This window comes from Euphorbia lathyris, chromosome 1, assembly GCF_963576675.1.
Source record: "Euphorbia lathyris chromosome 1, ddEupLath1.1, whole genome shotgun sequence".
Taxonomy (NCBI): domain Eukaryota; kingdom Viridiplantae; phylum Streptophyta; class Magnoliopsida; order Malpighiales; family Euphorbiaceae; genus Euphorbia; species Euphorbia lathyris.
This window is the reverse complement of record NC_088910.1, coordinates 8,959,805-9,031,893: the sequence shown is the minus strand read 5'-3', so window position 1 is coordinate 9,031,893 and position 72,089 is coordinate 8,959,805. Positions and strand designations below refer to the sequence as shown.

Here is a 72,089-nt window from a genome sequence, read left to right as displayed (position 1 = left end):
TTGAAATTTAAATATTTAAACTTTTTATGTATTATGTATCTATACAAAAATATAAAAATATTATTTTGAACTGTAAAAAAATACAAGCTTAATTAAAATAAATGTAATGAGTAACGATTTTTAATTGAATTAATTATTCAACATTAATTAATTAATTTAAATGCGAGGCTTAATATAAGGAAGGAATAACAGATGTTATCTTATGATTTATGGATTTTCAAATGATATATATATATATATATTATATTTAGAAAAAGAAGTCGAATATAACTTCAAATGAGTCTTCGTATATTTTTTCTAAATAGATAACTATAATCCTAACTTTAAAACTAATGTCAGAAGATTCAAAAATAGAAAAATGACTCTCTATTCCTTTTCGAAGTTATGTGTCCATTGACCCCTTCTCTCATTCCATCGCTCTTAGTTCGTGGATCGTTGTATTTCCTCTCTTGTATACTAGTATAGTTGATTCGTGACTAGTAATACACAATCTTTATTCGTTCTTCCGCTATACTAATCTCAGCATATCTTGTACTACAAGAGATAATCTGAGAACTCGTTATTATATTTGAATTTATATTAGTTTCGACATTCTTACCAGAGCTATTTGGTTGCATGTGTAGTTTTTGCATGCTATAATTAATATGTATTAAATACATAATTATTGGGCATGCTTACGGGTTTTTTTTGGGATGATTTCATATTTGTTTTCTAGTGACAATGACACTATAATTGCGTAAATAGACTGTAATATATGATTTGAGTATTTTATTTTGGAATTAAACGAGTTCAAATCGCGATAGAGGGTGTGTGTCTCTCAATCCCAATATTGGATTATGAGAATTGGTCAACTTTGTAATTATTAAAAGTATATATTTTGATTATTAGCTAATTCCCAAAATATATATTATATCGTTCTAAATCAAAACAAATATTATATTTCCATAACTTAAAGATAATTATTTGATTTCATAATATTTATAATGTCTAATATTATAAATATAATCATATATAATATATAATATTTATTATTATATATATTTATCGTTATAACATATATATATATATATATATATATATATATATATATATATATATATATATATATATATATATATAATCCAACAAAACATATATATCTAATTTATCTAAATTGAATTTATATTTTAACCAGTAAAATGCAATTCTCAATCAAATAAAACTTATCGCGATTATTTATCAATTGGGCTCGGACTGAACTCAATTTTAATCTTATTGAAGGTTCTAGTTCTCCTGAACTTATATACACTAATCCTTTTATGCTTAAATTCATATAACTATTATATGTTTCTCAAGAAGCCCTAATTAGCTTTATTCCAACCAGTCTCTCTTTGTGTGCGATCCTGTAGGTCTATCTAATATTGGCAGTACTCCAGATACATAGTTTCATCTCACAGATGATACAGATTGGTTTCCACTGAAAGTTTTAATCGTAAACTAACAAATATATTTCTTCTCTAGCTAAACTAGAAGGAGTTAATCCCGGGTTTTATGGACTAAATCCATAGGAATAATGAAATCCCTATTGTTGAAGGTGAAAACCTTAACAAGCTTCTTGAAGAAGATTTTAATTTGATTGATAAAAAGTTAAGGAATTACAATGAAAGAGATGAATTTATATCATCTAAAACCTAATTGCTAAATTACAATAAAGGGTAAAGAACATAACTAATTAAAATATTAAGATAAGGGTAAATTGGGTTAAATATAAAGGGGTGGCATGGATGGTAAATAGGGAGTGACGTGGGTTGTAAATAAGGAGTGATAGGATTGTAATTAAGGAGGAAGCTGGAGTAAGGAGCAAGTTCCTTAAAATAAAGGTACGCGGAGCGTGCCTAATTCTACGCGGAGCGTGCCCAATCTAAGCCCCGTGTATGTGACCTCCTGGACTTCTCTCCGGATCAGTGCTCAATCTATGCGGAGCGTGGATTGGCTGCTGAACTCTTCTCCGGATCAGTGCTCAATCTACGCGGAGCGTGCCCAAATCTACGCGGAGCGTGGATTGGCTGCTGAACTCAGACATTCAAGTACGCGGAGCGTGCCTGAGTTGTTGTGTGGCACTATTTAATGAAATTCAAGTAACAAAATAAAATGAGAATTCCATAAATGTTGGAGAGAGGAATTACTATGAGATGGGAAACTTTTAGTTTCACTTCACCTTTTATGATAACCTTTTCTAAGTTCTTTTATCCTACTTGAGATGCCGATTTTAATCTACGCAACCCTAAGGTCTCAAGTTATTAGTTATAAACTTTATATTAGTTATTCTACCTTGGTCTGGCTAAAGCAATTAACTAGAAGAAGCATTAAGTTCCATGAAAAACCTTGGAAAAACAATAAGCCACACTAAATGGTTATCATGTCTAACTTATGAATTTTGATAAATTAATTTAATCACATTCAAATATAAATATGATTAATTATGTTCGAGTTGGGACTTGGTCTATCCCCAACAAGTATTAAGAATCATAAATTAGTTCTCAAGTGAATGAAAGAAACTTGATTAGGTTAAACATTAATTACCATATAATTATAGTTAAGATCCACTTTAGCCCTAGTTAAGATTATTTTAGCCCATGGTTAGATTAAAACTCATCTTAGAATGGTAGATAATGGAGTTGATAACCTTAAAAGAAGATTAAGGAATAGAAGAAACTATAGTGGTGATTGCCGAACAAAACTTCCTCGGTGAATTAACGGTGAATTGAAAACTTACTTTTATTGGATGAACTTTGTAACAAACTATAACTATAAAGAAAAAAAACACAACAACAACAACATAAACTACTAATTCTTGAAGAAAAAAATTAGAAAACTAGCATAGAAGTAAGTTTAAGTTCGGTGTGTCTTCAAATGGTTCCTAAAGCCTCCTTTTATATCAAGAAGTCACATATAGCCCCCAAAACCAAGTCTACTGGTATCCTATAACTACCAAACCTTCTCATTTATGGGCCGGGGAAATTATGCACCGATTTTTAACAATTTAGACGTTGAAACCGTGTGAATGGAGGAAGTTTTTGCAGACTTTTTGCAATCAACTCGTTGAATTTCCCATTCAACTCATCAAGTTACAATGATTAAAATGCACATACTTCTTGTTATTTTCAACTTGTACATTTGAGGGAGTAACTCGACGAGTTGAAGTCCATACTCGATGACTTGTCTGTTATTTAGAATGAACTCGAAAACACTCGACTTTGGTTTTCCTGGAAACACTCGAAAACAATTTTAAACAGGGGAAGTAGTGAAAACGCACAAAAAAATCATTATTATAACTATAAAGCAATGTGAAATAAATACGAATTAAATAAAAAATACTATAAAATGAGACGATAACAACCATTACTTATACGAACTAACCTTCCCACTCTTGTATGGGGCAATGCCATTTTACATGCAACATCACTCATTTTATTAGACCAACAAATTATCACGGAGTGTTCCCCATTACAGTTAGCTTTTGGTCATGAGTCCAATATTTCTTATCTAATAATCTTTGGTTGTGCACTATATGTTCTGTTGAAACACCTTTCCACAAGATTTTGATTTGACAAAATCATTTAAGTTTAATCCATGATTAAGAGACAATTAAATTTAAGTGCTTTGATTTAATTGTACTAATCCGTTTGTTCAATATTGAGTATAAACATAAATGCAAAAGGAAATAAAAATTAAGACAGGATAAAGTCAGCATGAGAACACAACACAAGCTGAGTGAAGAGCAACTCAGCATAAGAGAAGATAAGTCATCTTCAAAACAACAGCTTAAGAATGAAGCTGATCAAAGAAGCTGAGTGGAACGAAGCTCAGCATAAAAGAAGTCAGCTTCAGAACTAGATCTTGCAGAACGAAGCTGACCATGAAAGCTGAGTGAAAAAGAACTCGGTATGAGATTTGGTGACAATCAAAGACAACGACTATCGAAGTGAAGCTGAGTGATCTTCAGGACAACATGAATGATCCGTTAGCTAAAAGACAAATCCGACAACTGTCTGCACCAATAATTGAAGCCTTGGAATTACGCAAAAGCCAAATTCCGAGATGCATGGGTCAACTGTTCGTTGCTATAAGACAAACTGCCGTAAGAAGACAAAGGCTGTAGGAAGAAGACAAGCCTGACATCTGAAGAAATCAGAAAACAAGATTGGCCTGCACATCTGAAGCTGACCAGAAGTTTGTCCCCCAAAAGAGCCGTTTTGGATTCAATGGACAAATCAAATTCAAATCATTTGATCCTCAAAATACAACTATAAAAGTACAAGCAATCCTCTTGGATCATTGCCGAATTACAGAATATACAAGAGAGAAAAATACAAGCTAAAAGCACTCAAAAACAAGAAAGAAATCTTACACCAACTTTCTATTCCTGTGTAAATGCTAGATTGATTGTTTTGTAATCATCTAAAGTGTTCTTTATCTGAAAAAGAGCAAATTGTATCAATTGTGAATTGAGAGTGTTGTCTGAGTATTTGGTTGTAAATACTCAGTGGTAGAGAAATCTAGGTGCTGGGTTGTAGCACTTAGTAGGAGTTGAGTAGACGAATAGAGGAAGGTACTCTTGCATATTCAACTGCCTTGTAACCGGTTTGTGCTCTACCATTAAAGAGCTCAGTATTGGATTCTAAAAGCCCGGAGGAATCTGGGGACTGGACGTAGGCGGAGAGGCCGAACCAGGATAAGTCATACTGAGTAATTTCTAACTCTCTTAATATATATATATATATATATATATATATATATATATATATATATATATATATATATATATATATATATATGTGCATGTGTCAGCATATAAACTGTTTAAAGCTGACACTGAGTAAATTAGAGTGCTGAGTTGGAAGCTGACCACAAAAGTGTCAATTCCCAACTCACAAGTGAAACAGTCTTAGTCAACATCTGACTAAAACTGTCTTACACTAAGATCGGCCAAGCTGACCAAAGCTGAGTTAATAAACTCACTAAAATTATCAAGTCAGCAAGATTAATTAGCGAAAAAGTTACATTAGTTCCTAACCCCCCCCCCTTGGAACTAATCACACGGGACCAACAAGTGGTATCAGAGCCTCACTACTCAAAGATATAACTATCTTGAGCTGATCCCGATAAATGGCTGAGAACAGCACTCATTTTCTTCCCGGGAACCAAACAACACAGATACTCCCTGAGGGACTATCAATTAGTCGGCCTCCCCTATTCTTTGGTTCAAATTATACATTCTGGAAGAATAGGATGAAAAACTTTATTCAAGCCACAAACATGAGTGTTTGGCTTACAATTATACAAGGCCCTTACGTGCCGTATAAAACTGTTGACAATGAGAAAGTTGTCAAGAGTGAAACTGAGTGGTCAGAAGATGACCTCAGAAAATTACAAAATAATGCTTCGGCTATCAATATGCTTCACTGTGCTCTAGATGCTACAGAGTACAATAAAATATCAGGTTTTGAGTCAGCACAAGAGATCTGGAAAAAGCTTGAAGTAACCTACGAAGGAACAAGCAAGGTCAAGGAATCAAAGGTGAATCAACACATGAGACTGTACGAGCTGTTCGAGATGAATGACAATGAGGACATCTCCGGAATGAACACTAGGTTCACCAACATCATAAACGAGCTAAAGAGACTCGGCAAGAACTTCACTGAAGAAGAACAAGTGAAGAAAATCTTGAGAAGCTTACCAAAAAGCTGGCAAGCTAAGAAAACGACTGTGGAGGAAGCTCAAGACTTGACCACATATAAGTATGACGAGCTGATCGGATCTCTACTAACTCATGAGATCTCTATGAAAAAATTTGAAGCAAAAGAAAAGTCAGACGACAAGAAACAAAAATCACTTGTCATGAAAGTTGACTCAACCGAAGCTGACTCATCGGACGATAAGGAAATGGCCATGTTCACAAGGAAGATGAAGAAGCTGTTCAGAAACAATGAAAAGAACAGCTAGAGGCCATTCAGAAAAGGCGACAGGTACAAAGTTGAGTCTAGTGACAAATACAAAAAGGACAGCTCCAAATCTGTCACATGCTTTGAGTGTCATCAAACTGGGCACATTAAGTCAAGCTGCCCTAATCTGAAGAAGGACAAGAAGGGAAGCAAGAAGACAATGATGGCCACATGGAGTGATAGTGATGAGTCAACCTCATCTGAAGTTGATGAAAATGAAACAGCAAATATATGCTTCATGGCCGATGATGCTGACCGCACTTATTCTGAGCAAGCTGACCTCTCTGATGAAACTGACCAGGAGGAACACAATAATGAGGTAACATCCTTACTTTTACTTAGGACTGAGATGATTAACGCCCTGAGTGATTTATATGCGCTAACTAAAAAGTGCAATAAGAAAGTAAAGGCACTCAGTAGGCGGTGTGATGAGATTGAAGAGGTCAAGCTGAGTGACCTCCGATATCTTCTCCAAGACAACTCAACTTTGCATAATAACATAGAACTTATGCATAAGTTTGTCTCGGAGGTCTAATCAGATTCAAAGAAACTAAAAAAGGATGTCACTACCCTACAAAGCCAAATAAGAGGCTCAAATAAAAATAAATCCCATGCTGAGTACTCAGGTACTGGTCAGCATAAACAGTTTACTCAATGTGAATGTTGCGAGAAAAGAGGACACACAAGAGATGTGTGTTGGTATAACAAGCGGATTGTCCAATGTGACTTCTGCGGAAAGAAAGACATACCACTAAGGTATGTTGGCATGCTCAGCATAATAATGCTGACCACACTCAACATCACCCTCAAAGGGTAATTCACTATGACTTCTGTGGTAAAAGTGGCCACACTATAAAAGTATGTGGTCACAAATTAAAATATGACTTTGCACCTGTTTATGCTAACAAACGAGGACCCAAAAAGAATTGGGTACCTAAAGATGAATAGTCTAAAATGCAGGTGAGCCTGAGATGCGTGGAGAAATCAAAACTGTGGTATATAGACAGCGCATGCTCGAGGCACATGACTGGTGATGAAGCTCAATTCATCACACTAGAGGTTAAACGAGGTGGAAGTGTAAGCTTTGGAGACAATAAGAAGGGTAAGATAGTCGGCTCAGGTACTATCGGAGGTAACCCTACTATTGAGTCAGTCTCCTTAGTTAAAGGTCTCAAATACAATCTGCTGAGTGTACCTCAGCTTTCCAAAAGCGGCAGAAAGGTTGTATTTGATGATACTCAGTGTCAAATACTCGAGGGAAAAACAAACGAATTGATTTTAACTGCCCCTCGTGTAGACAATGTATACATGCTGAGTTTAGAAAAACAGTTTTCTAAAAATATATGCTTAGTGTCTAAAGAGGATAACTCCTGGCTATGGCATAGAAGACTTGGTCATGTAAGCATGGACCTTCTTGCCAAAATAGCTAGAAAGCAACTAGTTGAGGGATTGCCCAAACTTAAATTTGAAAAAAATCAATTGTGTAATGCTTGTCAGCAAGGTAAACAAACTAAGAAGTCATTTCAAAGTAAAAATATTATCTCAACCAAGAGACTATTGGAATTACTACACTTGGATCTTTTCGGACCTGTCCAGCCACTCATATTGGGAGGTAAGAAATTTTCCTTAGTCATTGTAGACGATTTCTCTCGGTACACTTGGATCATCTTGCTGAGTAGCAAGGATGAAACATTTGAGATGTTCACAACATTGATTAAAAAACTTGAAAATGACAAAGACCTAAGAGTAGCTCATATTAGAAGTGACAATGGTGGAGAATTCAAAAACCAACAGTCATCAGTTGCCCTGTCTACAACTGAAGCTGAGTACGTAGCTGTTGGAAGCTGTGTTGCACAAGTCCTATGGATTAAGCAACAGCTTGAGGATTATGGAGTCAAAACAGAAACAATTGAAGTCAAATGCGACAATAAAAGCGCCATTGACCTATCTAAAAATCCAATCCAACACAGCAGGATGAAGCATGTCAGCATAAGACATCACTTCATTAGAGATCATATACTCAAGGGTGAGATCAAGCTGACCTATGTTCCAACAGATGAACAACTTACGGATATCTTCACCAAGCCTTTGGCTCGTGAACAATTCAACATATTAAGGGAAGCTATCGGTATGTCTAATACTCTTCAATAATTCTATGTGCTTAATTGAATGTTGAGTGATTACCATGCTGAGTGATTTGTGATAAGTTAGTAACTGTTGCATGCTGAGTTAAAAATGACATGAAATCACCCTATGCTGAGTAGACATACATGCTGAGTGATTATCCTAAGCTAAGTTACTAAGTCCACAAACAACTATCCTACGTAAAACTGACTACTCAGAATCTCAAACGTCTGACATTCTTAATACTGAGTAAAACTCAATTAAACATTAAATGCTAGCACACGTATTAAATAGCCACCTAGGATAACGTAAGCAATAATGAGAAAACCCATGCGCCGAACGTGTCATAAATACCAGAATCTCTGTCGGTTGATCATCTCGAGGTAAAACGGCTAGTTCAACGAATAAGATCAATCCGAACCGCTATAAATTGTGGAAGCATTCCCACTTAGAACTCTTTGCACTCAAAATTCTTGGCATTCAAATTTCTCTCTCTCAAAAACCCAAAATCCTCTCAAAGAATTCGTAATCATGATGGATTCCCAAAATCTCTCCGGTGGTGGTTACAACGACGACCACACCGACGAAAACCCTAAGTCTCCTCCTCAGCAGGAGTATAGCGAGACTCCCACTAAAGAACAGGGTCAGCATGACCAAACTCCAAACAAGAACCCTAAAACTGACCTCGCAACCTCTTCAAAGAAGAAGAAGAAAAAGAAGGACAAGCAGCCCAATGAAAAATTCTTTGTTAAAGTGTACCCGAGCGTAAAGAATCATGAGGTTCTTCGATGTCGATGGTTCTCTCCGAGCTTCATAACGGATGAGCAACCGTTCTGTGAATGGATTGAGAAAAATGAATGGGCTGGACTCTTTTCACTTGCTGGTAGAACCTACCCCAGGTTAGTACAGGAATTTTACTCCAACCTCTCTGTTGATGGAAATGATGCTGACCATCTGGTAACCCACGTTAAAGGTAAGAAGCTAACGATTACCCCATCCTATCTCGCAACCTTACTAAATCTGCCAAACACCGGAACAGAATTCAGGACTACTAAGGAAAAGCTTGACCACACTGCAACGTTCTATAAACCAGCGAATCACAAAGGAGAAATACCTAGTACATGCATGGGTCAAAATCAAAAGATGGCTCACTATCTCCTGACTAACTTCATCTTCCCAAAAATCAACTCAGCATCATCAGCTTCAAACTTCGAGCAGTGCTTCATTTGGCACATGCTGACCTACAGCCCTCTCAATATGCCCGTATTTCTGGTAGGAGCACTTCAACAAAGTACTATCAAGCTCAGGCTAGGTTCTCTTATTACCAGAATCCTCGAAGATCATCAAATCGACTTGATTAATAAAATAGAAACCTGGGGAACTGAAATCATGGCTGCCTTGTTGTTTGGGTTAGTATATGACCAACCCATCAAGCCCAAGAAGGGAAAAGGGGTCGTCGAGGAAATCGAGAAGGAAGTTGATGATGAGCAACCTCAGGAAGAGAACATCGCCATAGCTGAATCTGCTGATCAAACCAAACGAGAGAAGAAACAGAAAGCAATCCAAACCAGCTCCAAAGATGTTGATGTTGTTCCAAAGAAAATCTGGATTGTCTCAAAGGGGAAGAAAGTTGATGCTGAGCAGGGTAAGTCAGCAGAGAAAAGAAAGAGGCAAGATGAGCCTGATGAACTGGAAAGTGAGGAAACCCCTCTGAAGAAGAAGAAGAAAACTTCTGATCTGAGTCCAGATGATGCTGTCCCTCTTGGTTTTGTAGTTCCTGATGATTCCACTTCATAAGAAGCCAAGAGATTGACCTTGAGCAAATCCCTGTTGATCAAGAAGCAGAAGAACTAAGAGACAATGCAGGTCAGCATGATAATGATGAGGATGTTGAGCAACATCAAGAAGCTCATGCTGAGTAAGAACAAACAGAGAATATTGAGCAATTTGAAAATCCAGATGTACAGAGCAAGACAGTTGATGCTGAGCTCACAGAGCAAGAACTAGTCATGGAAGGTCTCAACACTGATCTTGGGGTAGAGTCATCTCTTGATTCCATTCCTACTGACCCTTCTCCTCCAAAGACCAAAAAGTTGAAAAGGCTTAAGAAGAAGGCCTACAAATCTCCAGTCATTGACCTCCTGGATGATTCGCCTCTGAGGGATCAAATCACTGACCTCATGGATCTATAATTTAAGTTCTTCTCAAGGCATACTGAGTCCTCTACATAGGAAACAAGCCTCTGTTACTCATACTGAGCAACACGCCAAGACTCCAGACAATCCAAACCAAGCCGAGCAAGAGCTCGAAGTCCTAGCTGCTCAAGGAGACAAGCAAGCTAAGGAAAATCCTGCTCAACCTGAGGTGCCTCTTCCTGCACCAACTCAAGTCCATGTTGAGCAGGTAAATATCTTTGCGGATCCACCTCCTTCCCATCACATTTCACAAAATATTGAGCAGTCAGTTCCTACTGCTAATCAAAATCAAAGTCCAGTTGCTGACCATACTGGCACTTCCACTCAAGGACAGCACCAAACACCTCCTCCATCTGGTGCTACTAGAATCCTGGTCACTGAGCTAAATCCTGAGGCACAATATGCCTATCTTCATGCAACTGAGTTTGGACGTCGCATCATTGACTCGGCTCAACATCTTCTCCAGGATTTAAACACTTCTCATGCCGATGTTGCTAGGTCTGCCAATGCTGAATCACAAGAACTCTTGTCTGTCACTCAGCTTCTCAATGAGATCAAAAATCTCAAAGACTTAGTAAGTGTCATGACCACGGTCCAAGCCCAGCAACCCAGGCAAGAATCTATTGTCAAGTTGGCCGAACTGCAATTGATGATGGTGAATCATATGAATTCACTTCAGGGACAAATCAACGTTCTACCTACAGTCAACATGGGTTATGCTACATCTGTTGAGTTAAATCACTATTTTACCCAACTGTCTTCTGAGCTGACTGGCACTCGTGACCTTCTCTCGTCAACTTCCCAATGTTCGATGGATGAAATTAGTGAAGCTGTCCGTCTTCTAAACCTGAGTAAAGAGGAAATGGAAACTGACTTGTTCAAAACCAATACTATCCTACAAACTACTCAAAGCTTATTTCGACATGTGCGTCACACAAACGCTCAACGTGACATTTACGACAAGGCTGTACTTAGAATGTACCATCAATCTTATGCCCAGCTAACTGACACAATATCACAGCTAACTAAATCACAGGAATACATACTCAGTATGATCAGCGAATCAGTTCGAGTCCCTGGTTCAGTTCTGGATGATGGAGTCCCAGTGTTAGATGGGTTATTTGAAAGCACGAAACGTCTCAAGGCGTATTTGGTCAAGCTGACTCGTGCTGCTCCCAATGAAACCTTCATCCCTCCTCCGCCTGATGGTGGCAAAACGGAGGAGAAAGCACAAGCTGATGGAACTTAGCTAAAGGTAGGAGAAACTTCAGGCAGTAAGCAAAAGAGGAAAGACGAAGGCAAAGGGGTAGCTCAAGATTAACTTTAAGAAAGTGACTTGTGTATTTTGTATGCTGACCATTTATATCATCTTAATCATCTTTTCATTCACATTGTTTTTCATAAGTGATGCTTACTATTATACTATATGCTGATCTATCTAAAATTGAACAAACAAATAAATTCAAATTAAAAATATACTCAGTACACATTAACTCTGATACATCCGCACATAAACTCTGATACCAAAACTATTCATGTATCAAACTGAGTAAACATTGAACTCTTCTAAAAGTTGACCTAGGCTCATCTGAATTAGATCTTAGAAGGTCTAGAATTGAACTAAGTCAGTATAAACAGTCTTCCCTTATTACTCAATTAAATCTTAGAAGGTTTAGAGTTAAGTTAAGACAATATATGCAACCCTTACGGGGGAGTAATTTCAGAAGAATAAAAAGTAATTCAATCATGGGAATTTCAATATTGAGTTCCATAAATTAAATATTTTGCCAACATCAAAATGGGGGAGTTTGTTGAAACACCTTTCCACAAGATTTTGATTTGACAAAATCATTTAAGTTTAATCCATGATTAAGAGACAATTAAATTTAAGTACTTTGATTTAATTGTACTAATCCGTTTGTTCAATATTGAGTATAAACATAAATGCAAAAGGAAATAAAAATTAAGACAGGATAAAGTCAGCATGAGAACACAACACAAGCTGAGTGAAGAGCAACTCAGCATAAGAGAAGATAAGTCATCTTCAAAACAACAGCTTAAGAATGAAGATGATCAAAGAAGCTGAGTGGAACGAAGCTCAGCATAAAAGAAGTCTGCTTCAGAACTAGATCTTGCAGAACGAAGCTGGCCATGAAAGTTGAGTGAAAAAGAACTCGGTATGAGATTTGGTGACAATCAAAGACAACGACTATCGAAGTGAAGCTGAGTGATCTTCAGGACAGCATGAATGATCCGTTAGCTAAAAGACAAATCCGACAACTGTCTGCACCAATAATTGAAGCCTTGGAATTACACAAAAGCCAAATTCCGAGATGCATAGGTCAACTGTTCATTGCTATAAGACAAACTGCCGCAAGAAGACAAAGCCTGTAGGAAGAAGACAAGCCTGACATCTGAAGAAATCAGAAAACAAGATTGGCCTGCACATCTGAAGCTGACCAGAAGTTTGTCCCCCAAAAGAGCCGTTTTGGATTTAACGGACAAATCAAATTCAAATCATTTGATCCTCAAAATACAACTATAAAAGGACAAGCAATCCTCTTGGATCATTGTCGAATTACAGAATATACAAGAGAGAAAAATACAAGCTAAAAGCACTCAAAAACAAGAAAGAAATCTTACACCAACTTTCTATTCCTGTGTAAATGCTGTTGAAACACCTTTCCACATGATTTTGATTTGACAAAATTATTTAAGTAAAATTAAACACACTAAGTTTAAATGCTTTGATTTATTACACTAATGTGTTTGTTCAATGTTGAGTTAAATTGTTTATAAGACATAAAGACTAAAAGGCTTAAAGCCCAATACGGAAGTCAAAGCCCAAGTCAAACAGATCAAGACCACTCGGCCCGCGTATGCAAAACGCTGCCGTTGTGTACAAAACGCAGCTCAGCGAAAGAAGGATCGAGAAGACCTTTGTTGAACAACTTCAGAACGAAGCTGTTGAGTTGTATCAACAAAGAGTACAAGACAGCAGCTGAGCAAGAACAACTTCCAGACAAAGTATTTCTACTTTGGGTAAAGTTTAGAAGACATAGAAAGCTGTCTAGTTGACCTTACCATAAATGGAGAGACATTCTGCCGGACTGACTAAAAGCTGCTCAGCTCTGATCGAAGACAGAAGATACTTGAATCTGATTGGCCAAGAGCACTGAGCAGGACTGAGTGACAATGACAGGAAGCCGTTTCCCTCCAATGGTTATTTCGAAATTCGAAATGACTGATGCCTCAGACGTCTCTATAAATAGGGCCTTTCAGTTGCTTCATTCGATGCAGATCTTCACCAAGCCATTACGCTGACCAAAATTCTACTCGAAGTTCTGTGAGAAAAAGCAAAGCAAATACTTACACCAAATTCTATATCTTTCGTGTAAAAGTCTAGAGTGATTATTCAATCATCTAAGGTGTCTTAACAATTGTTGTTTAGGACAAATCTTTATCATTTCTAGAGACTAGAAAGGAGAGGCTGTGTACTCGGTTATAGTACTCAACGAGAAATTAGGAGTGAGTAGAGGCATAGAGGAAGGTACTCTTGTTATACTCAGCTTCTTAGTTGTAAAAGGTTTGATGCTCTACCGTTAAAGATCTCAGTAGAGAATTCGAAAGCTCGGAACGTGTTCCGGGGACAGGACGTAGGCTTAGAGGCCGAACCTGGATAAATCTGCTGAGTAACATCTTTCTAACCTTAAACTCCTTAATATATATATTGCTTGCTTAAACAAAACTGACCAAGTAAAGAGGTCACGCTGAGTTGTGAGTATTGAGTATCTGAGTTCAGGAATAGACTCAAGTGCTATCTCTTGACTCAAAGAAAGAAGCTGACTTAGTCACCAGTTCACTAAGCTAGTGTCTTAATTTACTCAGCGCGCTGTGTAATCCTTTTTCAAAGAAAAAGAAGTCAGCCTTAACGTACTAAAATTTTAAATAGTTCCTATCCCCCCCTTGGAACTAACTTGTTACGTTATAAGGGACCAACAAGTGGTATCAGAGCTTAAAAGCTCACTGTGCAAGGTTTAACTACCTTGAGCTGATCCCCACTATGGCTGAAACCAGCACTCGGTTTCTCCCAGGAAATCTGACAACTTAGATTCTACCTGAGGGTCTGTCCATAACTCGGCCTCCCCTATTCTCCGGGTCTAACTACACCTTCTGAAAGAATAGGATGAAAAATTTCATTCAGGCTACAAATATGAGTGCCTGTCTATCTATAGTCCAAGGCCCATTTGTTCCTATTGAAACTGTTGATGGCCAAACGGTTGTCTAATCTGAGACCAAATGGACAGAGGATGATCTCAAGAAGCTACAAAATCATGCTTCGGCTATAAACATGCTTCACTGTGCGCTCGATGCTGCAGAATACAATAAGATTTCAGGTTGTGAGTCAGCGCAGAAGATCTGGAAGAAGCTGGAGGTCACCTATGAAGGAACCAACAAGGTGAAAGAATCCAAGGTGAACCAGCATATGAGATTGTACGAGCTGTTCGAAATGAACGATGATGAAGGGATCTCAGACATGAATGCAAGATTCACAAACATCATCAACGAGCTCAAGAGACTTGGGAAGATCTTCACTGAGGAAGAACAAGTCAAGAAGATTCTTAGGAGTCTTCCTAAAAGCTGGCAAGCAAAGAAGACCGCTGTTGAGGAAGCTCAAGACTTAACCACCTATAAGTATGATGAACTCATCGGCTCACTGCTGACCCATGAGATCTCGATGAAGAATTTCGAGGTGAAGGAAAAGTCTGAAGATAAGAAGCAAAAGTCTCTTGTCATGAAAGTAGACTCCACTGATGGGAGCTCAACAGCCGATGAAGAGATGGCTATGTTTACCAGAAAGATGAAAAGGCTATTAAAAAAGAATGACAAATATTCTAAGAAGCCTTATAAGAAGTTTGATAAGTACAAAGCTGACTCCAGCGACAGCAAGTACAAGAAGGACAGCTCAAAGCCCATAACTTGCTTTGAATGTCATCAAACTGGCCATATCAAGTCAAGCTGTCTCTCGCTGAGGAAAAAAAGAAAGAACGACAAGAAGGCAATGGTGGCAACCTGGAGTGATAGTGATGATTCATCATCATCTGAAGCTGATGCCACTGAGTCAGCGAAGATTTGTTTCATGGCTGACGAACTTGCTGAGCCATGTGTTTCTGAGCATGCTGACCCTTCCATTGCATCTGACGATGAGGAACATTCAACTGAGGTAATATCACTACCCTTGCTTAGAAATGAAATGGTTAATGCCCTGAGTGACCTCTACACACTTGTCAAAAAGTGTAATAAAAAGGTTAGAGCACTCAGCAGGCGATGTGACGAGGTTCAAGAGGTCAAACTGAGTGACCTTCGATATCTTCTTCAGGACAACTTAGATTTGCATAGTAACATTGGAATTATGCAAAAGCTTGTTTCTGAGGTCCAATCAGATTCTAAGAAACTGAGAAAGGACGTCACATCTATTCAGAACCAACTAAAGGTTCCAAACAAAAGAAACATTCCTCTGAATACTCAGTACCGAAGTATTGATCAGCAGAGATGGAATCCTCAGCGGAATGTCCAGTGTGACTTCTGTGGGAAGAAAGGACACACCACAAAGGTGTGCTGGCATGCACAGTACTGGGGTGCTGACCAGTCAGTGAGATATCCTAAACGGAAAGTCAGCTGTGACTTATGTGGAAAGAATGGCCATACTGTCCAAGTATGTCGCCATAAAATCAAATATGATGCTTTACCTGTTGAACCTAACAAACCAGGACCCAAAAAGAATTGGGTACCTAAAAGCAACTAGTTACATTGCAGGTAAGCCTGAGGTGTGCTGAGAAGTAAAAAATGTGGTATATTGACAGCGCATGCTCGAGGCATATGACTGGTGATGAAACTCAGTTCATCACATTTGAGCGTAAACGAGGAGGAAGCGTAAGTTTTGGAGACAACAAAAAGGGTAAGATAGTAGGGTCAGGAACCGTTGGAGGTAATCCTACTATTGAGTCTGTCTCCCTAGTCAGCGGACTCAAATATAACTTACTCAGCGTAGCTCAGCTATGTGACAATGGGAGAAAAGTTATATTTGATAACACTGGATGTAAAATATTCGACGGTAAGACTAATGAGTTCATTTTAACTGCCCCTCGCATTGATAATGTCTTCATGCTGAACTTAGAGAAAAAGTTTTCAAAAACTGTATGCTTAGTATCAAAGGAAGAAAATTTCTGGCTATGGCACATGAGACTTGGTCATGTAAGCATGGACCTCCTGGCCAAATTAGCAAGAAAGCAATTGGTTGAGGGACTGTCAGAACTTAAATTTGAAAAAGATCAACTATGCCACGCTTGCCAAGCTGGAAAACAAACCAAACAATCTTTTCATAGCAAAAATATTATCTCAACTAAGCGTCCATTAGAGTTACTACACTTGGATCTCTTCGGTCCAGTCCAGCCACTAAGTCTGGGTGGAAGAAGATTTTCCTTGGTCATTGTAGATGACTTTTCTCGGTACACTTGGATCATCTTGCTGAGTAGCAAGGATGCGACCTTTGAGACATTTTCAAATTTGGTTAGAAAACTTGAAAATGATAAAGACCTAAAATTGGCTCACATCCGAAGTGATAATGGTGGAGAATTAAAAAACCAACAGTTTGTTGAATTCTGTGAAGCCAGCGGCATTGACCATAATTTTTCTGCTCCCAGAACGCCTCAACAAAATGGGGTTGTTGAAAGGAAGAACAGAACCTTGGTTGAAATAGTCAGGATAATGCTGAGTGAGCATAGGCTTCCAAAGTACTTTTGGGGAGAAGCTGTCAACACAGCGTGCTATATTCTTAATAGGGCTCTTGTTAGACCTATACTAAAGAAAACCCACTACGAACTTTGGAAAGGACGAAAGCCCAATATTGGATACTTTCGTGCCTTTGGCTGTAAATGTTTTATTTTGAATACCAAAGATAGCTTAGCTAAGTTTGACTCAAAAGCTGATGAAACTATCTTTTTAGGCTACTCAACAAACAGCAAAGCATACAGAGTTTTCAATAAACGAACTCAAGTTTTAGAAGAGTCAGTACATGTTGAGTTCGACGAAACTAACCCTGCAGGAAGAGATCAGCCGCTGACCGAGGATGATCCACACTCAGTACCCGCTGATCAACATACAGCCGCTGAGTCATTCCCTCAAGGGCTGACCAAAGGTAAAAGTGAACCTCAAATTGTTTTCACTGACCAATCTACACCTGCAGATATTGTTGAAACACAGACAGCATAAGACATCAATCTACCAAAGGAGATAAGGATACCAAGAGGACACTCAGAGAGTGTTATTCTTGATGCCGCTGAGAATACCCTGATGATAAGAAATCAACTCAGGAGATACCTCAGCAACATAGCCTTCGTCTCAGTTCAGGAACCAAAGAACTTCGTTGATGCTGAGCACGATGAATTCTGGATGAGCGCAATGCAAGAGGAACTTGATCAATTCAGAAGAAACGATGTATGGGAGTTAGTGCCACATCCAAGGAGCCAGAAGACCATTGGAACAAGATGGGTCTTCCGCAACAAGCTGGATGAACAAGGAAATATGGTCAGGAACAAAGCAAGACTTGTAGCTTAGGGTTACAGTCAGCAAGAAGGTATTGACTACGGTGAGGCCTTTGCCCTAGTGGCAAGGCTAGAGGCTATTAGAATTTTATGCGCTTATGCAAGTTATATGAACTTTAAACTGTTTCAAATGGATGTTAAGAGTGCATTCCTTAATGGGGTTATAAACGAGGAAGTCTATGTTAATCAGCCTCCAGGGTTTGAGGATCCTAAATTCCCAAACCACGTTTATAAACTCAAAAAGGCTCTGTACGGCCTCAAGCAAGCACCACGTGCTTGGTATGAGAGGCTGACCGGTTTCCTGCTAACTAGAAATTATGTTAGAGGCAAAGCTGATACAACCTTATTCATTAAGAGAAAGGGTAAAGACACCCTGCTGGCTCAAATATATGTTGATGATATTATTTTCGGTGCTACTAATGAGTCAATGTGCAAGGAATTTAGCAAGCAAATGCAAACTGAGTTTGAAATGTCAATGATGGGAGAACTCAACTTCTTCCTTGGACTTCAAATCAAACAAGGGAAAAATGGCATCTTCATCAGTCAAGCTAAATATGCCAAGGAGATATTGAAGAAATATGATCTTGAAAATTGCAAGCCAATATCTACTCCTATGGGCACTGACACTGTCCTTTGTGCTGACGAGAATGGTAAGTCGGTAGACAGCAAATTGTATCGAGGTATGATAGGCTCTCTACTTTACTTAACAGCAAGTAGACCGGACATTCAGTTCTCAGTATGCTACTATGCTAGATATCAATCTAACCCTAAGGAATCTCATTACATAGCTGTAAAAAGAATCCTTAGATATTTGCAAAGCTCAGTGAACGCAGGTTTATGGTATCCCAACACTCATGATTTTACACTCGTTGGATACACTGACGCTGACTATGGACGAGACAAGCTTGAATGAAAAAGCACCTCTGGAGGATGCCACTTCCTAGGAAGCTGTCTTGTATCCTGGTTCAACAAGAAGCAAGCGTCAGTAGCCTTGTCTACCACTGAAGCTGAGTACATTGCTGCTGGACACTGTGATGCTCAAGTCCTTTGGATTAAGCAACAGCTTGAAGACTATGGTGTTCAAACAAAGACAATTGAGGTCAAGTGTGATAACAAAAGTGCAATTGATCTATCAAAGAACCCAATTCAGCACAGCAGGATGAAGCATATCAGCATCAGACATCACTTCATTAGAGACCATATACTCAAAGGTGAGATCAAGCTGACCTATGTCCCAACGGATGAGCGGCTTGCGAATATCTTCACGAAGCCACTGGCTCGTGAGCAGTTCAGTATACTAAGAGAAGGCATTGGTATGTTTAATCCTCTTCAGTAAATTCCAGCTCTTAATATATATTCATGCTGAGTGAATTACCATGCTGAATGACTTATGCTGTTACTTGCTGAGTGGATAGATGTATGCTGAGTATTTAATGCTAAATAAATAAATATCACATACTGAGTAAATATTGGCACCGAGTAGTTATCTCAAACTGAGAAATCAATTAGTTAAATCATCCGTTTGTGTAAAACTGACTACTCAAAATATAAAACGTTTAGAATTCTAAACGCTGAGTATAAGATCCGTTGCATTTAATGCTAAAGCACGCGAATAGCCACCTAGGATGACGTATGCGCCGAATGTGTCATGAATGCCAGGATCCTTGTCGGTTGACAATCCCAAGGCAAAACTGACACATGGATTCGATAAGATCCACCTCTCACAGCTATAAATAATGGGCAAATCCCCATTTTTTATCTCTTTACACTTACCGAATTCTCTGGCATAAATACTCTCTCTCTAAAAACTCTCAAAACTTCCAAACCCCTCTCTGAAACTATGACTAAGATTTCCTTGAACATCTCCGATGCCGGTCACTCTAAGACCAGTTCCGATGAACCTTCTAGGCATTCTACTCCGCCTGGAACGACTGAGGCCACTACACCAAGCAAAGGCAAAGCTGGCCAAGCCACCTCCTCTAAAGGAAAGCCGACCAAAGTCAGAACCTATTCTAAGGTCTTCGAAAACGTTAGAGAGTGGAAGATTGACCACTCAAGGTGGTTCTCTGAGGCTTTCGTAGAAACCGAGCAACCATTCTGTGAATGGATATCGAAGAATGGCTGGACCGAGCTGTTCTCAATCAGAGATCCAACTTACCCTGACTTATTAAGGGAATTCTACCATAATCTGCGGGTTGCTGACGATAACCAGGACCACCTAGCAACTGTGGTAAAAGAGAAAACAATTTTTGTCAACCCTACCTACCTTGCCAACTTGCTGAAACTGAAGAATGAAGGAACAAAACTGAGGAGTGGTGATCATGAAGGAACTGGGTACTCTGCCACCTTCTGCAAGCTCGCTGGCCATTCTGGAGAAATCTCCAGTTCCTCAATGGGCCAGCACCAAAAGATGGCACACTACCTGCTGACCAATTATATCTTCCCAAAGATAAATTGCACCAGCTCAGCAACAAACTTTGAGCAATGCTTCATATGGCATATGCTGACCTACAAGCCCATCAACATGCCAGTATTCTTAATTGCCAGCTTCCAAAGGAGCACTGGAACTCTAAGGCTGGGCTCACTCATTACCAGAATCCTCATAGACCATCAGATTGACCTATCCGAGGAAACTAAGGCCCAAGGCTCTGAGATCACAGCTGCTGCGCTGCGTGCCTTGAAGTTTGACCAACCGATTAAGAAAGCCAAAGGTGCTGATCAGCCTGCTGAGGAGACTATCCCAAAGAAGGGCAAAACAACAAAGGCTCCAGCTGCCCGCAAAAGGAAAGCTGTTGGGACTCCTTGAAAAGATGCTGAGTCTCCGGCTAAGAAGCTGAAGTCAGTTGCTCAAAAAGGTCAGGAGAGACCTAAGTCAGCTGAGAAGAGACGCAGGCAAGATGAGCCTGATACAGAAGAAAGAATGGATGCTGATAAGCAACGTCTGAAGAAGAAGAAGTCTTCAGAGCTGACCCCTATTGATGCTATCCCCACTGACTTCATCGTTCCTGGTGATTCTCACTTCACACAATGTCAGGGAACTGACGCTGAGCATCAAGAAGACGATGTGCAACTGGATGATCAGTTCATCACACAGCTTGAAGAAGAGCTAGCAGAAGACGAAGGGAATGATCAACAGGAGGAAGAAGAAAGTGGTCAGGATGACACTGAGGAGACTGCCAGTGAAGAGGAAACTGCTGACCCAACTAATACTGAGTTGGCTGCAGATGAAGAACAAGAACAAACTGACCAGCTCAATGTTGATCAAGAAGAAACTTCTCCTCCTCACTCAGTAGAGTCTATCCCAACTGACACTACACCTCCTCGAAGAAGAAGACTAGTAAAGGCAAGTCAGACAACTGTCATTGACCTTCCTGTCCAGAAGCCGACCAAAGACCCTTCTACACTTAAGCTAAAATTTTTTAGCAAACAAACTTCTTCTTCTCAGCCCGCTTCTCTTGAAAAACAAGCCTATGTTTCTTCACTACAGGAACATGCCGACTTGAATGCTTCTGCCAATCCTACAAGCCAAACCGAGCAAGTTCTCGCTAATGCTGCTGCTCCAAGCACTGTGAGGAAACTCCTGCCCCAGTCAGCACTGAACCCATTCAGCTTACTTCTAAACCAACAATCCTTCCTACCGATTAATCATCTCTACCAGAAAACCAAGTGCAGATTGAAAACCCCCTTCCAGTCACTGACCATGTCATCACTGAGAAAAATACGCCTCCTCCATCCACTGGTCACACTGAGGAAACTAGGTAACCTGATGAAGGATCACTCAGCTATCTGCATGCCACCGAGTCTGGTAGACAAATCATCAACTCGGTGCAGGCATTAATCAAAAATCTTCATCAAAATGCTGAACCTACCGCTGGGTCTACCAATAATGAGACAACTCAGCTGTCCCAAGTCACTCAGCTTTTAAATGAAGTTAAAGGACTGAAGGATCTGCTAAGTGTTATGATCTCAACTCAATCACAACAGCCCAAGCAGGACTCAATAACAAAGCTGGCTAAGCTCAAACTGACAACGGTTCAACATCTCAACACTCTTCAGAGACAATTCCAGACCCTGTCAGCTGCGAACACTCAATATGCAACTTCTGCTGAAGTTAAGATGCTCTTTGCCCAGCTTCACACTGAGCAAAACAAGACCAACCATCAGCTAGCCTCCTACTCTCAATGCTCGGTGGAGCAACTTAACGAAGCCATTCGTCTGCTGAACTTGAATAAGCAAGAGATGGACACTGACCAAATGAAGCAGAATGAGATACTAGTCACTACCCAAAAGACTTTCACCCATGTGCGTCACTACAATATCCAGTGTCAATATTATGACTCAGCCTTGCCTAAGACATTTCATCAAGTTTTTGGTGCACTGTCAGATACAATTACTTGGGTGGGTAAGTCTCAAGCCTACATACTGAGCATGCTCAGCGCAACTGAACTCAGTATACCTCAAGAGGTCTTGGATGATGGCGTTGCTGTCTTCGACGGCATCAATGAAAGTGCCGACAAGTTTAAGGAGTTGTTCGCCTCACTGACCAACGCGGTCTTAACCGACTCCTTTAGAATTCCTCCTCCTCCCGATGCCTTGCTCAAGACATTTCATCAAGCTAGAACTCAGCAAGAGGCTGCTAGAAGTAGTCAGTCTAAGCATAAGAAGAAGAAATAGAAATAGGCTAACTCAGTCTTGTTCTTTACTTTGTAGTTTCTATGTTTCTTTTTGCTTATCTTTCTGCTGTATATGCTGACTACTTTATTTCAATACAATACTTGCATCTTTTATCCAAACTTGAGTTATTTTATATGATGCTGAGTATTATGTTATTATGTATCTTCAAATACATCAACTGTGTTTACTGTTTATAATACTTGTTGATTGTATGTTATACTGATAAAATGTTTGACATTATCTTGTATGTTTATTAAACACTGTCTCATAAGACCCATTGAACAATAAAATACTCAGCGCTCTCTGAATGTTAAATCTTCCGCTTAACACTGAGTAAAATAGAATATGTTCCATGAGCTGACCTATATCTGAAAACTGAACTTAGACTTACTCGATTAAACCTTAAAATGTTTAGAGTAAAACTAAGTCAGTAGCTCAACCCTGACGGGGGAGTCTGCTAACTAATACTAGGTCAACTATCATGGGGGAGCTCAACACTGAGTTCTTCGCTAAATAGTTTTGCCAACATCAAAATGGGGGAGTTTGTTGAAACACCTTTCCACATGATTTTGATTTGACAAAATTATTTAAGTAAAATTAAACACACTAAGTTTAAATGCTTTGATTTATTACACTAATGTGTTTGTTCAATGTTGAGTTAAATTGTTTATAAGACATAAAGACTAAAAGGCTTAAAGCCCAATACGGAAGTCAAAGCCCAAGTCAAACAAATCAAGACCACTCGGCCCGCGTATGCAAAACGCTGCCGTTGTGTACAAAACGCAGCTCAGCGAAAGAAGGATCGAGAAGACCTTCATTGAACAACTTCGGAACGAAGCTGCTGAGTTCTATCGACAAAGAGTACAAGACAGCAGCTGAGCAAGAACAACTTCTAGACAAAGTATTTCTACTTTGGGTAAAGTTTAGAAGACACAGAAAGCTGTCTAGTTGACCTTACCATAAATGGAGAGACATTCTACCGGACTGACTAAAAGCTGCTCAGCTCTGATCGAAGACAGAAGATACTTGAATCTGATTGGCCAAGAGCACTGAGCAGGACTGAGTGACAACGACAGGAAGCCGTTTCCCTCCAACGGTTATTTCGAAATTCAAAATGACTGATGCCTCAGACGTCTCTATAAATAGGGCATTTCAGTTGCTTCATTTGATGCAGATCTTCACCAAGCCATTACGCTGACCAAAATTCTACTCGAAGTTCTGTGAGAAAAAGCAAAGCAAATACTTACACCAAATTCTATATCTTTCGTATAAAAGTCTAGAGTGATTATTCAATCATCTACGGTGTCTTAGCAATTGTTGTTTAGGACAAATCTTTATCATTTCTAGAGACTAGAAAGGAGAGGCTGTGTACTCGGTTATAGTACTCAGCAAGAAATTAGGAGTGAGTAGAGGTATAGAGGAAGGTACTCTTGTTATACTCAGCTTCTAAGTTGTAAAAGGTTTGATGCTCTACCGTTAAAGAGCTCAGTAGAGAATTCGAAAGCTCGGAACGTGTTCCGGGGACAGGATGTAGGCTTAGAGGCCGAACCTGGATAAATCTACTGAGTAACATCTTTCTAACCTTAAACTCCTTAATATATATATTGCTTGCTTAAACAAAACTGACCAAGTAAAGAGGTCACGCTGAGTTGTGAGTATTGAGTATCTGAGTTCAGGAATAGACTCAAGTGCTATCTCCTGACTCAAAGAAAGAAGCTGACTTAGTCACCAGTTGACTAAGCTAGTGTCTTAATTTACTTAGCGCGCTGTGTAATCCTTTTTCAAAGAAAAAGAAGTCAGCCTTAACGTACTAAAGTTTTAAATAGTTCCTATCCCCCCCCTTGGAACTAACTTGTTACGTTATAAGGGACCAACAAATGCTAGATTGATTGTTTTGTAATCATCTAAAGTGTTCTTTATCTGAAAAAGAGCAAATTGTATCAATTGTGAATTGAGAGTGTTGTGCTGAGTATTTGGTTGTAAATACTCAGTGGTAGAGAAATCTAGGTGTTGGGTTGTAGCACTTAGTAGGAGTTGAGTAGACGAATAGAGGAAGGTACTCTTGCATATTCAACTGCCTTATAACCGGTTTGTGCTCTACCATTAAAGAGCTCAGTATTGGATTCTAAAAGCCCGGAGGAATCTGGGGACTGGACGTAGGCGGAGAGGCCGAACCAGGATAAGTCATACTGAGTAATTTCTAACTCTCTTAATATATATATATATATATATATATGCATGTGTTGCTTGTTATATTTACTCAGCATATAAACTGTTTAAAGCTGACACTGAGTAAATTAGAGTGCTGAGTTGGAAGCTGACCACAAAAGTGTCAATTCCCAACTCACAAGTGAAACAGTCTTAGTCAACATCTGACTAAAACTGTCTTACACTAAGATTGGCCAAGCTGACCAAAGCTGAGTTAATAAACTCACTAAAATTATCAAGTCAGCAAGATTAATTAGCGAAAAAGTTACATTAGTTCCTAACCCTCCCCCTTGGAACTAATCACACGGGACCAACATGTTCCTATTGCTCTATTACATCGTAAGGATGACTCCTCAAAGGAGATTAGGAATATATGTTGGATATGAATCTCCCCCAATAATTAAATATCTTAGACCATTAATATGAGATATATTTACTGCTTGATTTGCAGATTATCATTTTGATGAATCCACATTCCCTAAATTAGGGGAGAAAATAAAAATGTGGAAAGATTCGTCACTTTCTCACATGGATCCAAAAACAAAGCATTATGAACAAGAAGTTCAGAAAATTATTCATCTTCAAAATTTAGTAAATCAGTTGTCAGATGCACTTGCTGATCCGAAATGAGTAACAAAACGCATATATCAACAGTTAATGTGCTGAGTCGTATTGAAATACAAAAAGAAAAAAATATGATGATCAATCTCAAACACGCCTGAAGCATGGGAGACCTATTGGTTCTAAGGATAAAAATCTTAGAAAAATAAAATTGGTCAATGATAAAGATTATTCTATTGAGGATATAGACGCTAACATATACACTTCCTGAGAAGTAAAAAGCATTTGGACTTATCTGAAATGAAGAGGTTTTAATAAATTATATTAAATCTGAAAATGGATAGGATAGAGATGAAATATTTTAAGATCTCATTATTGTATATAATGCAACCATTAATATCATGGATGAAAATATGGATTATGAGCAACAATTTGTTCAAAAATTCTAAAATAGAGATGATTGGCTAAAAATGAAAATATAAAATTCAACCATAATTGGATTCTCTTAAAAAAACATGAAGTTTCTAGACCAGTAATTCGAACACTATAAGGTATGAATTTCGTTAGACATAAATGGGTATTTGTGAGAAAGAGAAACAAGAAAAATGAATCATGATATACAAAGCAAGACTTGTTGCATAAGGTTTTTCCCAAATGTCTGGGATTGATTATGAGGTATATTCTCGGGTGATAGATGCAATAACTTTTGAATATATTATTAGTTTGGTAGCACAAGAAAGATTACATATACATCTAATTGATGTAGTTACAACTTATCTTTATCACTCATTTAATAATGATATTTATATGAAAATGCGTGAAAGATTTAAAATATTAGAAAAACATGATAAATGGTAACTTTATTCGATAAAGTTACATTTTTTGGATTGAAATAATTTGGACGCATGTGATATAGTCGCCTTAGTGAATATTTGATGAAAGAAGGCTATAAGAATAATCAAATTTATCCATATATTTTTATAAAGAAATTAGGATCTTATTTTTCGGTTATTTCTCTATACGTGGGTGATTTGGATATTATTGGAACCCTTGAAGAGATTCTGAAATAAATAGAATATATAAAAAATGAATTTAAGATGTAATTGGAATGAATTTGTTTTGTCTAGGTTTACAAATTGATCGCCTAGATAATGAATTTTTTTATTTATCAATCAACTTGCATATAGAAGACCCTTAAAATATTTACATAGATAAAGCATATCCATTGAGTAACCCAATGGTTATTTGATCACTTGATGTAAATAAGGATCCTTTCCATTCTCGATAAGACAATGAAGAAATTCTTGGTCTTGTAGTATCATATCTCAGTGCAATATGTGCACTAATGTATCTTGCTAACAATATTAGGCTCGATATTATATTTTCTGTCAATATGTTATCCAAATATAGCTCTACACCTACGTGGAAGAATTGGAATGGAATTAAGCATATGTTGCACTATCTTCAAATAACCATTGATTTATGTTTACTTTATGCACAATAATCTAAACATATATTAGTTAGTTATGCAAATACGGGTTATTTATCTTATCAATATAAAGCTCAATGACAAATAGGCTATTTGTTCACATATGGGAGTATGCCAATATCTTGAAAATCTATGAAGCAGACTATACTGCTACTTCTTCAAATCATACGGAACTAATAGATATCTGTGAAGCTAGGCAAAGATGTGTTTGGCTAAGATAATTAACCAATCATATACAAGAATCGTGTGGTAGACCATTAGATAAAGAAACTCTGACAATAATATTTGAAGATAATACAACTTGCATTTCTCAATTGAAGGAAGATTTTATTAAATGAGGCAGAATAAAGTAGATTTCACCAAAATTCTTATTTGCTCATGAACTTTAGAAGAATAGTAAAATCATCACTCAACAAATTCGATCAAAGTGCAAATCTAGCAGATTTGTTCAGAAAACCATTACCTACCATGACCTTCAAGAAATTGATTTATAGTATTAGAATACACCATTTCAAAGATCTCGAGTAATGTTGCGAACATGAGGAATACATACTATACTCTTTTTCTTTTAACAAATGGTTTTGTCGCACTAGGTTTTCCTTAGTAAGGTTTTTAATGAGGCAATGTCCCACTTGCATGAAAGGACATTCAAGGAGGATTGTTATGAAATTATTAATAATACGTATTATTATGTAGTACAAATTTCATTTAATGGCTATATATATTTACATATATCTATTAATCTATATACAAGTGTGGTTAGAATCACATTGTTACTTATTTAATATGTATTCTTTCTCTAAATTTAATTTTTTTTAAAAGACACATGTTAAATGAAAATAAGCACACACGTTATATTCATTGTTTGTTCACCAATTTCAGTTAGTAATCGGTACCGTTGCAGACAATAATAAAATCATACGTGATTTTTTAGTTATCTATCTATGAGTGTGAACACTACTGGAGCTTCATGTAAAAGAAAAGATGTTATTCGTCAATCATAATATGATAAAATAGTGAAATCTTTAGTAAATTGAAAAAAATTCTATAACAAAAAGTAAACATCAAGAAACAAGTTTAGCTTGAACATGAGATACACAATGGGTTTTCAATTTATTACAATTTCATATCTTCTTAGTACGTGGGATTTTGTGATAGAAGTTCTTAATGTTGTGCATGTTGATGCCACTGATCATGATTGCAAACAGTGTATGAGGTTTGCACAACATAACGTACAGTTTTAAATTTGCACTCATTAATGCTCATATAATAAAACAAATATTGGAAATGACAAATGCATGATCACAATGTCTACAAATGAAGAATCAAAACATTGGTAATGTTGTGCGAATTATTAGATTTATGAAACACAATTTCAAAACATGCAAACAATGAGAATGAATGGGATCAGTTATACAAAGAGGTCGGTGAATTTTGTTCAACAAATGAAATTGAAGTGCCTAATGCGGAAGATATTATTACAGACCGGGTTAGAAGGCTCCTTGATGGTGAACCAAAGACTCGTCGTCATCATCATTTTTTCGTGGAGATTTTTGTGAAGGTACTTTGTTTTTTTTTCTTTTCGTATAAAGATATAACTAATATTCAACAATATTTGATTTTTTTGTAGTTGCAAAATTTTAGGTTGTTGATCGTCTTGTAGTAGAATTAGATAATCGTTTTTCTAAGTCAAATACAAAGTTACTTGTGTGCATGTCAACCCTTGATCCTACAAATTGATTTGAACATTTTGATCATCACTGATTGCTTCGTCTTGTTGAGTTATATTCAGAAGATTTTTCTTATTATGATCCAACTCAACTTAAAGAGCAACTCAAACTCTCCATTTCTAAAAAAAATGAGATTGGATGCAACATTCTCTAGTTTGGAGGATATTGGAGTTCTTGCAAAAAAAAAAAAAAAAAAAAAGATAGTTGAGATGAAATATATATCACTCTTAACTTATCGACTTATTGAGTTGGTTTTAATCTAACCCGTTGCAACAGCTTTTGTTGAAAGTTCTTTCTCTACAATGAAATTTATTAAGACTAATTTGTACAACAAGACGGGTGATGATTTTCTCGCAAATTGTCTGCTGTATTATGTTGAAAAGGAAATTTTTATCGGTATAAAAAATGAAGTGATTGTGCAACATTTTCATAAAATGACACCCCGAGTTGGTAAATTATCACCTGTTATAGGCATTAATTGCCTTACTATATGTAAAGAAGCACTAGTTAGTCACATTTTATGATAGAAATTGCATTTTTGTATTTTATTTTTATAAAGATGTGGAAGGGAAAAGTACAAAAATAAATTTTGTATTTGATCAATTTGTAAAGACAATCCATGTGGTTTAAAAGTTTGCAAATAGTAGCATGTGTTTTTTGCAATTTACAAATTTAGTCGTTACTTCAAAAAATATTGTCCTGACTATTTAGCCCAAAAGGGAATTATTTGGAGTAATTAAAAAGATTGACTTTGTAAATTATCCAAAATTCAAGCTCTAACTTTGCAAATTAATTAAACCACAAGTATTTTTTACCTAAAAATTGAATCACATATCCTTTAACTGCAAAATTCACAAAGTACATACTTCGGCCCGATTTGGTAAATAGCTTTTTAGGGTAAAATTAGAAGTTTGAGCCACTTTAGAGGTTTTGGCTAGTCAAACCTCTAATTGTGGTGTTTGGTGAAGAAAGATTTGAAAAAGCTGCTTGTGTCTAAAAAAAAATTCTGAAAAAAAAGAGTTTTTTCAAGGGTTAATTATAAAAACTATCATGTGGGTTGACCAATTTGTGAACCGGTATGATATTTATTTATTTTTGTAAACACAACCTCGAGGTTGTCACCGTTAACAAAATCGTAGCAACTAATTTAGCACTATTAAATCACATGGGCAAGGGCAATTTTGGAATCTTTCATTTTTTTTGTTCATTAAGCTCTTGAAGACAAAAAAAAAGTAATTTTGAACATAAAATTCGGTTAACAATTCATTGCACCTGCATTCGAAATTTGTATTTTTTCACTGTTTGAAAACAGTTTTAGATGTATAATGTGGCTATAAGAAAAATGTAAAAACCTTAATTCAAACTATAAAAATTATTTTTTTTTTATAATTTCAAATACATATGAAGTTAATAATTTTTTTTTAACAGAATTACATATTCAAAACTTACTAATTTGGTCATCAAGGGGTTAATGAGACCAAAAATAAAAGATCATGGACATAATGTATCTTAATAAAAGATCAAGTGCTTAATGAACCAAAAAATGAAAGATCAGAAGCCTAATGATGCTTTTTGCCATCAAAAAAATAAAATAAAAAAATAAAAAATTCCATTTTCCCCCAAAAACCTCTATGCCATGTCATCAACTTAACTGATTTCATCTATTTGCCACGATTTTGTTAACGATGACAACCTTGAGATTGTGTTTGCAAAAAAAAAAAAAAAAACCCACAGGTACTGGTTCGTAAATCAACCAAACCACAATAGTTTTTTGTAATTAACCATTTTTTCAATTAGCTTATTGCTTCGAATAACATTTTTACTCCTAATTATTACTATTCTTTAACCCTAAATAAAAGCTTTATTGTGTCATTATTTATCATTTTAAATTTTACCAAACAAGTTTACACAGTCAACTAGTCAAATCAACTAACAGCTAATATAATCAGCTAACATCTAATAACTATTTGTCAAACAAAACCTTGTATTTATAAACTTTTAAACCACAATTACTATCTTTACAAATTAATCAAATCACAAAATTTATTTTTATATTTTTTTAATATTTAATTTTTTTATACATAATTATTTTCGTAAAATTTCAATATTATGGCCCTGTTTGGTAAAGAGCGTTTTGGGATAAAAAGAGCGGTTTTGACCAACTTTAGAGGTTTGACCACTGGAGTGTTTGGTGGAGAGTTTTGGGATGAAAACGTTAATTTAGAAAAAGCTCTTAAAATGAGCTTTTTCAATTAGCGTTTTGCAATATTAAAATTAATGGACTTCTTTAACCCTAATAGATAGACTCCCTCTTCTCCAACGCCAAAATTAATGCCCTTATTCGTCTTTTTGCACAAACCGCTATTATCAATCAGATAATTTTTACCAAACAGGTCTACACAAACAGTTAATCAAATCAGCTAGTCAAATCAGCTAATGTAATCAGCTAACAGCTAATGTAATCAACTAACAGCTAATTCCCAAACAGGACCTATATCCAACACTGTAAATCTACATGCTTATTATTTTCTTGTAAGTCAAGCAAATGACTTTGAGTTTCGGCTAACATTTAATCTCCACGTTGGAATATGTACATTTATTTATTTATTTTTATTTTTATTGCTTTTTGTAATTCTTTGTTTCTTTTCTTTTTTCCTTCTGTTTTCCTCGTGTACTCTCTATTCTTTTTATTTTTTTAATAATATTCGGGTTGTCGGCTAAGCCGGGGGTGCCAACCTAGTTGGGATACCCGGACCGCCTTCGCGTCCCAAAGTTCATTCAAAAAAAAATAACTATTTGCCAAACAGAACCTTGTATTTATAAACTTTTAAACCACAATTACTATCTTTACAAATTAATCAAATCACAAAATTTATTTTTATATTTTTTTAATATTTAATTTTTTTATACATAATTATTTTCGTAAAATTTCAATATTATGGCACTGTTTGGTAAAGAGCGTTTTGTGATAAAAAGAGCGGTTTTGACCAACTTTAGAGGTTTGACCACTGGAGTGTTTGGTGGAGAGAGTTTTGGGATGAAAACACTAATTTAGAAAAAGCTCTTAAAAGGAGTTTTTTCAATTAGCGTTTTGCAATATTAAAATTAATGGACTTCTTTAACCCTAATAGATAGACTCCCTCTTCTCCTGTGTCAAAATTAATGCCCTTATTCGTCTTTTTGCACAAACTACTATTATCAATAAGCTAATTTTTACCAAACAGGTCTACACAAACAACTAATCAAATCAGCTAATGTAATCAGCTAACAGCTAATGTAATTAGCTAACAGCTAATTCCCAAACATGTCTATATCCAACACCGTAAATCTACATGCTTATTATTTTCTTGTAAGTCAAGCAAATTGCTTTGAGTTTCGGCTAACATTTAATCTCCACGTTGGAATATGTACATTTATTTTTTTTTATTTTTATTTGTTTGAGAAGATTTATTTATTTATTATTTAATCAGTTGCCCACACGAAATAATTAATGCGAAATATTAATAAAAAAAATAAATGGAGCTTTCTGTCTCTTTTCATAACAGAAATAACATTAAATGACTAGGAAAAATATTCCATTAATTACGGGAAAAAAAATTGGTGTTCAGATTAGTCCACAAAACATTTATTATTGTTTAATTAATTTATCATGTTTTTATTCAAAGGAAGGTATTACTAGCATTTAAGAGATACTACAAAGTTTTTAATGCAACATTTATGGTGAATAACCCTTCACAAGATGATGATTTCATGACGTACTCATGATTTTTTTTTTCATGTTTTATGAAGAATTTTTAATTGGGATAAAGAATAAATTAAATCCTATTATTTTAAATGTAAAGTTGCAGATTTATCTTTAACGTATGAAATGATACAAATTTAATCCTAACGTTTTTAAATAAGATCAATTTTAATATCGTGCTATTAAAAATTTAGTGCAACATTTACAGTGAAAAAACCCTTCACTAGATGATGATTTCATGACGTGGTTATGATTTTTTTTTTTTGGTTTAATACATTATTTGCCTCAAACTTGTTCAAAAAAATTGATTGGGCTCATGGATTTTTAAAGTGTTTTGATATTCTTTTGCTTAAAATGTTCTGATAGCCCTTAACTTACTTAAAGTGTAATCAATTAATTACTTGGTTGTAAAAAAGTAAGTTGCGTGCGAAATGAGTGTTGCACGTGCCTTGAAAGAAAAAAAGACTAAGAAATTTTTAAGTGTTATATATATGAAGGGTATTTTGGAAAAGTAACAAAAAATAGTGTAGAAAGGTATTGAGTTGAGTAAATGGTCTAAATATGTAAATAGATCTCCCATTTGATCCAATTTTATAATTTTCACTAAAATTTCACTAATAATAAGCAACTAAATCATTTTTTATATTAAAAAAAAGGGTAAATAATTTAGTAGTTCCCTAGTTTTTACCTAGCACACTGTTTAGTCCCCATATTTTGAAAAACACATTTTAAGGTCCCTATCTTTTGCTAATATTAACTTTGTGGTCCTTTTATCTATTTTTTTAGATTTTTAACCGAACATATCTTAACTTTTAGGACAACCACAGTACAATACAAGTTGACCATGTTACTCTGTTATTTTATATCTATCTGTTTATGCTAAAATATAACGATTACAAGTCTAAAAAAACTAGACAAAAGGACTAAAGAGTTAATATTAGCAAAAGTTAGGGACTTTATAATGTGTTTTTCAAAATAAAGGGACTAAACAGTGTGTTAGGTAAAAAGTAAGGGACTAATAAATTATTTATCCCAAAAAAAAAGAAAAAGCAAGGGTGCCGGAGGGGTGTAAAAAATTGGCAACATTGTCATAATCATTTAAGCAACATTTGTTACTCTAATGCACGACACTCTTTTAAGCACCCTTCATGTCATCAAACACCATTCCAAGCACCTTGCATTGGAGATACTCTAAGAATCCAAATCAACAGCATAAAATACTTTTATACATTTTTAATAGGAGAACTTAAATTATATATCGGTTGTTATACCTGACCAATAAAAAATGATGGCTACCAATTCATAGAAGATGATTGGTGTTAAAAAATAAATACCTACTTTGTATCATTATTAATGGAATGTAAAGTAGCATAATTGTGTTAAAATTATTGATAGGGTTAATTATTATTGAAAATCATTGATCGGCAATTTAGTGCTCGTTTGTTTCTATTTTTTGGAACTGTTTTTTGCCTGTTAATTCTAAACATAAGATAAAAAGTGTTTGACAAAATTTGGAAACAGCTGCTTTTAACAGAAAAATCAACTAACATTTACTACATATCAACAACAGTAAAATGAACAAGTGAACGAAAAGACTTGTAATATAATAATTTATCAAAAATTTATGGAAGAATTTTTTTGAAACTCTATACAAATAAAGATTTTTTTTAAATATAATTAAATATTTTAGTTATAATTCTATATTATTAGACATATTTTTTATAATTTTTTTAAATATAAAATACTACACCATTTTTCTTCAAAGAAAAAAATTTACTACATTTAGTAAAGTTTTTTATTTATTAGTAGTAATAAATAATTCTAAAATGAAATACAATTAAGTAAAGCATTAATTAAGTAATTACAAAATTTTCGGCTGTTAAATATGCACATTAATGTCTTCATTTTTATTGTTGTAGGGCATTAATTTCAATTTAATGCCTTTCATTTCTGTATTACTTAAATGATCTTATAAAGACTTTATTTTTTTTATTTTTTATTTTGTACTTTGGCCACCGGGGTTGTAAGTATTTAATGGAAAACAAAGTTTAAGATACCACTCATTTAATAGAGTTTATTTTTTTAAAGAGTTATTAATTTTAGACGGTTTGTTTGTCGAAAAATATTGAGGGGTTGTTTGTTTTACCTACTATTTGTTGTTGCTGTTTGCTGTTGCTATTTGTTGTTTGCTGTTACGGTTTGCTGTTTGCCGTTGGAAAAAGCTGCTTTTCTAAAAAGCAGAGATTTTGTGCTTTTGTAAAAGGCTACTTTTCAGATGTAAAAGGCAAGGGTCACTAACCAAACATCTAATGATGCGTTTCAGGTGTAAAAGGCAAACAAGAGTTCACTAACCAAACATCTAAAACTCTCCATTTTGAAGTGAAAATGCAAACATGAGCACGAAAAGGAGGAACCAAACACTCCCTGAATAAGAAAATTTTTTGTGTTGGAAAGTAAAAATATTTTTCGGTGTTTGGCTAACACGCTAAAAAATGATAAGAAGTGGTGAATGAACACTATTTTCAAACGGGTAAGAAGGAATAAAATATGACTCCAAAAGTTTAAGAAAACGTTTTACTCTTTTTTTAAAAGTAAAATGTTTTCCTCATTTTTTTCATAAATTTTACTATTAACTAATCTAAATTTTTCGGTTGACTTAGTTTTCTAAGTAAAAAAATATCAGAAAATTATAAAAATATTTTCCTACACAATATTTTTCAACAAACAAACGGACCTAGGCCTATAAATTTTTTGCTATTTTTCTTTAAAGGCATTTTAGAAATCCGTAAAAAATGGTGGTTGTGTACTATTTTCAAATGGATAAAAAGGAATGAAGTAGAGTTTTAAAAACTTAGGAAAATGTTTTTGTTTTAAAAATAAAATACTTTTTCATAAATTTTCATATGGACTAACCTAAAATTTTCCTTTGATTTATTTTTCTAAACAAACAAATACCGAAAAATTATAAAAATATTTTCTTATATAATATTTTCCGATAAATAAACAAATCTAGACCTATAATTTTTTTTGCTATTTTCTTTATAAAAGAGTTTTATTTTTTTAAAGGCATTTTAGGCTCTGATTAAATATTTTTCTTCCTCCCAAAAAGATATCCCTAAAAAAAACTTTTATTTCAAAAAGTTAAGTATTTTATAGAATCAAAAGAATATTAAACAGTAATTTTTTTCAAGTATATCAGTAAAACTAATTATTCCTAAAAAAAAACCTCCACAAAAAAAGTAAGTAAAATTAATTATTCTTTTATGGGAATCATTAAGGTTGATTGCAAGTAGTAAAACTAAAAAAAATTATAAATATTCTCAAGATATTATAGAGATATTCTCAAAATACAAAGTACGAAGAAAGAAATTAGAAGATGGTCGTAACGATCACTCCATATGTACTGATATAAAATAAGTTGTTCTACTCAAAATATGAGCACATTAGTTACAGAATGACGTAATAAAGTTACACAAACATCATTAAACGACATCACTCCTGATCTATATCCAAGGCCAGGCCGGGACTGTCCACAACAAACTCGTGTCCTTCTCCCGAATCAAAGAACTGAGGGCCTCTACACATGTTAATTTTTGGGTCAAATACATTAATATCATAATTAAGTATAAAATTACGATTAAATCATATCACCAAACTTAATTTTTAATATGTCATTATTCTCTATATATTATAATTTTATATCATAATTTAAAAATTATAGACTCCAATTCATAAATCATAAACGTTAGAAAATATATTCTAGATTTCTAATTTATAAATTATAATCCTTAAAATATATTAAAAGTACTGATTTTACTAATTTGACATAATCTAAAATTATGACTTGACATAGTTGTAAATAGTTTTTAAAAGATGAATTTCTGTGTAATTTTCCCTTAATTTTTCTCCACCTACCATAATTATCTTCTTCAATTAGTGTACAAAGAAAAATAATTTATTTTATTACAAAATATTAATTCAATATAAAATGAACATGAAAAATAATTTAGTTAAAATAAACACTAAAAAGAAAAATAAAATATAAATTTAAGAGCCTTTTATTGGGCTTTTAAGCTAAATTTTTAGGTATTTGTGAAAAAAATACAACTCCAACGGTCTTTTATTTCATCATCAAATCACTAAGAGCCTCATTTTTTGTTTATTATTGAGGAGTCTCTTTTCTCTCACTATTTCATTTTTTATTAATAATTTATTATTGAAGTGTCTCTTTACGCTCTTTATTGATTAATATAACAATATGTAATAATTTTAATAATAAAAAATAAATAATAAGTAAGTATGCTAAATATTACTATGAGAGATGATATGTATTATAATGTCTTATGTAGATAAGAGTTAAATTGTTTATATTATTGTTAGAAAATGGAATAACAACTTTTTTGAAATGCTGTATCAGAGGCGAAAGCAAGATAGAGTTATAGGAGGGTCAAAATTTTAAAAGGGGTTGTTGGTTAGACCGGGGGCTAACTGAGAATTTTGACGGACCAAAATTTGTCTCCCACCATACTAAAATGTATTTTGGGCTGGTTAGGAGACTATGGTCTCTTAACTGTAGTGTCGGTCCGTCCCAATGAGAAAATGAAAAGCGGAATTAGATAAATAGCATCACTAGCATTCCCCTCGGATTTTGAATTTGATACCCAATTTCTAGTCTATGAAAAGTACAAACTTGATAAATATATATGAGAATAAATTTACAAAAATAAACTTTGTGGTTTGATCGATTTGTAAAGACAATTCTCATGGTTTAAAAGTTTGTAAATAGTAGTCTATGCTTTTTGCAGTTTAAAAACTCAGTCATTCCTTTAAAAATTAATGTTGTAACTATTTACTCCAAAAGGAAGCGATTTGGAGCAATTAAAAAGATTGATTTTGTAAATTATCCAAAATACACCGTCTAACTTTACAAATTAACTAAATTTTTTTTTGATAGAAATTGGGACGAGACAGAACTTGGGCGGGGTGAGCACCCATGGCCCAAGAACTGACAAACCCACAATATATAAATAAAAGAAAAGTGAGTGTATGAACAAGAGAAGAGGAAGGAGAACAAACAAAAGAAAGGGGAGGAGAAAAGATAGGAAAAGTCAAGAAAAACGCAAATGTGAAATATTAAAAATGTCATCATTGATAAACCTGTGGCAAAAAGCAGGAGCTGAAGGCCACCAATTGATCACGGAGGAAGAGACTCCAAACTTTGCCAGTGCATCAGAAACTCTATTTCCTTCCCTAAAGATGTGTGAAAAGATAATGTTCATCCTAGAGCAAATGCTGAGACAATGCAACCACTCTTGCCGAATACTCCAAGGGACATCCATAGAGCGGTGTCTAAGCAGATTAACTACGTACATTGAGTCTGACTCAACCCAAAGCTGAAGCTAATTTTTCTCCCAAGCAAGTTCAATTGCAAAAATAGCGGCTCTTAATTCAGCCATATAAGCAAAATAAGGAGGGGTAGAAAAAGCAAAACAACCTTTGGAAAAGCCACGATAGTTGCGAAAAATGCCACCCGCTCCTGCCTCGCCAGGAGTGCCAAAGGCAGAGCCGTCCACATTGACTTTAACCCATCCCGGATGAGGTTTAAGCCAATGGACCGGAATAATGTTGGGAGCAGGAGGCGGCCTAGGCGAAGCCAGAAGGCGAGATAAGATAGCAGCATCTCTCTGAGAAGAGCAAAAACCTTTAGAAGTGGCCAAGGACTCCCGAATCATTCGAAAGAGGGTGATCTTCGAGTGTTGAATAGAAGGAGAAACTTCCTTAAAGATTGCTTCATTCCTGCAATGCCATATTAACCAGATGCAAGTGACAGCGGCAACACGCCAAATCATCGACACCTGTGAGCTAAAATGAATGCAACGAAGAGTGCTGAAGAAGTGGATGAATTGGGAATAACGAGGTAAATAGCAGTCAAAATGAGTCTCAATGGCCCTCCAAAGAGAATCTGCAAAAGAACAGCTAATGAATAAGTGGTTAATGGACTCAACATCCCTTCCACATAGAGCACAACGAGAGGCAATGGAGAATCCAAGACGCTGCAAGAGGTCATGAGTTGGAACCCGTCCATGCAAAATTCTCCAGAAAGTGAAGGAACGAGAAGGGGGAGTGTGGGCATTCCAAACAAATTTATACCAGTCCACCGATGAGGAACTAGGACTGAGAACCGAATAGTACTCTTTGGCAGAGAAAATATCTTTCGTAGAAGGCTGCCAAGCGCAAAAATCAACATCATCTCTACCCCGGTGAATAGATCGAATACTGTCTTGAACAACTGAAGGTAAAGTACCTAAGCCAAACCACTCCGAATTTACCAAAAAATCATCAACAGAATTATAGCAAGAACGCTTATCCTGATGATCAAGACCCAATCTGTCCGCCACCGATGGTACGATCCACCTAACAGTCCAGAAATTAAGCGATGAAGACTGGCCAATCCACCAAAAGGTCTGGTCCCAAATGGAAGAATAAACAAACTTACAAGAGGACCAAATCGAAGAAGGAGCAATGGTAGCTTTAGGCAAACCAGAGACAGCCATAAATCTAGACTTCATCAGAGAAATAGCAAGACTGGTGCCTTGAATCAACTCCCAACACATCTTACCTAAGAGAGCTTGGTTAAAGATCCTAAAGTCCTTAATGCCCAAACCTCCACCTTCCAAACTTTTGCAACACGTCTGCCAGGGAACCGTGATTAGCTTTCTCTGATCAATACAACCCGTCCAAAGGAAATTCCTAACACTTCTATTGAGCTTATTCAACAATCCCACTGGCCACTTATAGATCAAGAATGAGTGAACCAGAGAACCAGTAATAGCAGACTTAATAAGAGTTAAACGCCCTGCAAATGAGAGAGAGCTACCTTTCCACTTGCTAAATTGAGAAAGAAATTTGTCAGTAAGACTGCTGAGATGACGAGCTCTTGGAGCTCCTTTGAATAGAGGGACTCCTAAGTAACTGAAAGGGAGAGACTCCAAACGGATGCCAAGACAGTGAGCAAGACGAACCCTCCTCGGAGGACTCGCCTGAGAACCAAAAAAGATAGCAGATTTGTCCCAACTAACCTGCTGACCGGAGATCTGTCCATAGAGCAGGAAGAAATCCTTGAGTGCATGCAAGTTGCTCAAGGATGCCACTCCAAAAATGAGCATGTCATCAGTAAAAAGAAGATGAGAGGGAAAAGAATTTCCTCCAGAATAATACATGGGAGAATAAGTACCATCACTCACCATCTTAGCAAGCCAACGAGAGAAAAAATCCTCAGCAATGTCAAACAGAAGAGGAGAGAGGGGGTCCCCTTGTCTAACCCCTCTAGAACAAGAAAAGTAACCCTTTGGAGAACCATTAATCATCACAGAAATACGAGAAGATGCCAAAATGTTTAGGATCCAATCCCTGAAAGTGAGAGAAAAACCAAAGGAATCCAGCACATCTAATAGGAAGTTCCAATCTAAAGTATCAAAAGCCTTACGAATATCAATTTTTAAGGCCATGTGTCCACCAAAACGTTTTCTGTCAAGCATATTAACTCCCTCTGAAGCTAAGGCAATGCACTGATGAATGCTTCTACCTTTAAGGAAACCATACTGGTTGGGAGAGACAATCCTTGCAGCAATAACTGCAAGGCGATCTGCAAGAATTTTTGAGATGATTTTAAAACCAAAATTACTCATCACAATTGGGCGAAAGTTCTCAATTCTGTCAGCTTCAGCAACTTTAGGAATTAAAGCCATAATACTAGAGTTTAAACCAGGCAGGACGCAACCATGATCAAAGAAAGCCTGAACCATATTGCAAACATCTTTCCCTATGATATCCCAAAAGAAACGATAAAAAATTCCCCCAAAACCATCAGGGCCAGGAGCACTATCAGGATCCATGGAAAAGACCGTGTCTTTAATAGTTTCAATGGAAGGTTTAGAAGTTAATTCCTCATTTTCCAAAGAAGTTACTAAGTTAGGAATTACCTCATTAATTGGAGAAAGATCAATATGCTCTCTAGAACTACGGAAGAGATTAGAGAAATACTCAATTACATGATCAGATAATCTAACCGTGTCAGAAGTGGGACCCTCATCTCCGATCCTCAAATGATGAATGCCGGCCCAAGTTTTTCTAACTCTAACAGCCCTTTGGAAAAAACTAGTGTTCCGATCCCCCTCTTTAAACCACTTAACACGACTTTGCTCTCTATACATCATCTCTTGCCGAAGAAGTTGTAAATCAAGGTTGGAGCAGGCAGCAGAAGCAGCACTACTCAGCTCAGGAGTTCCTGAGCTGAGTAGTGCTGCTTCTGCTGCCTGCTCCAACCTTAATAAACATTGTTTATCTGAAAAATTAGCGTATATATCTTTTAACTATAAAATTCATAAAGTACACAATCATGCGTATAAACTTTTAAACTACGAAATCAATTAAATCACAACGTTTATTTTATTTTGGATAAATAATTTATTAGTCCCCTAGTTTTTACCTAACATACTGTTTAGTCCCCTATTTTGAAAAACACATTTTAAGGTCCCTATCTTTTGCCAATATTAACCATGTGGTCCTTTTATCTATTTTTTTAGATTTTTAACAGAACATGTCTTAGCTTTTAGGACAACCACAGTACGATACAAGTTGACCATGTTACTCTGTTATTTTATATATGTCTGTTTATGCTAAAATAAAACGGTTACAAGTCTAAAAAACTAGATAAAAGGACCAAAGGGTTAATATTGGTAAAAGTTAGAGACCTTATAATGAGTTTTTCAAAATAGAGGAACTAAACAGTGTTAGGTAAAAAGTCGGGGGACTAATAAATTATTTACCCTTTTATTTTTATAACATCACATCACAAATGATTTGTTTTTTAAATATCTTATCATTTCCACTAAAATAAAGAATCTATCCATTTTTAAGGAGGTCCACTCTACCATATTTTTACCCTACTTTATTTGTATGCTTTTAATGTCAACAAAAGGATAGTTTAGGGATTTTTATAATTTTTGAATAAAGTCCTATTCTTCTACAAGACAATAATATTAAAGTAGGATGAGGTCCGAGTTTCCAGCTCCATGATGTTTAAGGGCCCGTTTATTTTATCTACTGTTTGCTGTTGCTGTTTGCTGTTTACTGGTTGCTGTTGGAAAAAGCTGCTTTTCCAAAAAACAGAGATTCTCTGCTTTTGTAAAAGGCTGCTTTTCAGGTGTAAAAGGCAAACAGGAGGTCACTAACTAAACACTTAATGCTGCTTTTCAACTGTAAAAGGCAAACAGGAGAAGCCTAACCAAACACCTAAAACTCTGCCTTTTAAAATGAAAAGGCAAACAGGAGATGAAAAGTAGATAAACAAACACAGTGTTACTATTGAATTAAGGGTTAAAAATGTTATGTAGTTAGAATTACGGTAGTCCAAATCAAAATTTAAGTATCAATTCAATTTTTAAATTTGTAAATCTTGATAAATTGGTCTCAATTTTATAAATTTTTAGTATTAAAACGAATTGTATCTGTTTCAATTTGTCAAAATTTATCAAGACTGAATTGATATCTAAATTTTAATTTGTACTGAATTGATGATTTCGACCCTTAATTCGTTACTATTTGATAAGAGGAAGGAACGCGGCAAATGAAAAATATAGATAAATTATTTTATGTATATATCTCGACATGCAGTGTCTTCTCTTTATATAATTGTGCTTGTATTATTACTTAGTAGGATCCACAGTGCCTAGTGGATTACCGTAATGCAAAGAGGGTAGAGATAAAGAAAAATTCGAAGATTTTTTTAGGCTTAATGCATAATTACACCCTTAAACTTGTTACGTTTTGCCTATTGGCATCCTGAATTTTTAAAATAATCTATCACATACTTATAGTTGGCTTTAAAAACCTATCACATACCTATAGTTGGTTTTAAAAATCTATCACACATCTGTAGTTGGTTCATTCGGACCTCCAGCACACAAAATCGTTGATTTGTCATCTTTGACAGATGAGGCGACATACAAAACGAACTCACATGCTTTTCTTTTTTCCTATAGTACGCATGCCATCTCAACTGTCAAAGATGTCATATCAACGATTTTGTGTGCATGAGGTCCGAATGAGCCAAGTATAGGTGTGTGATAGGTTTTTAAAGGCAACTATAGGTGTGTGATAGGTTATTTTAAAAGTGTAGGGTGCCAGTAGGCAAAACGTATCAAATTTAAGGGTGTAAATATGCATTAAACTGTTTTTTTTTACTCTAAATCAATAAAGAATATTTTTAAGTTTAAGTTGAAGAAGTTTAAAAACTTCGAATTTGATAAAAGGGATAAATCCTAACCTCCGTAAATGGATTTCGGAAATTTGATTGATAAAAGATATGATTGAAATATATGAAAGAGATGAATTTATATCGCGACAAAATTACACCAAAGCCTATTATATAAAGGGGAAAGTTCAAATAAAACCCCTGTGGTTTTACTAATTTTCAGATAAAGGACTGTGGTTTACTTTTTGTCAAAACGAGGACTGAGGTTTCGCACTTTTAATAATGCTATTAAAACTATCTTTAACGACCTGAAAATGAAAATTTTCAAGAATTAAAGTTGTTCAATGTCATATTTTCTACGGAACTACATTTTCGATTTTAGAAATCATCTTTTTTGGAACTTTCTCTCTCTAAACATTAACTTTCTCTCTCTTTACCAAACATCATCTAAATAATCTCGAAATAAAAAAGTTGAAGAATTAAAGTTGCTTTGTTAAGGGTGATTTTAATAGTATCAATCGAAAAAGTCCTTATTTTGCTAAAGTTGAAAACTCCGGTCCTCGTTTTGATAAAAAGTAAACCACAGTCCTTTATCTGAAAATTAGTGAAACCACAGAGGTTTTATTTGAACTTTACCTTTATATAAACCTAATCTAATACAAAGATAATGACCAAAATATAGTCAAATTACAAAACTATTAATCCTAAGGTCATATTTGTAATTTAACTAAAGAAACTAAATGCATAAAAACAAGGGTAAATTGGTAAAGATGAATAAAGAGCAAAGACTTATAAAAGGTCAGGAAGTAGTGTTCCTATGAACTCTAAATGACCAATCTAGACTTTTTAAATCTAAGTTTTATGATGCTTTGAATCTCCACCTTACAATTCTAATAGATCTAGATCTAACAGTGAATGATCAAGTTCATTTACAGTAAAACCTCGATAAATGCATATCCTTGGGACCGGAAAAAAATATTAATTAAGCGAGATTAATTTTTCATTGTAAAATACATACAAATGAAGAAATTATCCAGTCAATAATGAACAATGATGATGGAAATGATCCAGAGCCAGATCATAGTTGCGTTGTCGCAAATGTATCGTCAAAAGAGGTCTTTCAAGCAATGGTCACCTTAAACAACTACTTGCTACAACATGAGCAAAATATACCAGAAATTGTGTTTGTACTACAAAAAGTTAAGGATGATGTTCATTTTGGTTTAAGTGGAAAGAAAAAACAATCAACTATAGATGCATTTTTTCAGAAGAAATGATTTCTAGTTGATTTATTGAAAAGTTTTAGTGTATATATATATATATATATATATAATTCAATAATTATTAATTTATATTTTCATTGGGCACTTAAGGATTTAAATATTTTTATTACTTAATGCATTTAGCGAAATTATTACTTTAGTCTATTGGCCCAAATCGGGACCGAAAGAATTTATTATATAAACGAGGTTATTACTTTATCGAATATTCATTTATCGAGATTTAACTGTAGTTATTCAGAGTTCATGTGAATATTACTGATAAAAAGAAATAAGAGAAGTGAGATGTGCGAGAGAAGTGATGGGGTTGTCAACCATATAGGGATCGGTGGCCCCAAAACAAAGTGTTTCATTAATTTGAGCCCTCGGGTCTGAAAATGCCCATCGGTCCATTTGCTCCCTCCATTGTTCCCCGTTACATTCTTAAAACTTTCGACTCTTCCAATGGTTTCCGATTATCCATTTGACCACCATTCTCCGTTAATAAACCTATCTCATTGCTTCGATTGAACTTCTTTGACTCGAATTCTCCTAATTATCGGGTTTAACATTTTTGGTTAGCTTGATGTCCTACTATTTATGGGATTTATAGTTTAATTCATATAAAGTAGGTTATTTCACTTTGTTTTAAATCTATATTTCTCATCAATTTTTCATTTATGTAATCATAATAATTTGATTTGTTATATTCTGAGGTCAATAGGAGCAAAAGAGATTTATTTAGAAATTCAACAAAACTTATTTAAATTCATGAAAAAAATTCAAATATGAAATATTGATTTTGTATTTTTGTGGCCTAAATTTTTCTGAAAATGATTGGTATATCATTTAATATGTAGTTTATTGTTATTTGTTGTGAGTTTTTCTTCTATTATTTTCTTTGATATTAATTGAATTTTTTTTCAAATGTGGATTTTAGCAATAAATTTTATTAAATTGTATTCTTCCTTATTTTTCTAATATAATGAACAGGGATAATGTGTAAAAATACCCTTTACGTTTACAAGCAGGTGCAATTTTACCCCTAACATCTAATATTGTGCAATTTTACTCTTAATGTTGGCAACAAAGAGCAATTTTACTCCTAACGTTGGCAACAAAGAGCAATTTTACCCCTAACGTTGGCAAGTTGGGTCAATTTCAGACATTATTATAAAAGCATATATTTTGTTCATTATTCTACACCAATTACATATCCGTTGGTTCTAAAAAAAATATTTCATATTTTTTATGATTTAATAATAGAATTGCATATTAATATTTATAAATACAGCAAAATATATGAATTTTTTTTCCCAACTTGTACAAAAGACAGTATATTTTTTAAAGTTTTTTAAAAAAAAATCACGATGTTACTAGTGAATGATAAGGGTGATGCACATGTGAATTATAGATGACAAGATTTATGATCGAGAAGACAATTTGATGAATTATTTCTCAAATTGACTCAACTTGTCAACGTTAGAGGTGAAATTGCTCTTGGTTGCCAACGTTAGGGATAAAATTACTTCCGCATAGACCTATCCACGGGTCTGGGTACCTGTCTAGGCTCGTGTCCCTTGGACTGGGCTTGGACAGTGACAATTGATGTTAGGCCCAGCCCGGTCCAGACCCGCTAAAGCCAGTCTATTTTTTGGGTGGGTTTGGGATTAATAAAACATAGCACGGGCCGGCCCAGCCCGGCCCGTCTATTAATATTAATTAATAAATTTATATATTTACGTATTAAGTATTTAATTTTAAGTATAAATTTTATTTTTTTATAATTAAATTTTTTATTTATATATATATATATATATATATATATTAGGTGGGTTTATATGGGTTGGGTTTGGGATTTGATTTTTAAGCCCGAGCCCAACCCGGTCCGAGTCCGTCTAAATTGATAGTGGACTAGATTGGGCTTAGACTAAGAAATTTTACACCAAACCCTAGTAGGTCCGGCCCATGGATAGGTCTACTTCTACATAAGAAACTCTATATGGAAAATAAACTTTAAGACATATATCGTATCAAGTCCATTTATTAAAATATTATCACATATTAGGAGAATAAGGGTTTTATCAAATCTCCATCTAAATTATGTAAAATTTCACCTACTGTGATAATTCAGGAACTAAATATGAACAAAAAAATATGTAGGCCAAAATGATAAAATTTTAGATATAACATGAGTTAAATAACACTTAAGCCTTAGCCAAACACGCCGAGTGAAATATCATCCATTTATTTCATGGTGAGCCGATTCTTTTTTAATTACCCAATGGGCTTGGCCTTTATAAGCCCATTAAGATATTGAATTTTGGTCCATTACAATGGCTACCAATAACTCACAAGATCTAAGAATTTTTTTTTTCATATTGAAATTGATTTTGAAAAGCTTTATACAAGAAATGAAATAAAGAATTACAAAAATAGTTTAACAATTCTGTAAAAAAATTGCACCTAATAACGAAATTAACACTTGAAGAAATGAACCGAAAGCTTGTGGAACTTGAAAGTGTTGGACAAACAATTACGCCTGTCTTAAGAATGTTAGATTCTTAAGAAAACAAATATATCTTAAGAATGTTAGATGTGATAAACCAAAAAGCAAATCGAACACAGAAAAACATATGATCAATAAAACTATAAATTAAAAAGGAAAGAGTCAGACAAATCTGAGGTATGTATTAGCAGTTTCTTTAAGACGATATCGTCGTTATTGACGATCGTCTCCCAGGATATAACAGATTACGCAAGTGAATTCAAACCGTTTGTAGACTTGTTATCACCGGAGTAGGAAAACAAGAACACTATGAACAGACAAAGAGCAGGAAAAATTCCAGAGAATATCTTTTCAACAGTCAAGACTCTAGTTACTAAATTTGACAATTCCATTCTATATAAATAGAACTCGAAGAATATGTCTTTTCACGAACGAATATGATTGTACACGGACAGACACGACTATTCACGTACGAACATGACTGTTCACAATGGACACGACTGTTCACGAAAGGAGGTGTTTATTGGTATTTAAATTAATATATAATTTTATTTAAAATTTTCCAACAGATATATTATGGAAAAAACTTAGAAAACTTTTTTGAAAATGGTTAGAATCTTGGATTAATAGATTAGAATCTTGCAATAATTAAGATGAATCTTGAGATGAGAGATGAACAAAAAGAGAACGGATAAGAGTTTCGTTGTGGTGTGTGTTTCGTGGGGTGTTTGGTTAGTTACCTCCTGTTTATCTTTTACATCCAAAAAGCAGTATTAGGTGTTTGGTTAGTCACCTCCTATTTGTCTTTTACATACGAAAAACAGTCTTTTACAAAAGCAGTCTTTTCCAACAACAAACAGCAAACAGTAACAGCAACAGCAAATAGCAACAGTAAATAGCAAACCGTAACAGCAAACAGTAGGTAAAACAATAATTGAAAAATCAAGCATTTTATAGTTGTTTTTTACTCGAATCTGTGGAATTTTGGCCTTCAATTATTCCAATGCGGTTGCAATTTTTATGGCGCGTTCTCATTGTCTCGAGAGGGCAAGATTCAACCTCAGAACCTTGGTTGAAGCAGTTTAGGTTGTTGAAATGAAAATTAAACTTTTTTATAGTTACTTCTTGCTCAAATCTATTGGAATTTTGGCCTTCAACTACTCCAATTCAGCTGCAACTTTTATGCCATGTCCTCCTTGTCTCGGAGAGCATGATTCCACCTTAAAGCGTGGGTTGGAAGTTGTTAGAAAATTTTTTTTAGTCACGTACGTTTTTTCGTAACTCTTTGTACAACTCACTCAAAAAATGCCACATTTCTCTCAAATTGCTATGTTTTGGCTCCATGAGCAGTCCATGAACTCCTAGCGAACCAAGGACCACAATTCCAACTTATCTTAACAATATGCTTTCAATTTTCACTCCTAAAAAATCAAATCTCTAAGGGGACGTGTGGTTCAAATTTCATCGGAATTGAAATCAGAATCGAAATGACACGAAATCAGAACCAGAATAACTATTTATTTGTTTGTTTGTTCAAACTAGAATCAGAATCAAATTTCCTTTGAAGTTGTTTGTTTTTTTAATGAGTGGAATTAGGATTAAACTGTAGCAAACACAACAAACTAAATTGTAGATGTAGTTTGTGAACCGTTTTGCAGTGAACACAACAAACTAAACTGTAACAATGCGTTAAAAGGGGCAACCAGTGAAAGTCGAAAACCAAATTCATGCAAAGTTTTGAATATAAGAGTCCGTTTTCGACAAGCTCGTCGGGCGATTTGGAAAAAACCAATTGACCCGATGATGATGATTTTAGGCATATTAGGGTTTGCAGTGTGCTGAGAAAACTGGATTGCATTATAATCGTGCATAAGTGGGCGTACCATATTTGAATTAGGATGCTGGGGACTGACCTCATAGTTAGAACATGATTTTTTTAATAAAAGAGCTGAAACCATTAGATTTGAAAAAATATAAAAAATAAATCTTGTTATTTCATCAATTTATAAAGATAATTTTCGTAGTTTAAAATTCTGTAAATATAGATCTGTATTTTATAAATTTTTTAATTAAAAAATATGTGTGTTAAGTTTTCCTCTAAACAATATTTATGATTTAATTAGTTTGTAAAATTAGACCGTCTATTGTGGATAATTTTCAAAGAGTCTTTTTAATTGCTCAATCACTCATTTTAGAATAAATAGTCATGTAATAAGTTTGAAGGACCGACTGAGTTTGTAAAGTAAAAAAAAACATAACCTTGTTTATAAACTTTTAAATTATGATAATTGTGCGTCTAAAATGATGCAATTTTACTCCTAACCGGTATGTAACTGGTGCAGAATAAGTGGCAAAACATCTGTATTTTATAATGATATTTGAAATTGACCTAACTCACAAATATTAGGGATAAAATTGCTCTTGGCTGTCAACGTTAGGGTAAAATTACACAATTTTAAACGTTAAGGGTAAAATTATTTCTTACTGTCAACGTTAAGGGTAATTTTCCATTTTTTTAACTTTTCCCAATTGTTTATATATGGGACAAGGTGCAAAAATACTTTTAACATTTACAGCTAGAAGCAATTTTACCCTTAATGTTTAAAATAGTGCAATTTTACTCCTAACGTTGTCAAGTTGGATCAATTTGAAAAATAATTCATCAAATTGTCTTCTCGGTCATGAATCTTGGCATCTATACTTCACATGTGAGTCATTTTATCACTCATTAGTAATAGATCATAAACATATGATTAGACGTGAAATTTTAAAAAAAATAAAAATATAATGTCTATTATATGAGTTGAACAAAAATATTCAAAATATTTTACCGAAATTATAAATATTAATCTCCAATTCTATTATTAAATTACAGGAAATATGATTTTTTTTTTCCAGACGAACTGATATGCAATTGGTGTAGAATAAAAGACAAAATATCCATGTTTTATAATAATATCTGAAATTGACACAACTTATTAATATTAGAGATATAATTGTTTTTAGCTACTAATGTTAGGGGATAAAACTGCACGTTACCCTTTTATCCGGTTGTTTATAAACTTTAGGGTTAATACACATATTTGCCTCTGTGTTATCTCGGAAAAACAGATTTGCCCTTAAATCAAATAAACCCACAAAACTATCCCTGAATTTTTCACAAACCTACAATTATACCATAATCTAACAGAGCTGTTAAACATCGTTCACATCAAACCTGCTTGTCTCCAGAAAAACTTCAGAAAAGAACAACCAATCACAAACAGAAAAAAATATGCACATTCAATTTCGATTAAAAGCAAGTTAGAAGAACAGATTGGTCAAATTTCATTTTCATAAAAGCTCAATCAACCTAATAAAACGGCGTCTAAACCTCCTAATTAATCCAAAAGCAATAGCAATAGAAAACAATAAGAAACCAAATGAATTTTGATTGTGGTCATCCAATTTTTTTGGAGACAAGAAGGTTTGAGGTCATCACCGTTTAGCAGCTGTATTAGATTAGAATATAATTATAGGTTTATGGAAAATTCAGAGATAGTTTTATGGATTTATTTGATTTAACTGTTTTTACGGAAAACACAGCGGTTAATATAAACTTTATATATTGCAATTATGATTTGCGTCTCAAGCACAAATTTAAGAACAATCCGTGGGCTCCACTAAACTATTACGTATATATACAATACCGTAAGGAATCTGACTCTTTCTTTATCCTTTCTCCATCAAAACTTTCTTCCATTACGCATAAATTCAGAGAAAAATCGCAGAGCTTTAGCTGTTCAAATTCCTTCTCCACAAGCATTATCACCGTTCTTCAATTTGATCGGAGGTAAGATTGAAACTCCTTATAGTATACAAAGATGCAGATCTTCGTCAAGACCTTAACTGGAAAAACCATCACTCTCGAAGTTGAGAGTAGCGACACTATCGACAATGTTAAAGCTAAGATTCAGGTGATTTTTGTTGTCTTCTATCTTAATTTATGTGTTTTTAGTTTCTGGATATTGGTTGCTGATGGATTGCGTTTGTGGATATGCGAATTTTGTTGCAAGAACGAAATTAGGGTTTGGAGTATGGTGAATTTTGAATTGTTTGGGGGTTTCTTTTGATTACTTGCTGTTTCTATTATAATTTGTTTGGGATTGCGTTTTCTGACTTGATTTGATTGTGGAGTAGTTTACCTTGCTGTTGAATTTGTAGCACATATGAAAATTTACATCTGTTATTAGGGATTATTTGGCTTTAGCTTTTCCAGATTGAGTTGGATACGCTTTTAGCTTTTAAGTAGCTTGTGTTTTGATGTTTCGTTATGTATCGTAGAGGTGGCAACTATGTTTCACAGAAACTCTCCGTCACTGGCTTTTCCGGGTTTTTGTGTCAGTTTCTTTTCTGTTTCCATTACGGTTTCCCTAGCTATATTTTTTTTTATATAGAAACACCTTTTCGCGGTGTCCATTTCCGTTTCCGCATCAGATTCCCTTTCCATGCAACATAGGGTGGCTACTGTGTTCAATATAGGAACCTACCACGAATTTAGTGGTTCAATGTTGTATTAAACATGTACTGGGTTATTGTTGGATTTCCTCCAAATTGGTACTAAATTTTTGAGTCGGCTTACTCGAATTGGAGACTTATTTAACACTAGCCCGATTGTTGTGACATAAACATGACACAAGTATTCCTTGGCTCTGTTATTCTAAATGTTGGTTTACCTTTGGCAGGACAAGGAAGGCATCCCTCCTGACCAGCAGAGGCTGATATTTGCAGGCAAGCAATTGGAAGATGGGCGAACTCTTGCTGATTATAACATTCAGAAGGAATCAACACTTCATCTGGTTTTGAGACTTAGGGGAGGAACTATGATCAAAGTAAAGACGCTCACTGGAAAAGAGATTGAAATTGATATTGAACCTAATGATACCATTGATCGAATCAAGGAACGCGTTGAGGAGAAAGAAGGCATACCTCCAGTGCAGCAAAGGTAACTGCTCATATACTTTTGAATTAAGCTTTCCGTATTGAATCTCGGAATTGAATCAAGATTTCAGAGTTTTCTGTAAAAGATAAATTGCCTGATACTGAAAGTTTTCTGTAAATCAAAATTTCAATTAGAGTTTTGAGTTGTCCAAAATTCGGATATCACACATTGATCAATAAAAGAAAAGATTCAACAATTGAAGGATTGATTCTTTGGGATCCTTCCTTTCTACAAATGGAACGAACAGAGATAGAATCATCGATTCCTTAATGCCTTTTTGGATATTCCTCAATGTCCCGCCTATTCAGGGAAATGCGAATGAGATGAGAATAATCATCTTCTTCCGGAAGAAATCAAAGAATTTCTTGGGAATCCTACAAGATCCATTCGTTCCTTTTCTGTGGAAGATCGTCAGAACTTCATCTGGGTACGAATCTTACTGGGATATCGTATGCAAGTAGAACTTATATCTTGCTTAGTTCGAAACCTGACCTAGTTTCTGCATATTGAGCATGCTAGTTTCTGCAGATTAAGCATGTTATCCTTGTCTGTATTCGATTAGATTGTATGCTAGGAGCACCAAACTTCTAGGAGGTTAATGTACGAGTGTCGGAGACGCGCACCCGACACTCCAAAATAAGTGTCCCCTCGTTTTCTTTTCTTTTTTAATGGGGACACTACCGGGACACTTCTGGGACATGGATTCTAAGTGAATTAAGTAGAAGATACGAGTATTTTTTAATAATTTTACAAACAGGAGGGGTTGATATATACAAAAATAAAATAAAACCCTAATAAAAAAAAAGAAATCAAAATCTAATGAAAAGTATATATCAGCCGCCCCTTATTTGGTAGTTTAAATAGTTTGAAGTATTTAATGTTTTTTTAATGAACTAATGACTTATCATCGATGTTATTGATGAGATATATATAAATTTTGTGTGTTCCCACCGTACCCGTGTCTCATATTTTTTAAAATGTCGTTTGCACCCGCACCCGCAACTGTACCCATGTTGGTGCTTCCTGGATTATATGTGATTAAAAGAAAGGAATTCGTCTTTGACAGTTGCCTCTCGTTGCAGGCTAATTTATGCTGGAAAACAGCTCGCGGATGACAAAACAGCTCGCGATTACAATATTGAGGGTGGCTCTGTGCTTCATCTTGTTCTTGCTCTGAGAGGCGGATGCTTTTGAGATGGTGGTTTGTATTATTCCGGAAATGATAGTCTGTCTTATGTTGTTTGCATAAACACTGTAAATTTTACAGGGAAGAAGATGTCCAGTTCATTTTCTGGACATAGAGAATGTTTATTTGTCACTAAATTTACCCGGTCGCTGCTTGCTTGCTGTGTTTATATTTCTCGGTAATGATCAACTGTCTATGCTATAGCGTGCGTACGGTTCCTCTATCTATGAGCGAGATCAGCTTTTTCGCTTTTAGGTTACAACATGACTCGTTTGGGGTTCGGATCAGAACCATTATAGGGTTAAATTTATGTCTTTGGTGGCGACGTTAGTGTTTATAATATACGGTTTTATATGTCGAGTCGAAATATGTTCTCTTTCGATAATCATGGGACTAAATTTATGTTTTTGGTGGTGTCGTTAGTGTTGATATTATACGGTTTTATATGTCGAGTCAAAATATGTTCTCTTTCGATAATCATGGGGACTAAATTCATGTTTTTGGTGGTGAAACGGGAAATCAAATTAACAAGAAATTAACTTCTATTAGATTTACATATAATGTATCTACAAAATGCTAGTGCAAATATTACATAGTTTAATACGTTAGAGTTTAAATTTGTTCTTCTTTAATAACCATATTACTAAATTCGGAATTTATTTCTTATATATACTACCAATTATTTTAATCACTTGGCGTACTCATGCCTTCTAGTAACTATACGTTGGTGATGGAAGGTTAATCGTAAAATGTATTTCTTGTCCTCCAAGTTGATATTATCTTTACTCGTTTCTCATATGCAATACATGTTTTCTCGTTATCCGTTTAAGAACATATTTTAAATCTCATTGTCTTATATAATTTTAGAGTATCCATTAATTATTTATAGAGACGATATCAGTTCCACGACCCTTGGAACGGGGGTGGAATAGAGGCGATACTAAGAAGAATATTACTTGAAAAGAGCTGCTACAAGTGAGCAGTCCAACGACAAACCATTTGCCTGAACAAAGCCAACCACTTTCACACTAAGATGGCTTTCAGGAGGAGCAAATGATAAGAACCTTAGAGACACGAGATCTCCAGTCTAGTTATCATGCCAAAAAAACGGACAGACGATCCATTTTTAACCGACCATTTGATACCCAGCTTTAGCTCCTCCTTACATGCGAGTTAGTGTTTGAGATAATAAGGGTCTGTTTGGTTTACACATTTTTGGAAAAAATCTGTTTTTTTATGTATAAAACGAAAACAGTAGTTCCCTAACCTAACATCTAAAACTCTCCAGTTTAATATGAAAAGGCAAACATGAGGAGAAAATTGAGTAAACAAAACCTTCTAAATTTTTCTTTTTTATTTTTTTTATCCAAGTTCGGTGATTGGATGCTCTGTCACTTATATAAAAAGAACTAACCGAGGACAAGAAGCTGGTGACAATGGGGGGAAGAAAATCTGATGTTACCATTTCAGTGTTTCCTTCCATGTCCTCCTATAAAAGTGGTCTCTTTTTAACGTGTGGGTATTTCTAACTCATAATATATATTATTTTTAGTAAGTGGGCACCACTAAAATGGGACATCGGATTTTCTCCCGTGACAATGGCACTGTTGCCTGCTCCGTCACCGAAAATAGGGCGGGAAACAATTATAACCAGTTTGACAAGTCCTCAAAATTTAATGAAAAAGTTAATAAATATTTAACTGTTAGGGTTACCTATTGTTATATAAGTGGTTTCAATTGTTGGTTTCAGTATAGAATTTTGAACAGATTGAGGATCTAATTGATGACCTCTGAGGTATAGAATAGAGACTACAATGGGCCTAAGCCTATTTTGTATAAGGTAAGTTACATCCGCAAGGATCAAGATTGAGAATTGTTTGATCGTCTTTCTCCGAGGAAGGAGCGAAACACAATCAACTTGAATTCGGGACAGCTATTGGAAATCTTAGTCAAAGGTGAGATTTGATTGAGTGAATTATTTACGAGTATTCGATATTCTAAAACAATTTTATCTGAATGTCAATTTTTTATAAATTAAAATTGAAAATAATCATATATGTTGGTTTTTATATGAAATTTTGACAAAAGTAAAAATAAAATTATGATATTTTGATATATATATTAAAATTCAAAATCATATTAATGAAAAAATACAAAAAAAAAAAAATTATTTTGTTAAATATAAATCAAAGTTAAAATATGATTTCCTCTTTCTTATATATATATATATATATATATATATATATATATATACTACCAAATATTTTAATCACTTTGTTTAATGTTAAAGCACAAGTGGAAAATATGCAATTTTACTAAACATACTAATGGGATGTGTTGCGGTCGAGGTCGCTCTCATTAAGACGTTCGTGGAACTGTCTTCAAATAGTGCAAGTAGTCGTGTAATTCAGCGGCCTCCAAGATAAAACAACTCACTCAATGAAAAATATATAAGTTTGTATTGTACAGTACGAACTCGGTTAGAAAATACACTTAATAATTGCTCAGTTTCGATTTGTAATGGAAGCAGAAAAAATTTCAGTACGTGGAAACGAAATAAAAAAGCTATATATAGAAGAAAAAAGAGTTGTTGAGTTTACTGGTCTAGTGGAGAGAAAAATAGGAGAGAATAGTGGAGCAAGGTTAGACTGGTTTCGGTGGACAAATCAACTTAATAAAAAATAGCTTTTGAAAAAAATAAAAAATTATTTAATTTAAATGAATTTCTGATCCGAAAATAAATAAATAAAATTCACAAACCCGACGTAGTCTACACTAACCCAGTCTGACTCGGTCGGCAGCGGCGGCGACACATGTGTAGTATCATGTATGTTTTCACTCTTTCATAAAAGTGGAATATCTTTTAGGGGACACTCAAATGTGTGAGGATCTTTTTTTTTATATAAATAACACTTCAAAGTGATATTTAGGTGATGTGGAATGTTTTACGCTTCATTTTATCTATTTACGGACAATTTTAAAGGTTTTTCATAAATTCAATTTTAGGCAATAGGGGCTAGCCCAACAATTTACACGTCCGGTTTGTTCATATTAATTAATAAATTTAGGGTCCGTTTGTTTTACCTGCTGTTTGCTGTTGCTGTTTGCTGTTTCCTGTTACGGTTTGCTGTTTGAAAAAGCTGCTGTTCCAAAAAACAGGGATTCCCTGCTTTTATAAAAAGCTACTTTTCGGCTACAAAATGCAAACAGGAGGTTGAAAAACAGCTACCAAACACCCCCTTATATATTAATATTTATTTTTAAGTATAATTTTTTAAAATTATAAATATATATTTAGGTGGGCTTCTATGGATAAGGATTGGGATTTGATTTTTAAGCCCGAATTTTGCCCGATCCGAGCCCACCTAAATTAACAACAGGCTACGCTAGGTTTGGACTGAACATTTTATATAAAAGTCCACTGGATCCACCCAAGCCAGACCCAACCCGACCCATGAACATATCTACTTGTTGTCCATTATTCGTTTAAGAATAAATTTTAAAATTTATTTTTGTTCTACATAATTTTAGAGCATCCGATAAATGTTCATATCAATAAAAATCACTCTATTAAATAACAAATTAAATTATAAACATACAAATAAATAATTCAACTAAAACTTAACAATTCAAACAATACATAAATTTAGTATTCTGTAAATTCATCAAATCCTACATAAAATTAATAAATAAATTCAAAGTTCAAACAAACATTTTAGGTTCTAATGATCAATAAACGTATTACGTCCAGTAATAAATAAATAAATATGTAATTCCATAACAATTACATTACAATATGTAATTTCATCACAATTAGATCGGTCGATGTATATATATATAATCGGGTTTAGAAAGTGCCCGATGAGGTATACCTATTTTTGTTACGGATATTTGTTTTAATTTTTTATTTCCATCCCAAACCTTAAAATAGAGTTCGGATAATCTTATTAGATCATATACTTTCCTCAAAAAAAAAAAAAAAAATCATATACTTTCCAATATCCGTAAAATTTGTACCCGTTGCTATAATTTTTTTTAAAAATCTCTTTTGTTTCAATTGTTTTAGGTCATAATGGGCTCAGCCCATATTCAAACTCTTCCTTGATTGAGGACAGGTTTGGCCGAAATCCAATTTTCAAATAGCCAAAGAAAAACTTACAAAAAGAATATATATATATATATATATATTAGGGATAAGGTGTAAAAATACTCTTAACGTTTATTTATAAAAGCAATTTTATTCATAATGTTTAAAATAATATAATCTTACTATTAGTTTTGGCAGTTAAAAGCAATTTTACTTTCAATATTGACAAGTTAGGTCAATTGGAGAAATTATTCATCAAATTATCTTCTCAGTCATGAATCTTGTCATGTACACTTCACATGTGCATCATTTTATCACCCATCATTCATTAGTAACAGCTCACAAACATATGATTAACGTGAATTTTTTTAAATGTAAATTAAAAAATATATTGTGTTTTATATGAATTGGACAAAAAATTCAAATATTTCACCGAATTAAAAATATCAATCTCCAATTGTAAATCACAAAAAAATAGAAAATCTTTGTTTTTTTTAATCAACTAACGTACAATTTGTGCAGAATAAAGAACAAAATATTTATGTTTTATAATAATGTCTGACATTGACCCAACGTAAGGGATAAAATTGCTCTTGACTTCCAATATTAGGGATATAATTGCACTATTTTAGACGTTAAGGGTAAAATTGCTCATTCCTGTAGTTCGAAATATTTTTATATCTTATCTCTATATTTTATGAACCATAGAAAGATAACTGTTTCAATTTTATAAATTTTAGCATATCATCTTTATATAGCATTTGAAAGTTTTTTTTTTAGAAAATGGACAATTGTTTTAATTATAGAAAATATAGTATATTTTGATATAAATAATTAAAAAATTAAAATAAAAAATACTTAAAAAAAGATTGAATCTGTATCCTCAATATCATAGATCGTGATAGAACGACAATATACAGTATTTGAAACTGTTTTTGGCATAACAATGAGAAATACACTCCATCCAGAATTGACTTCATAATCTTTTTCTCCAGAAATGACTTCATGATCTTTCAATGAGTTAGACAGATCTATATGATTATAGCCAAAACTCTTTTGCTTTTCTATGAAAGAAAACATGATAACACTCATATATGGAGAGATACGATAATCACCCATAGAGGGAGACATAACACAAACTACTCATAAAGAGAGAGATTAAAAAAACTACAAATAAAGAAGAAACTACAAATTTTACCATAGTATATCAAACAAAAATTTTATTCAATAAAAAAAAGACAAAATAAAGCAAAGAATAAGCTTATCTTTCGGCTAAGCAGACAAAAAACCCTCTCAAAATCGAGATAAAGAAGACGAAAGTTTCTTGGCGACTAGGTTTATGTAACACCCTGGCTCAATATCTTATAGATATTGTGTGTTTTGGCATAAAAGCAACATCTTGGGTCTCACATCTAAAGAACGTGTCCGCATGTATTGGATTCTAATCTTACTAATAAGCCCTAGGTACACCCTCTTAATTTATGATGTGAGATTCAGTTTAGTCCTGCCCCCATCGCCATCTAGGCCGTCTACCCCAGCGCAATCCACTCGGGACCGAGTCGTTACAGGTCCACTAGCTTCCGCCTAATTTGTCCCCGAACCACACATCTTACGTGAAAAGTCGGCTCCGATACCAATTATAACATCCTGACCCAATACCATGTAGTTATTGTCCGTTTTGGCCCATATCCAACATCGTGGATCCCACGACTTTAAAACGCGTTTGTATGTATTGGATTCTCACCTTACTAATAAGCTCCAACAATACTTTTTCCATTTCCTACATGGGATTTATTTCATTACTACCCATCGTCATCTTTTAGAACCGCTTCTTACTCAAACCTTCTACCCTATTCTACCCCCATCACCACCACTCTGGACCGGATCATGACAATTTAGGTCCACAATTTGAATTTTTTTAATTAAGTTAGTTCAAAATTAAATACTTATTCCATTTTATATTACATGTCTTTTCAGAAAGTTACCAAAATTAAAAATATTAGAAGAAAGACTTTGATAACCCTTATTTATTGATTTCACTATTTATTTATCTTATATTAAATTTATTGTTCTAATTAATCTTCGTAAACCTATGTTTTAATATATATTCATCATGACATGTATTATAAAAAAAATCTCTAAAAATAACATATATCATTATATATAATTCATAATTTTGGCACATAACAGATTTTATGCATTCGGACAGCTTTGTTATAGTTTGTTGGCATACCTAAGAAAAATAACTGGTGTCTTGCGGTAATTGTGGCATTATATAATGCTTACACGTGTACTTTATAATATGTATTTTTTTCAAATTTGGTTTGGCTAAATATTCACCAAAATGAAATTGACTATCCAGCAAATAATAGGATAGCTCTTATTGTGTACTTTATAGGGTAAATTACACCCATGACCACTGAACTTTATCTATTTTCACATTATGGCCATCGAACTTCGTTTCTTCCCGGTATGGCTACTTAACGCCTCAAAACAATCATTGGCGGCTAAAAATAAAAAATCCAAAGCGTTAATGATATTCTAAGGAACTTTAATTCTTAAAAAATTTAGTTTTAAGTTCATTTAGGTGTTGTTTGGTTAGGAGAGAGAAAGTGAATTTTTAGAGAGAGAAAGCTCCAAAAAATGTGATTTGTGAAAATAAAAAATGTGGGTTCATGGTAAATGTTGTTTTAAACAACTTTAATTCTTGAATATTTTCATTTTGAGATCGTTAACGATCATTAACGGTCATTTTAAGAAGTTAGTTAAAATTGAGTGGCCACCAGTGTTAAAAAGTGTAAAGTTGAGTGGCCATACCGGGAAGAAATAAAATTGAGTGACAATAATGTGAAAATGGGTAAAGTTCAGTGGCCATGGGTGTAATTTACCCGTACTTTATACTACGTAATTTTTGAGTTCCGCTCATCGGATATCCTTTAGATAGATCCTCCATCAGTTAAAGCTTTTTATCGAACTCGAGATCTAGTTTAAACGACTTAAAACCCTTAACTACTCAAGTCAACTTTGATTGGTGTCCTTATTGTATCTCTAATGTTACCAAATAAAATCAATTCTCCCTCTATCTAACAGAAAATTTAAACATACTAATATATTATTATTATTTGACTCATTGTTTAATTAGCACATCAAACTTTTCAGATATCAATTATGTCTAAAATGTCAACATTTAAGTTTGTTTTTTTTTAAAAATTTGCGCAATGCGCTTACAATTAAAGAAGAAAGAAAAATCCCCACCAGACCCAGATGTGATTCGAACCCATGACCTCCCAAGGCATATGTAAGCTCTCAACCACTAGGCTAAGAGCTTCACCACCAACATTTAAGTTTGTTGGATGTATGTGAATCACAAAAAAACAGTCTCCAATATTTATTATGTTATAAACAACTTGTCAAAATGTATGAAATTACTTCATTTTATCAATAAATTTGTTTGAAAGATCTGATGTGATAGTCGAATAACTGTCAAATTAATCCGTTTAAAATTTCTATTGGGGAGGAGTAAAATTGATTTGTTCGACAATGTTAGAGGTAATTGTATAATTTTGAATATTAAAAGTAAATATGCAATTCTCCAATTACTATAGGGCAAATTTGGAATGTTTGAACGGACTGAGTTAACAATTACTCAATTGTCACATCGGATCTTCAAAACAAGTTTATCGATTAAATGAAGGTTTCGTCTAATTTGGTAGGTTGTTATAACATAGTAAATATTTTTTTTACAATTTTTTTGTGTGTGATTAATTTATATCTGACACACTTAAATATTGGTATTTTGGCATGTTATTATAACATAGTAAATATTTTTGGTAGTTTTTTTTTGTGATTAATTTATATCTGACAGATTTAAATATTAGTATTTTGGTAGGTTGTTACAACATAGTAAATATTTTTGGCATTTTTTTGTATGATTAATTAAATATTGATATTTTGACATGATGTTTATAACAATGTTAGTAAAAAATAATATAATTGATGCTTGAAAAGTCATCAAATGTGATAATTAAATAACGAGTGAATGACACTAAACCAATATTTTAAAGTTTTTACTAAGTAGTGATAAAATCGATAGGTTTAGAAACATTAGAGTAAAATTGTATTATTTCATATAAGATATATTTATATTATTTCAGGGCAAATTTCCCTTAATTTTAAGGGCTAAGGTGTAAAAATATCCCTAACATTTTGGATCAGGAGCAATTTGACCCTTAACATCTAAAATAGTGCAGTTTTACCCCTAACGTTAGAAGCCAATAGCAATTTTACCCCTAACATTGATAAATTGGGTAGATTTCAGACAATATTATAAAACACAGATATTTTTGTTTCTTATTCTGCACTTTTTTTTTGGTAGAAACAGGAAAGAAAACAAACCAACACCGAGACAAAAGCTAACCTGGGATCAGCCTAGGAAAGCTAACCCCAACTCTGTCCTCTAAAAGGAGAGAAGAAAGATAGATATGAGGATCAAAAAGGGTGGAAACACCTAACATCCCCTCGTGTCCAGCCGCCGCCAAGCGATCCACAATTCGATTTTGTTCTCTGTAGATGTGGCTGAACTCTAAGGACTCAAAGGAGGAGCCAAGACTTCTTATTGCTTTGATAAGGTTCTGGCTACTAAGACAAAAAGCATGATTATTAGAGATCATACTAATAGCCTCCATATTATCAGACTCCACAGCAAGCCTTTTAATACCCAGATTTCTAGCAAGCTTGACTCCAGAAAGAATACCCCAAAGTTCCACAGAAAAGGATGAGCCCAAACCCAGGTTATGGGTGAATCCAGACAACCAGGCACCTCCCGCATCCCTGAGCACGCCTCCAGCCGCGATCTTTCCATTGTTGAGACAGGATCCATCCGTGTTCAACTTAACCACCCCATCCTTCGGCCTACACCACCCAACGAGTTGAACCTCTTTATTCTGGGTAGAATTGGCAAGGGGGTCCCCTTTGAAGCTCCCCGTAATGGTAAGGAGCTTTTTAGAGAAGAACTCGGGTAAGTTCTGAATAAAAACAGTCTTCTCACCAAAGATCTCCTCGTTTCTCCACTTCCAAAGGTGGTGGCAGATAATAGCAAATAAAATGTCTCCCTGCTCCATGCTAGCCATTAACCTACCTTTAACCCCATTGGAGAACCAGTCATTCTCAGGGTAGGCAAAGAAGGAGGGGAGAATGTGGTGCGGAAGAACTTTCTGTCAAACCTCCTTACTCTTAGGGCAGTCCCTAAGGGCATGGCACAAAGATTCAACTTGGCCTATGCATCTACTGCAAGCACTTGAATCCGCCAAGTGACGTCTATGTCTATCCGAATTAGTCAGCAACCTGTCCTTGACTCCAAGCCACAGGAAGCTCCTCATTCGGTAAGGGATTTTCAGAGCCCAAATGGATTTCCAAGTGTCCGAAAGAGGGTCGGATCTGTCAAGAGTAAAAGCTTCAAAGGCAGACTTGCAAGAGTAAGCTCCATTTTTTGTCAGGGCCCAGCAATGCCTATCCGTGTCCTCCTCAAGGTTACTAATCTTCACTCCCCTGATTCTCAGGAGAGAATCAAGGCTCAAGAAGGAATCAAACATAGACCAAATCCAGTCCCTATCAGAGTCCACCACATCGGCAATCCTCCAGTTGCGGAAATTGCTAGGCGGGGGAGAGCAGCAAACCTCTATAAGAGGTTTATCTCCGATCTAGGTGTCATACCAGAAGCTTATGGACTTACCATTACCCACCTCCAGGCCAACCCCCGTGCAGAACTCAGCAAACACAACACTGAGCCCTTTCCAAAGGAAAGAACAATTGCCAATCCTCTCTTTAGGGCCCCCAAAGATTTTATCCTTTCGATACTTGCCACAAAGCAATCGGACCCAAAGAGAAGAAGGGTTCTGCCACATTCTCCAGAGGAGCTTCATCAATAAGACCTTATTGTTATCTTTAGCTTGTCTGATGCCAAGACCCCCCCTGCTTTTAGGCTGGCAGACCTCATTCCAAGGGACTAGGTGAATCTTCCTACCCTCTCCAGACTCACCCCAAAGAAAACGCCGGTTGATTTTATCAAGCTCATTGAGAACCGGCTCAGGCAACTTACATGCTTGCATGATATGATTGGGAGCTGCGCAGTTGACAGACTGAATTAAGGTTAGACGGCCAGCCAAGGAAAGAGAATTGGCCTTCCAACTAGCACACAACCCATTAGTTTTGTCCAGAGTCTCCTTAAAGGAGGCTTTGGAAACTCGGTCACTATGAAGGGGGATCCCAAGATACTTTTCCAAGGATTGGGTAAGAGGGATACCCGAAAGATCGCTAAGCTTATTACAGAGGCTTCTATCCATGTTCTTAGAGCAAAGCACCCGGGACTTGTGGACATTGATCTTCTGGCCAGAAGCAACGCAAAAGCACTCCAGGATATTCATGACCACACCAATTTGCTCCTCATTCCCTTCCACAAAGATCATCACATCGTCAGCGAAGAACAAGTGGGAAATAGGAGGGCAAAATCTGTTAATGGACACAGGATGGAGACTCCCCTTATTCACAGCTTCTTGAATTAGGTGAGCCAGCCTTTCCATTGCTATCACAAAAAGGAAAGGGCTCATAGGATCTCCTTGACGGATACCCCTAGAAGGAGAAAACTCATCAGACATATCTCCATTGATTAGAACCTGGAAAACAGGAGAAGACACGCAACCTTCAATCAAACTCCTCCAGTTCTCAGGAATACCAGCTTTACTTAAGCTATCCAAAAGAAAGCTCCAGTTTAAACGATCATAAGCTTTCTCCAGATCAAGCTTGAGAGCCACGATCCCTTTCTTACCCTTCCTCATTTTCATGGAATGGACCATCTCCTGAGCAATTACCACATTGTCCATCATTTGCCTACCAGGAACAAAGCTACATTGATTTTGGCTAATAATCTCAGGAAGGATCCGCCGGATCCTATTCGCCACAATTTTAGTGATAGCTTTGTATAAAACATTACATAGGCTGATTGGCCTCATTTGTAAAAAGGAGGAGGGCTTTTCAACCTTAGGGATCAGAACCAGGAGGGTTTTATTCACCAGGCTAATCTCGTTGGAACCGCGGAAGATTCCAAAGATAAAATTATAGACACCTTCCTTCACCGAGTCCCTTATTCTGCACTAATTGCATATCAATTCATTCTAAAAAAAGATTTCATATTTTTTATAATTTAATAATAGAATTGGAGATTAATATTTATAAATTCGGTGAAATTTTTTTATTTTTTCGTCCAATTCGTATAAAAGACAGTATTTTATTATTATTTTATTTATTTATTTTCACATCCAAACATATGTTTGTAATTTGTTACTGATAAAATGACATATATGTGAAGTGTAGATGATAAAATTCATGACCGAGAAGACAATTTCATGAATTATTTCTCAAATTGATCCAATTTATCAACGTTAGGGGTAAAATTGCACCATTTTAGACGTTAGGAGTAAAATTATTCATGATCCAAAACGTTAGGGGTATTTTTGCACCTTAACCCTAATTTTAACTTAGAAAGGCAACCGGATGACTAACTTATCCTTATGGAAATTTTATGTTCATGAATACTTTTCATCAAAATTAAATTCAGCATCCAGAAAAAAATAGAAAATAAAGAAAAATGAGAGGAAACCGTTCAAAATTTTGATTTTTTTTTTCTAGATTTCCCATTATTTAATAATATATTTTTTTTCTTAAAAAAAATATATATTTTCTCTTTTATAGCAGTCTAATTTTAAAACGTGGTTGTTTTGAAAGGTAAAAGTAAAAAATAAAAGGCAACGTGGTTTAGACCCATTAAACAAAATGATGTGGCAGTTAAAATCAAAGATTAAAAGTGTTTCTTTCAAATGTAAAAGTCGCTTTTTTTTATATCAATTCTTCACCAATTTCATCTATTAATCTATTTTTCTTCTTTTTCAAGTTGCAGCCTTCTATTTGAGAAAAAAAAAAGAAGACTATCTTCTTTTTTCCTCCTTACATCATTCATTCTGTTGTTTTATTTTTCTTCTTTTTTTGTTTAATAAATTATAGTTGAATTGCATATATTTCACCAAATCTCTTATTCCGTTTGAATAACATCTGTTGTTTGTTATCTTTTCATTGGTAACTTTTTCTGTTTTAGCAAGAGTAGAAATGGTATATCTTATACTTAGATCACTACATCTACGTGATTGTAAAAGAAATGATTTAGATCCGAAGATTTAGAAGAATTTAAATGCTGAAGATGAGATTACAGGTGTTTTTCTGCAAATTTGGTGTTTGATGAAGTATATATTTATTTGGGTTAAGGTGCAAAAATACCCTTAACGTTTTGAGCCAGGAGCAATTTTACCCCTAATGTCTAAAATGGTGCAATTTTACCCATAACGTTGGAAGCCAAGAGCAATTTTACCCCTAACGTTAATAAATTGGGTGAATTTGAGAAATAATTCATCAAATTGTCTTTTCGGTCATGAATCTTGTCATCTACACTTCATATGTGTGTCATTTTATTAGTAACAAATTATAAACATATGTTGGGATGGGAAAAATAAAAAATATACTGTCTTTTTGTACGAATTAGACAAAATAAATTCACCAAATTTATAAATGTTAATCTCAAATTCTATTATTAAATTATAAAAAACATGAAATCCTTTTTTCAAAACGAATTGTTATGCAATTGGTGCTGAATAAGGAACAAAAATATTTGTGTTTTTATAATAGTGTCTGAAATTGACCCAATTTATTAACGTTAGGGGTAAAATTGCTCTTGACTTCCAACGTTAGGGGCAAAATTGCACCATTTTAGCCGTTATGGGTAAAATTGCTCCTGACCCAAAACGTTAGGGGTATTTTTGCACCTTAACCCTATTTATTTTATTTGTACATTTAATGGTTTATTTTGCTATTTGTAGTCGTTTTTTTTACCTATATGAATTTTGTAATAGACATAACATGTACAAGTTTTATTTCTTATTTTTCTTGTTGTACTTAAAATGTTGTATGCACTATTATAAAAGTGGCTTTTTTTTATCATTTCATTTCATTTATTTTTTTATTTTTTTTATACTTTAACCAGTTTTTCTAATAAACACGATAATTTCTCTCTCCTTTTTAATCTCTCGTTTCTTGGAATACTTTGTCGTAATTAGGATGCAGTTCATTGTTTTGCCTATTTTTTGAGAAGATAATCGTGTTGCAGACGCTCTTTCCAAACACGTATTAAAAGCTTTGAATCTTGTCGTTCAAAGTATTACTCTGGAATGTTGTAAAATTTCTCCACCCAGAGATGCTAATCTAGTTGAGATTTTCATATTTTGTTTTTCTTTTTCCCTTTCCGGGCTCCACACACATTTCCTGGTAAATTACACTCATTGCCACTGAACTTTATCATTTTTCATAGTATGGTCACGAAACTTCAAAATATAATATAAAAACTACTGAAATTTATCATTTTTCATGGTATGGTCACAGAACTTTAAAATATAATATAAAAACCACTGAACTTTATATTTTATTACACACATGACCACTAAACTTTAACTAATTCCTCAAAATGACTATTAGCGACTTCAAAATGAAAATATTCAAGAATTAAAATTATTCAGAACGACATTTACCATGAAACCAATTTTTTTATTTTTCAAAAGCACCATTTTTTTTTTATTTTTTCATCTGTAACATCCACTTTCTCCTTCCTACCAAACAACACCTATCATTAATTCTTGAAATTTTCATTTTGAGGCCGTTAACGGTCATTTTGAGACGTTGATTAAGTTTAATAGCTGCTGTCACGACCGTGTCCAAATTTCTAGAATTTATACATTGATATTAATATATATTAGAATGATTGGGTATGTGATTTTTATTTGGTGTTATAGGAAAAATTTGGAGTTAATTTGATGGTTTTATGTGTAAATTAAAAGTTTAGAATAATTTTTAAAAGATTATCTAAAGATGGAGGATCAAACTGGATATTAACCAGATTTGGATATATATAGACGGAAATGTTACAGATGAGGATGGCATTCATTAGTTTTCTTTTCTTTTTCTTTTTCTTCTTTCATCTTTATCCGTTGTTGATCGTTTCTTCACCGTTTCTCCACCGTTTCTTTGATTTACGGAAATTCGACTGTCCGAATCATTCGAAATTGGAAACATAGCATCTTTATATATATAGATCTAAATCCTAGCCGAAGAGTTTTTGAGTTTCGGTAGTGTTTGGAGGGAAATGGCTTAGACAGAATTTAGAGGCGAATTGAACGGGTTTGTGGTTTTCAATTAATAGTCAAGGTAAGTAACTATCGCCTATATTTTGAGTTTTATATATATATATATATATATATATATATATATATATATATATATATATATATATATATATATAATCAAAGAAGTTTCAGACATTGATATTTTAGGGTTATACAGGAATTTAAAATTGAGGTTTTTCCTGATTTTGCTTTTTATTGTGAAATTATGGTTCAAATGAAGCTATTTATTACGTTTCTATGTGCATTTCGGATTTTACTTGATTATGTTGATTTAAGGCTTCATTTGGTTGATTTACATATATACATATATGTTTTGGTGAATTTGATGATTTCTTACGAGTTGTGTTTGGATTGAGAAATCTGTTGCAGTTATTATTGTTATTATTTTGGATTGAAGTCCAAATATGATTTTTATCATACAAAAGGGCTAATTGAAGCCAAATGATTTTTGGTTATGAAATAGTTTGGAATTTGATTGTGAACGGATATTTGAGCACGTTATGATTTTATGATTTTATATCCTTCGAGAGTTATCCGGATCGGTGGTTTCATATTTGAAGACCATGTTCAGTGAGGGACATGACCTGTGTACACAGTTTGAAAGACCTATTGGGTATGGCAAAGAAGTGTCGGGTAAGACCATATTGGATAGGCAATGTTAAGAGACGTCTCGATTATATATGTGGTTATGGATTGATACTTAAGGGGAGAAACTCGAGGATGGATACAATGTTTTAAGTTCATTTGGATTATGTTTTCGGTTATGATTGATTTTGATATAAGGTTTTACGTTTGATTAAATATGAGTTGGTTTGATAAAACACTTATTTGATTACAATATTTTAAAAGGTTTTGAACTCAAGAATTGATACAAGATTATATATTTTTGGTTTTTGGTTTACTACTTTGACTATATTATGAACTTTGGTTTTGAGTATATTTTATAAGGTTTTGATTAAATCCCTTTATAAAGGTATATATGTAGCTATGTTAAATAAAGTTGGTTTTTATAGCTGATAGTTTCTTACTGAGATTTTTGTCTCATGTTTTTAAATGTTTTAATGTTTTTAGGTGAGAAAGTACAAGATAGAGAGAAGGTTACCGACCAATTAGGCGAGAATCGGAAGTTGTTGCTTATTGGTAGAATTATTATTAGAACTTTACTATTTAATTGATTGTGATCTAAATTTGGAGAGTATTAAGTATTGATTATGATCTTTCTATTTCACGCCCGATGCCGATTGATGTCATTTAGGGCCGGGTGTGACAGCTGCGGATATAACAAAATGTAAAATTCAGTGGCTTTTATGTTATATTTGGAAGTTCAATGCCCATACCGTGAAAATTAGTAAAGTTCGGTGACCATGGGTGTAATTTACCCCATACATTTCTTATAAGTTTGACTATTAAATAGTTTAAACTAAGAAATTCTTGGGTGCGATCATACCAGCACTAACGTATCGGATTCCATCAGAATTCCGAAGTTAAACGTGCTTGAGCGAGAATAGTACTAAGATTGGTGACCTCTTGGGAAGTCCTCGTGTTGCATCCCAAAACTTGAGAAGGCTTCCATCAAATTGTGGACCAAGTAAAGAGGAAACATATATGTATTAAGCCTAGGGATATAAACAGGACGGAATGGGGAATGCATTATCCATCCCCGTGACGGGGACAAATTTTTCCCCATCCCCATCCCGATGGATCCTATTTCCTATTTACAGATATTTCAAACTCTTATCCAGATTCCTTATTCTCGTTCTCCAAGAGAAATCACCATTTATGTTTAAAAAAGTAAGTAAATCTTAAATTTTTTAAGGAGTAGCTAATAATACCAAGCATCAACAACTATTCTTAAATTTTTCAAACCACAAAAAACTAAAATTTGAAAACAACCTATCACCTAATTAAAATGTACTTAAATCATCCCAAAAAAATTAATTATCACGAGACATGATCAGGATCAGGGCTGGTTCTGACAATTTAAGGGCCCTAGGCAAAATAAGCAATAATAGTCATTTTAATATAAAATTTATTAATTAAAGTGCAAAGGTTGAGTATGTCTTTTAATTTTTTTTTATTAAAGGGCTTTCAGAAAAAACGCTAGGTCATTCTATATGATTTTGTCACTATCTATATTAATAATAAACAATAATTTTCATATATACATATAACACTAAATTTTTTTTTGGGTCCCCTCCAAGTCTTAGGCCCAGGGCCGGCCCTAATCGGGATCTCCACGGTACATGATACCTTTCCCCATCCCAATTCTATCCCCACCACGAAGGATAAAATTATTCACATCCCCATTCCATATGAATTCCTATTAGGATTATCTGTTCCCGTCAGAGAGAGTCAGATCCCGCTCCATTTACATCCCTAATTAAGCCATTATATTTTGTTGATACATCACCCCATTTGAAAAAGTACAAGGGTACATATATTAGTCATGAAAATGACAAATTCTATTATTTTTATTATTATTTTTGTTTTGTCAAACTTAAAACTCTTTTTCATTACATATTACACAGCAAAAATCCAAGCACTCGTGTAATTTAATTATTATTAACATTTGAAAATAAAGCCTCAACAATTTTTTTTGTCAAAATAATAATTAATATCATATACTATATACTATAATAATATGCATGGGTTTCATGCACAAATTCATCATACTACATAAGCAAGTCGTCATGCATATGTTATATTATATACTATTGTAATAATATATTATAATCGCATAACAACCGTTTGGCTCCCTAAACTAACGCTTCAAATTCAATTAGGACCTTAAATTATCAAAATCATCAATCAGATCTCTGAATTAATTAAAATTTATCAATTGATCTCTGTTTTATATTATGACTATTTGATATAGGGGTTAATACTTCATTTGCCTTCTGAACTTGTCCAAAAAGCTTGATTGGCTCCCTGAACTTTTAAAGAATTCTGATAGCCCCTTGAACTTATATAAAATGTTCAGTTAGCTCCCTAACATAAAATGTAATCAATTGATCATTCGGTTGCAAAAAAGTAAATTGAATGCGGAAGATGTATTCCACGCATCTTAAAATGTTATTACATAATTAAAAAAATAGATTAAAAAGGAAGTTATTACTTGCTGAACTATAAAACTTGTCTTCTCTAATATTAGAATCGCATATCTCGATTTTGGTCGTTTTACTTTTTTTTTATGACGTATGCAATACATCTTCCGTATTTAACTTACTTTTTTTTTTTGCAACCGAGTGATCAATTGATTATATTTTGTGCAAGTTCAGGGGGCTAACTGAATATTTTATGCAAGTTGAGGGGCTATCGGGACAATTTAAAAGTTTAGGGGGGCAATCAAGATTTTTGAATAAGTTCAGGGAACAAATGATGTATTAAGCCTTCATATAAACCGTAATAATCTATATGTTGGTTCAAAATGAGTTTGGGAAAGATGGTCTAAAACTGTTCAACCGAACGATTTTCGATAAGACCTCAATTAATGATTTTTGTTTAGAATAAGGACTTAATTGATGATTTTTTATTAGTTCAGAGATCTGATTGATGATTTTGATAGTTTAAGGTCCTAATTGATTTTTGAAACCTTAGTTTGAGGAGTGAAATGGGTATTGTGCCTATTATAATTTATATTTATATTTTTTTCTAATATTTTATTTTAACTTTTTCTCCCAATAGTTTTTTATTTGTTTTATTAATATCTTAAGACTTTATATTGGTACTATCTTTAGACTTGTTTAGTTTGGTAGTCATCAAAAGTCTTGTTATGGTTAGTTAGTCCTACTAACCAAAGGAGACTAATAATGTCAAAAATTAGGTACCAAATGGTAAAAAAATCTTGTTATGTTAGTTTCCCTAACAAAAGAATAATTAATTAATTAAAAATATTAAATTGTTTTTCATATTGTTCATACAATTTAAAACAATATAGTAGATATATTAAAAAAAAAACTACTCTAATATGCATTTACCTAAAGGATTAAACTCATATTTTATCAGGTGGTATCTACATTTTTTTCATTTTTCTGTGTGCTATCATTTTATTAGAATTTGCCATTTTAAGTATTCCCATTAACCCATTTTAAATAAAGAATTAACCGATTTGTTAATTTTTTTTTTTGACACAATATACAATTTTTTGACACGTGATATATGTACGTGACAATTGATTTATTTGTTTTTTTAAAATTTATATGGATAAATAAAGAATTGTTTTTTTTCTTATTTATCTACCTATTAAGTTTATATAGAAAAAAATTTTAAAAAATCATTATGTTTTGTCACATGTGATGGAGATGGATTGCTCCATTGCTCATCTTTTTTCTAGATCATCTTTCTTGAAGCATGCCTTGCCTGGATCTCGTGATGCTGCGACTTGTCCTCCTTCGAGACCCGAGCCCTTTGTTGGGCCTAGGTCCAATGTGGCTACTCTTGTTGGTGTTGCTCTTTCTGCGGCTATTTTTCCTGATATTCCTCCCCCCGTGGATCGATCTCTTATATCTGAAGAAGGCGGCTTTAAAGCCGTCAAAATTCAGCAGGATATTTACAATGAAAGGCTCAATCTTTGTAAGCATTCTATTATCGGGCGTATCACTCTTGCTAAAGGGGAATCTCCTTAGGAGCAGCCGGACTTGAAGGCCAAACTTTCATCTATTTGGGGTTGTTCTCCTAACTGGAAATTGATTTCTCTGGGTAGAGGTTTTTACCACATCATTCTTTCGTCCACAGAGGCTCTCCAATCTATTTGGAGTCGTGGTGTCATTGCTCTTAGGCCTGGGATTATGCGTTTCATTCCTTGGAGCCCGGGATTTAACCCGGACTCTCACAAATCCACATCTGCTCAAGTCTGGGTCCGATTCTACAATCTTCCTTGGGAATTCTGGGATAAGCGGATCATGGCAAGCATTGCAAGGGCGATTGGGGTGCCCCTTCGTTTTGACAAAAATACTGTGGAGTGTGAAATGGGTCATTATGCTCGTATCTTGATTGATGTGGAGCTTTCTAAGGAAATTCAATACAAACTAAGGGTGGATACTGACACCTCAATGCATTGGATTTCCCTTGAATATGAAAAGCTTCCTGACTTATGCTCCATTTGCCATTCCATTGGTCATTCTGTTGGAGCTTGTAGGAGGAACCTTCGTCATGAAGAACATGTTGACATAAAGCAAATAAATGGGAAGCAAAAGATGGGATCTCCCGAGCCCCGAGGTAGGTC

The 72,089-nt window shown here is 34.4% G+C and overlaps 1 protein-coding gene and 1 non-coding gene across 2 annotated transcripts; both read left to right on the top strand.

Moving 5' to 3' along the window:
- Positions 1–50,042: 50,042 nt before the first annotated feature.
- On the top strand, positions 50,043–52,724 carry LOC136221342 (ubiquitin-NEDD8-like protein RUB2). The gene is made up of 3 exons (XM_066008887.1): positions 50,043–50,290; positions 51,059–51,318; positions 52,398–52,724. The coding sequence occupies exons 1-3, from the start codon at positions 50,198–50,200 to the stop codon at positions 52,507–52,509; spliced, it is 465 nt and encodes a 154-aa protein (XP_065864959.1). The 5' UTR covers positions 50,043–50,197; the 3' UTR covers positions 52,510–52,724.
- A 15,574-nt stretch (positions 52,725–68,298) lies between these two features.
- LOC136215764 (5S ribosomal RNA) lies at positions 68,299–68,417 on the top strand. The gene has a single exon (XR_010682796.1). It is a non-coding gene; the product is annotated as a 5S ribosomal RNA (ribosomal RNA).
- Positions 68,418–72,089: the final 3,672 nt, after the last annotated feature.

What these genes read in the sequence shown, in the direction of transcription:
- LOC136221342 (XM_066008887.1), top strand. Translation starts at nt 50,198, where the DNA reads ATGCAGATCTTCGTCAAGACCTTAACTGGAAAAACCATCACTCTCGAA. An exon ending in ATGTTAAAGCTAAGATTCAG is followed by an intron (nt 50,291 to 51,058) that starts GTGATTTTTGTT and finishes TACCTTTGGCAG; the next exon opens with GACAAGGAAGGCATCCCTCC. An exon ending in ATACCTCCAGTGCAGCAAAG is followed by an intron (nt 51,319 to 52,397) that starts GTAACTGCTCAT and finishes CTCTCGTTGCAG; the next exon opens with GCTAATTTATGCTGGAAAAC.